Source organism: Triplophysa rosa, linkage group LG16 (assembly GCF_024868665.1).
Source record: "Triplophysa rosa linkage group LG16, Trosa_1v2, whole genome shotgun sequence".
NCBI lineage: Eukaryota > Metazoa > Chordata > Actinopteri > Cypriniformes > Nemacheilidae > Triplophysa > Triplophysa rosa.
The window spans coordinates 15,541,860-15,613,948 of NC_079905.1; positions in this window are offsets into that span (position 1 = coordinate 15,541,860).

The window sequence follows — 72,089 nt, forward strand, 5'->3', positions numbered from 1 at the left end:
ATTCCTAAAACCTGATTATCGATAGGGTTGTTGTTCACACCATCCAACCTAAGAAATAATCCTTACAGTTTCCTTAAAATCTTATTGGTTTACGTATATTGTTGTCACTTATCAGGCAAGATTAGGTAAAGGAAAGGTAAGATTATTAAACAAAAAGCTGGTTTCACAGTTCATGGCCAGAACTCAGATGGGGCTGTCCTTGTCCGCAACATGGAGAATTTGACATTCTGCCGTCTGGACCCCAGACAGCAGTAAAATTTATTTGTACCAATGACTGGAATGACGGCAGATGAACCAGGCTATGTGCTACTTGAATAGATCATGATTAATCATATTTGATGACCAGACTTCTGGAAGGAAAACAAAATTTACAGGAGACAGGAAAAGTAAGATTATCATAATTCAGTGTAGATTTATGATGAAGGGGAAGTCAGTGATGGTGAAGGGACCCAAGGGGATGTTAACAGCAATCTGCATTTACCTCAGAATGCTGGAAGTACATCATTCCTCAGCCTGAGACTGAAATGGACACATGGAAAATCACTGAGGAATCACAGCCGTGCCTTACATCTTATCCACGTAAATAAAACAGATGACAGGCAGAGGAAGCGATTTTAAATATATTCATGATATGATCTGAGCTGTTCTCTCCTTCTGTCCCTGCACTCTGTTAGTTATTTCTCTCTTAGGAAAACTGGAGAAGTGTGGGTGGATGGGTGGGTGGGTGAGGTACGGAGAAAGGGGGGTCTTGTTTATTGTTGGGCTGTCACTGCGCCACTTTATCTAGTGGACACCCCATCTGTAACACATGGATGCACCCCGGCACACACTGACGTACAGGCAGAATATAAAAGTGCGCCGGCCTGATCCATCTGCCTGGCACCAAGGCCCCGAGGCCTTTCTAGAATTCTGCGTTTATGTGTGTGTGTCTTGCAAATATAGCACAACGTGTGCGTGAATGCATAAGTTTTAATGACACGTGAGTTTAAGGAAGTTTTTTAGTGCCCGCCACCTCAGAGACATAAGTCACGGATGGTTAAGCCAACGATACATGCGAGTCACATTAGCCATAAAGCTAAAGTAAACAAATCGAGGTTTATTGTTCATAGCGTTCAGTAATGCCCAATCTGTTTAGGCGTAGAAGCCATTATGTCTGCCAGTCATAACAAAAGTGTCATAATCATAATCTCTTTGAAAAGTAACTAGACCGTAAGTGTGCAATACGAATCCGCTTTAACCAACATTCATGGGTCATTTAACTGTTAGTTGCGGTTTAAAATCTCTCTTCATGCCCGATCTCATCGCAGCTGATGCTTCTCTATCCACTAAAGCACTAAAGCGTCTTTTAGTGGCCACATCATCCTCATGTTAAAGGATTTCATCAAGCCCATGCTATCTTCATTTGTTACACCATATTTGAAGTAGACAGAGGCATAGATATAATAATACATAGATGCCTCAATAATGGCTGTTTTATTGGAAAGGGCCAAGCCTGTATATGTGTGTATGAATGTTACGTAATGTACAACAAGACTAAGGCATTAGCTGACATGTCGTTAAAGGGATAGTTCACCCAAAAATGAAAAATCTGTCATCATTTACTCACCCTCAGATTGTTCCAAACCTGTATACATTTCTTTGTTCTGCTAAACACAAAGGAAGATGCAGTATTTGCAAGAATGTCAGTAACCAAACAGATCTCATCCCCCATTAATATTTATTTTCCCTATTTTGGCAGTAAATGGGGGATGAGATTTGTTTGGTTACTGACATTCTTCCAAATATCTTCCTTTGTGTTTAGCAGAACAAAGAAATGTATACAGGTGTTTGGAACAATCTGAGTAAATGATGACCGAATTTTCATTTTTGTGTGAACTGTCCCTTTAAGTTACTATATTTCAAAAACCTGTTATATTGCCTTAATACATATTAAAACACAAACCAACACATTTTAACCTAGATCCAAGTTACAAGTGAAAAGCAATGAACCTGACAACCAGGAGAAGATAACAATATAAGGCGGGCAGCTGTGATTCTGGGTGCTTCCCAAAAGAAATGTGACTAACACTAGGGTCAGCACTCTCACAGACATTAAACAATGAAAGACAGACTGCGACCTTCTTACGGATTTACAGGGTGATAATGATACGACATCTTTCAGGAAAAGCGTTTCTGCAGACGGATACAGTGAATCGCAAATTGTGATGCGTCAGCTGACCCATTTAGTCATCTCAATGCGCTGTGCTTGGCACAGACTGATGGAGAACAACATCATCTGATTATACTGGCATAAAGGCGGATTGGCACTAAATCGTATTGACATCTGTGCAACAATCTATTGCTCTGTATTTGTATTGAATCCAAAGAGAGGGCGAACAGTGTAAACACTTCAGCGCCGTGCTTTGAAGATCCCTCGTTCATCATCATATGATGCAAAATCATTATTTACTAGCTATAGAAAATAGTTATTGACAGACCCGAGCAGGAGACACGTCTTAGATTGAAAATTTACGCTTGCAGCATTGAATTTATTGCATGGCCAAGATATTACACAAAACAGCCATTTATTTTCTTGCACTCCTTTCAAGGACGCAAACTTTTGTGCATTTGTGCTCTGTAAACATAGTGTTTTTCATATGTACTGAACCATAGAGACTGTGTGGGCACTTAAGCCATATTTAAAATTGTATAAATCTCTTTTTGTTATTTTTTTATTATAAAACAATATGTTAAAACGGTTAAAACCTGTAGTACAGCCACTGTTGCAAAGACACCATTTGGTTCATACCAGGGCTGGACTTGGAAGAAAAATGCCCGGTACGCCAGATGGCCAGTCCGCCCCTGGTTCATACAAACTTGGCCGAATAGCATAAAGTTGGTTCTGAGAAACAGAACTAGCTTCATCTGTTGGCAGGTGATATATTATATACATATATAAAATGTTTCGTATTCGAAATCATTGTCGAGGTGCTCCATTTTTTTCTGTCAGCATCCACATCAGTCATTTTCCAACAAGTACCTATAAGTTATAAATTCTTGTCTGACAACTATTCTTAGTGATTCTCATTTTGCCGTAAACAGCCAGGACACCTGCCACCGATAGTAATTTAAAAAAGATTGTACGGCGAGCTTGTTTTGATTATTTCCGTCTCAGAGTGTTGACAGCTCTCTGACATTGTGCTTCACCATTGAAGAGATTAATGGGCTTTCTAAACAACGCTTACACTTCTGTCCACGTCATCTTAAAGAGTCTCAGCCATTTGAGAACTCATTATAAATATTTCTCAGTACTTTCGTAAAACTGTCTTAAAAAGAAAACCAATACAGTCTTTGATGTTTTGGGTTTGTTTGAAGAGCTTAATGTCTCATTAAAAACTTTTATTTCATTTAAACATCTTTTTTATTTATAGGGCACACAGTAACGGGGGTGCGTCGCTTAATGAAAAATAGATTTGGATATCATAAAGCTCATGAAGGGTTTCATTATTAATGACAGTGTTTGGAGCTTCATAAAAGTGGAATTAAAGACTTTCACATGCGCACGCTACCTTTGAAATGATAGTCGGTTAATTTTTAATTGTCTTGTGACATCTGAGAAAGACTCGTTTTCAGATGCGAAAAGAAAAAGTTGGTGATTTTAATTAAATTAATTTGGTTTTTCAGCTTAACTGTCAAACTTGGTGTAAACATTTTAAATCATTAGGGCATCACATGATAAAAATTGATAAACCTTTAATGTCTGTACAAGCGGAGAGTTAAGTCAGTGGCTGGCTCTTTCCATAAATATTTTCATTACTTTTCATGTAATTTTTTTGTTGTTATTTAGTTGTTAAGTAACTATGAAATAATAGATGGCAAAGCAAAGTTCTGAACTGGCTTGCCTTTATGAGTGTCTTATTTTTCAGTAGAGAAATTCCAGCGTTATGGATGTGACATTTTCAGTCAAAACTTGAAATATAAATTCTCAGAGAAAGTGTTTAATACCAATATGAACGATCATGTCATTTAGACGTTAGACCAACACTAAATTAGTCCTGTTAATGAAAAATGGCACCTGAACCGGCTCCTGCAGGGATCTGACATGAAGTTTGCTTGTGCTTTACAAGATTTAAGTGCATCATTTAGTAATGGTTTATAAGAGCTTAAGTGCGCTTTAACATCAGCATTACGTTCAGTAACCACAGTCTGTTTCCTTCACCGCAGCGCATGAGCATTTCCTCACTGAAATATGACTGTTTTCCAGCGTAAATCATCATCCAGTCAGATTTCTACCACCTGGAGCTGCGTCACATGCCATTTCCTTCTGCCTAATGGTTCATTTCTTAATACCCAAACTATAGTAATGTGATTCTAATGTGCTTCACACTGACAGCTGAGAGCTTTACTCTGCCGTAAGGATGGGCTGGCTGCGTTACGTGGAGCTGCAGGTACACATTCTGCGTGAGGCGGCAAATTTCACACATTTTCTGCAATGCGATGTTTCATCCATCAAGTGTAAATTGCATGTCTGCCCAGGGAAAAAAAACACTCAAGAGTTGCTCTTTCAAAGCTCAAGAGATTTCGCGTTCGTGGTTATTTCATGTTGTTATTTCAACATTTTTTTGTAGAAATACAAATAGACACGATTCAAAGGCGAAATTGTTGACAAAGAGTAAGAGTAGCTCTGCAGTATGAAATAATGCCAGAATGTAGGTTTGGACGAATTTAATGGTTTCTTTATATTGACTTTTGTTTGCAGATATTCATGTGCAAATATGATGAGACATTGTTGAGATAACGTGAGAATTAAAGGGACAGTTCACCCAAAAATGAAAATTCATCATTTACTCACCCTCAAGTTGTTCCAAAACTGTATAAAAATCTTTGTTCGGTTGAACACAATAGAAGATATTTTAAAGAATGTGGGAAACTAAACAGTTCTTGGCCACCATTGACTACCATAGTAGATTTCTTCCCTACTATTGAAGTCTATAGTGCCCCAGATCTGTTTGGTTACAAGCATTCTTCCAAATATCTTTCTTTGTGTTCAGCAGAACAACAAAATTTACACAACAAAATTAGCTGAACAGCTTGAGGGTGAGCAAATGATGACAGAAATCTCTATTTTGGGTGAACTATCCCTTTAAGAAAAATCTACATTTGCTCTCTATTTAAGGTCTTTGCTGATAGATGAAACTGTTCAACTCAGTCTCACAGGAATTCGTAACTGTTTTACGAGGTGGCTAATTCGTATGGATTCATACGATCATATTTGTTTGTTTTAGTACCATTTGCTTTAGTGACAGTGATGTTGGGTTTAGGGGAGGGGCTTCAGTGTTGTTGTTTTTTCGAATAATCATACGTTTTAGAATGTTTCGCATCATACAACTTCATACAAATTAGCCACCTCGTAAAACAGTTATGAATTCCCGTAAGATCAGGTTGAACAGTTGAAACACTATATTTGATTCTGTTGAGAGTATAGTCATGACAGTACCAGAAGGTTGTTTGGCACCATGTGTTAAAGACATGTGACGGCTGAAACAGTGCACACAGATTGAAGATGCAGGGAAACTCAACTGACACGGGAGCTCCAGGGTTTAATATGATGCATCCAAAGCGCATTTCATTAATAGCACACGCTGACTATAACAGCACAGCTGCACGCTATTAGAAAACTATGTTGTGTGCATAACTTACACTGCACTATTTATGCTACAAAATCAGTGACTTGTTGAGATGATGTGTGATGATCATTTATACTAATTGGACAACTTTCTATTAATGCACAGTTATATTCGCCCCCAAAAACGCTTTTGAGACAAATAACCAGAACACCGCATCTGTTTTTTTTCCGACACATACTGTATGTAATAAAATATATTAATATTAACAAGATGCACCACTGCCGTTACAATGAATGGCGAGGAATGCAACGCTCAATATGGCCACTCTAGCGAAGGAAGTCCCGCCTTCCAGTTAAACTAGCCAATCATCAATCAATAAGGACTGATGATTCTCTGGGCCGGGGCTGTCGTGAGGCGCTTGCCAGCCTGTGCGTGTAGATGAGGCAACCTCGAAAAAGGTGATTTTTAGCGCAATTTAAACTTAGCAAACCGAAGTTATGATACAGTCAATATCAGGTTTAATCATTGATTGGAAATATGCTATTTAATTGTGACATTGCCACCAATTTTAGAAATATCTGCCTTCCCCCATTCAAGTAGATAGGACTTTGGACTTGCGTAAATAGCTGCCCAGAGGCATTGCAAACATGGCCGCCGAGTGGCACGACTTCCGTAAACGGACTTTGATGTAAAGTTTGTCAGCAGAAAGTACTCAAGTGCCCCACGATCCCTATTATAGTGGTTGCCAGTTTTGCTCAAGCAAGCATTCAGATTTTCCACCGAAAAATGTAAAAGTGCAGTTACTTCATGACTTCATTGCATTTCTTTTTATTTACACGTATTTCTTTTTTGGTTGATGTATGCGAGAAGCCGTTATGCAGATCCCCTCGCTTGCGAGGAGGCTAGCAGCCTTGTTTTGAGCTTGTGAGTGCCAGAACCAGAGGTGAAATGAAAGGCCTGCCAAGTCGATTTCAGCCGCGGTCACGGTATTTGAAGACACATCTTTTTGCCGTAAGTCATAGCAGGCTTCTTTATAATGCCTTTTGCTAAAAATACACAGCGTAGACCTCCAACACAATGACTCACCATCTTGAGTAATCCATTCTGAGGATTCTCTTCATGCATAACACACACTTCATCACAACAGCCGGTGTAATGTGAGAGTCTAAACTCATATTTCAAATGCCCTGGTCAAGCAGCCTCTCATTTTTTACTATCATATCTTAAAGCAATATTAAATCGATATTAAATGAATTCAAGGGGGTAATGTCAAATGCGTTTATCATTTTGCTCTCCCTGAGGTCCATTTATAATGTTAATAACATTTCTTTGCACCACCACAATGCAACAATTTGTTTTAGGGCTGCTTTACCTTTAATAATTCAATATAAATAGGGTTGGCTATCAAGAACCGGTGGTTAGAGCTGTGGATTGGATAAGACAATTATCACATTTTCAGATAGCCCGGGTCTTTTTTCACATCATCTGTGAAGATCCGACCTGAGAGCTGAAAGGACCTTTTTGGTTGAGTCTTGAAAACATTAGTCCTGATACGCCACAAATAGTGAAGCGTTATTTTGTTATTTTTTTAATTTAAAATTGTATTTCATTTATTAAAGATACCATTGTCTAACAATGGTTACTTTAGTAACACAGTAGCTGTTGTGGTATTTGATGCCCTGCATACTGTAGGTGAGTTGTGTTCTGATAACACATCAATTCAAATGTTTTGTTTTATGAATGCAGACTTTCCCTTAACATGATTTTGATATTCTTGCACAGATAACAAATGATCATGAATAATGGTTTATTTTTCTGTAAATAAACCGTAAATAAACAAATCACAAACATATTGCGCTACCTGACGGCTCACATCAGTTTTCACATCAGTTTTAATTTTTTTCTGAGGGAGTATTCTGAATGTTATTTTATCACACATGCGTGCCGCACACATCATGAAAAGTGAAGCCAATTTGATCGTCCCCTGGTGGCTGGCTGCAGTATAGGTCATAAATCCCGCCCTCTTAATGTAAACGAACAGAAATCATGGCAAATTAAAAAAATACAATTGCACATCAAATACAAAGATAGTTTCTGTAATTTTAATTAATATAATGCCCATGTATGTTCAATTGTTCGCTTTGATTTTAGTTATATAATGTTATAAAAAGGGTCATAGTTACATGGTTTCTTTGTTTAAGATTGAGTCATCGGGAATATGGGTGGGATCTTGATACTGCAGCCCCACTTTGCACTCACTACTGTGACTCTGGCTTCAAATGTCATCATCGACGCAATATGTCAATGGCCATATCTTGGACATTTTGACTTCATTTTTCTACAGTGGAAGTACTGTAAATAGGAGTCATGTCATAAAATTTTTTTATGGTCTAAACACTGCTCAAAATATAGCATTTTGTATTACGGCAGTAAATAGGCTAAATGACCATATGCTTTGATATCTAAATGTATGATATTGAAATATATTTGACTTGTCACCACATCAAAACTGTGAATCAATAAAAATCTGAATTTTTATATAATTTTATATAATTTTATATAAATATAATTTTACTAATACCCAACCCAAAGTATACAGTAAATGGTGTTAATTTTAGACGTCATATTTTGACAGATTAACCCAACAAACGTACTCAAAACCATACTAACAATACGCATACTAAAATATGTTTTCAATATATGAATCACTTTTGTCCAAAATATATCAAGAGAACAATTTGATTCCTCATCATAAGACCCCTTTAAGAGATAAAAAAGAGTCTTGCGTTGCTTGGATTTTGAAGAGATGAGGTTTAACGCTGTCATCTATCACTGATGACATATTCCTCCCCCAACCCTCTTCAGTTTAAGATACATCACATGTACATCACATCCCTGTGGAACTGTTCTTGATCATGTAAATATGTACATAAAACAATTTGTTGTTTTGCACTCACAGTTCTGATTCACATCAGTTTTACTGTGGGAGATCTCGACAGGAGAGAAGCACATTTTGCCTGAAACATTGTACATATTGTGCTTTCCTCAATCTGTTATGTATTTTAAGAACACTGTGTTCACCAACAATAAACCAGCGGATAAGGAATGTCCAGGACAGGCCATAAATGTGAAAAACCGGCATATATGTATAATTCAATAGAAGTGAGTTGTGAGATAGCATAAGACATCGTCCTCAGGCCTGCTTAATTCAGTGCCATTTAACAGATATAATGGTCTTTTTAATTGTACCTTAAATACAATTCATTAATCGCAAATATAATAACCCTGAAGAAACCTGCAGGACATGAGAGGAATCTGAAGTGCTGTTATATTCAGGTCTCCTGTCCTTGAGAGGTATGTCCTACAGCATATTTGTCTTTTACAGTATAATGCCTCATTATTCATTTCAGCAAAACATTACCTACAGTAATAAAGTGTACTGTACCATAGTGGTCAAAGATCTAGCCAGGTGATAAAAAACACTGCTGGTTTAAATACAGTAAGAGATGATTCATGAGCTATCTGTGGCTCCCTTGAACAAGACATTTAATCTCAGGTTGTCTGAGGATTTTTCTAACTGTATGTTGTCCCTGTTCTGTACTGTGTATTACAGTATGTAAAAGTGTCAACTTTTCCATTTACGATTACTGTAAGTACTCAAAATCAAAACATCTATCAGCTCAAATCAAATGTGGCATTGTGTTTGTTCAATGTGCATTAACTAAATGTTAACATGTATTTTCATTTAAAAATGTCCCTTTATTAGTAAATACAAGAGTGAATACAACAGGCATGTGTTTTAACATTACTATAGTAAATCATCACTGACTTTCTGAAACCTCAGATATCCAAATTCGCTGTTTTTAGGAAATGTAAAAAACACTGTCCTTTTTAAATAATTAAATATTTGTGTTTTCATAGTTGACAAGCACTTTTCAATACTTTTCATTGGTTATTTATTTGCAAAAGCCAGTGACAAACAGAAAGGGTGAATAAAAATAAAATAAAATTTTGCCATAAAAATGATTTATGGCAAAAATAACAAAATATAGAGATACGATGCTTTAGTCCAACTGCTGGACTCCAAGATATAGTGTCGGCGCAAATGCAGCGCTGGAAAAAATGAAGAGAACAACATGTACAAAGCGATGTCCATTTTTTCTATTTTGTATGTATTTAGGTAAACTGGTCATTTTTATTTTATTGTGTAAACTACGAAATATTCGAACTCAACTCAAATTCGAAATATTGTTTTTTTTCTAAATATATTCAAAATTTTATTTATATATATATATTTGCATTAATTTGCAGAAAATGAAAACAGGGCAAACTGGTCAAAATAACAAAAAAAAGATGCAATGCTTTCATATCTCGAATACCGTGTAGAAGACATGTTTAGATTCCTATTAAAAATAGAATACTAATGTTTATACGTGTTTTTTAAGAAGACTTAAGAGAAATTAATATTGGTTGAAATAAGCCTGATTTTTAATCACAGCTTCAGGCATCTTTGGCATGCTCTCAGTCTATCGCATTTCTGAGGTTCTCTTTTCTTGGAATTCAACAGACGCTGGAATGAAATAAATTCTGAATAAACGCAAATTTGGAGGCCTGTAAGTGAACCTTCAACTTTTAAAGCTTTTTAAAAATGACAACTCTTTTGTTGAGGGTTTCAGGACGGAAGACAGTGTGTTTTTGGATGTTGTTAAAATTTTGAATGGCATTATAATTATAATAGAAATACAAACACCACCCATCTATAAACAACATTTCTAAAGACAACTCGAGAATAAAAATGGAAACATAAAAGTTCGAGATATTAATTAGTGTAATTAGGTGCACATCAATATACAAAAGAACAAAGCATGTGTAATGGAGCGCACAGAGCCTGAGCGAGACAGTAATGAGACGTGCTAAGCAGCAGGTGAAATATGACCAGACCGGATTGTGGGGAGTCACCTCTGTAGCAGCCCGACAGGATTTACTGTACTGTTGAGGAAACGGCGAGCCGTGGCATTACTTTAGCCCAGTCATGATTGAGGGTAATCATGCAGACTGACGTCCAATCTAAAAGAAATCAAAGAGAGCGAGAAAATAAATTAAAGTGCGCTTTTGCTTGGCTTTTCAAAACCAATAGCTCGGCCTGTTTGATGTGTTGTCTGTGTGAAAAGGTTCAGATAAGGAGGGGAAGGGGCGTGTGGCCGGTGGAAGTGTATTGGGGCGAAAGAGAACGTCATAATATATTTTCTTTCGCTAGAAAGAAAGAGGAATGGATTTTATTACGGTGAAAACAATTGAGTCTGTAATGGTTTTTGAACGCATTCTCTGTGTTTTCTTCTTATTCTTCGTCTTAAGCGGCTGCTTCAGTCACAAAAGACTGATGAAGAATATTGAGGGTTTGCTTTGTAAGGGGAATCAGCGCCACATTTTTAAGAGTCCATGTGACGTTTAAAACACTTCAACTTTTACTTAATGGGTACCACCGTTGTTCGTCTACCAGCATTCTTCAAAATATCTTCTTTTGTGTTATGCAGAAGAAAGAAACTCATACAGGTTTAAAATGACAAGAGGGTGAGTAAACGACGACAGAACTTTCATTTTGGGGTCAACTATCCCTTTAAAGTAGCTAAAACAAATGCACGTGGATAAAAGTTCAAGAAAAGTACTTGAGGAAGAAAGGCAGTTGTCCTGCAGTGGCGTATGGTAGTTAATACGGCCATAAACGTGCCTTTTGTTCCGCTCCCTCGTGCTCCATCTAATCTTCTTAACGCCCGAGCGAGCCCTGTGTGAGCAGCCCTCGAGATCTTTCACTTCTCCTGCATCTGAATCTGTCATCTTCTGCAGATCATGTGATTTCATCCTACAGTGATCTTTGCATCCGAGGCTATGATGAACTCTATCGACCAGCTCATAAAAAGCACCTCCAAGGCCACGCCTGAAACCCCACAAACGTCTTGTGTGGCTTAAACCACCATATTTCTGCTTAATGTCACCCGCTTCCAAATATCCATGGCGATGACGTACCGATGCTGCGTGCTTGCGGAAAGCCGATGTGATGAACTCTATTAAATAAGGAGACATTTAGCGATTTTGACCATAGGTCATTCTGGTTTGAATCTAAAGAGGCGGCGTTTTTAAAGCACCATTATCTTGATGGAGATGAGTCTTTGAGTAAACCACTGATGCAGGGAGATTTCATTCCACACTATCAAGCAGGATCTGATAGCCAGATTTAGCAGGGCGAAAGAAAATGTCATCTCTCCATGCTGGATGGAAAACAGTTTCTAACCGAAACGAGTGGGTGATGGCCATGGGCTGAGAAAACCCAACATTTCAGTGACAATTCTAGGCTGTAATCGAGATTGAACCCTGCATCCTTCTCTCGTAAATCGCCGTTAACAGTTTTTCTCCAATCCTGTGAAGATTGATTTTTCCAGATGTTTCCACCATATGTTGGGCCTTCGGTCCTATTGCTGAGTGCCAGATGCATCATGGGATGTATGCAGCTCATCGCCAGGATATAAAGATGTAACTCCGATTCACACCACAAAAGTTCGGCTGAAGATCTAGAGTATTTATAGCAGCATTAAAACAACATGAAGTGTCTGATTAAAGCAAATCATTGGCAAAGCTGTAGCGTGTCTTTGATTAAAACAACTAGAAGTTTGTGTTTTATCTACAACCCAATCTAGGCATGCAGGGCTCAGCTCAGTGGTTATGTAAATTAGCACATAAAAAATAAAGCCTTCTGTCTTCTATCAAGCTGTGCTTTTGCTCTGTAAAATTTCTGTGGTTTTTGATGGTAATCCTTGACTTTGACTTGATCTTTGCGTATGAATTTGTTCAATGTTTTTTTAAAGCTGCAGTCTGTAGCATTTGCCTCTCTAGCACCATCTCTGTTTGAAACACAACATTGCAGTTTACTTTATGTTCTTTATTCTTTCTATCTTTACGTGGGTTTAAAGCAACACTATGTCATTTTTCGACCTTAAAATAATGTCTCTAAAATGATTTCAGTGGTAGAACAACTCTTAACCAGACGAATTATACTGCCGCTGCTACCTGAGCAGCCTTATTACAGCTATAAGCACACTCTGTAAGTTCTGTGTTCGGGTCGGTACACACAGCCCCGCCCATCCCCTGCCTGCGGAAGAGTGCGACATGGTTTCCAAACAACGTTTCTGCATTCACGGTTCCTTCAGTTTAGTAGACAAATTCACGTGTATTGCGCTGCCCACAGGGAAGCTTATACAGTACAGCGACATTATTTACGATACTGCTAACAGACAGTTGCGCTTATCAACACATGAGGGAACCGTGAGCAAAAGTTCTATAGTGCTGCTTTAAAACAAATGAAGTCAATGACATTTCCCACGACACCGTACCCAACAACTCAAATGATAAATCATTATTATAAGCTTATCATTGTGAATTGCGGTGAGGAAAGGAGACTTTTTATTTACTTGCTCAATAACTGTTTTGTTTTTTTGCAGCTTTAAATGTTACCATTGTTTCTTTTAAATTGTATGTTGCTTGTACAAAAAATCAAGTAACTTGTATAGTCGATTTCCAAGGTACAATGGCAAAGTCTTGCTACAATAAATTTGACTAGTATTTCCTCGATAATAATAATAAAACTCAATACCCTGCAATGGTGTTATTGAGCCAGTTTTGTGATGAAAGACAATATTTAAATTCTGTTGATATAGGAGCTCAGTATGACCTATGATATAAGGTCATTCCATCAATATCTTCAAATGAATCTTGTTTACTTGAAAAAGCATTGATTCTGAAACACGATCTGAAGATGAAGAAGAAGAGGAGAAGGATGCTTATCTACCGTGTCCCTCTGAATTTACAATTTGTGCGGGCCGAATCTCGAAACACTGCTTGTTTGATACATGATTAAACGCAGCCTTTGAAGAACACACAACTTCAAAGGGTCAACACAAACAGGAGGATTTCAAAGCTCCTCTCAATCATTAATTTCATCTTCATTTCACAAATGAATTTTGATTCGTCTGGCCATCTACACGTGTATTATCTCTCGTCTAATTGTACAGCGGCGTGATGGATTTACTCTACGGCCTGGAATTTATTCCCGGCAGGGAGACAGAAATTGCATTTGACATCACCTTATTATAGACGTTCACAAATTACCTCAAGTCTTTTTCCTCTATAACATTGACGCGCATTTATAGTGACACTTTAGCCATTAGATACAGAAGCATGGCTCCATTTGGAAGATAGTGATCGCTGTGAGGCAGTGAGTCACGAGCAAATGAGACCGGGTGAGAAAAAGAGGCTGCCAGGTTTGTCGACTCTTGCCAGGTTTAGGCATCATGGCCTCATCAAGGTTTATTTGAATAATTATGCTAAAACCCCTGAATATCCCACAGGATGCTCAGGAAAGATTACAGGGATGCTTTTCAAAAATGTATGTGTGGGTATATGATGTGTCTGTCCTGGGGATCCACGTTTTGTAAGCGTTCCTTATTTAACACATGAATCAATCAGCATTGTTAGCAGAAAAACAACTCTCTGAAACTGCTCCCTGTGTCCGTTAGGCCATTTTGCAAGACTGGTCCAGAAGCTCTGGAAGAAAATACAAAACATTTAGAATTGAATCAAAATGTTAAACAAACATATTGATTATGTGTTAAATAAATCAAATGGGGCGACACAAGTTGAGGTAAAAAACATCACAAAATTAGTTGTCCAAGAAATAACACAGTGTGTGTTATTTAGCACTCTTTTTACCCACAATGCACTCTGATTTTGAATGTATCCGTTGTTGCCTTGCTAACTTACTGTTTTCATTGTTCCATTATGAGATGACATCCTGAAGGACACTGCGAATGTTGTCTAGAAATTGTAGACTTTAAAAACCTAGACTTTAATTTTACAGAAATGTACTCTTATTTTTTTTACAGATATTCCACATATTGTGGCGGTTTCCCGGACAGGGTTTAAACCTAGTCCCAGACTATCTTAAATGTTAGAAGTTTCTAGATCGAAAACAACTTGCAATGACATATCTTAAGATATATCAGTGTGATTGTTTTGTCTCAAGATGTACACCAGTTTTGTAAATTATGTTTTTAAAAATGACTTAAACATCCTAATTTAACTAAAGTCTAGGCCTGGTTTAAGATAATCTCTCTCCGGGAAACTGCCCCATACTGTAAAAAACTATATGCCATTTTTTTTACAGAAGTTTGCCGTTTTTGGATTGTTCAAGTATTTTGGAAATACTGTAAAAAACATAAAATTACAGAAAAATACTGCAAATTTACAAGAGAAAAACATGTCGTTTTACATTTTTTATGGCACCCCAGCTGCTAGAATATTTCCGTTTCTTTACAGGATTTTTTTACAGTGTCTTTTTGAAATACAGGAAGATTATTATGAGAGGAAGTAGTTCTCTGTTCATCTTCGCCTTGTTGGCAGAGACTATTTACATTAGCTCCGCCCACCAATATGTGATTGGAATACAGAAAGTGTAAGATTGATGCAATTTGTAACAGCGATTTGAGTGGCATAAAGTGTAAAGTCTGTATAGCGCGGCATGGGAGACCGGGGTTCTAATCCTGCTGAAAACCTTCTTTAACCTTTTTTACTACTTTACAGATCATAACGGCATTTGTTTTCATTTTTATTCATAAAATTTAGGTTTAGGGTAAGGTTAGGGGTAGGTATAGGGCTTTAATATCTCAATAAGTTGCCACCATTTTAATCATTTTTATAAATATAATGATTTACTGTCAGTTATTATTGCATAATGTTTAATGCACAACAATACTGAGGTGCAAATAGTAACGTTATATGCCACTATTTATAAGTAAAAAGCATCGAACTACTATTTCTACTTAATCCGAAGAAAATAGGCCCTACAGCTATTTTTGGTTAGTGTAAATAGCATATCGCTAAGAAATGATGCTATTTTCACTTAGTGTAAACAGAACTTACTACTATTTAAACTTGAAAATAGTGAAAATAGCATCTGTCGCGATTTACACTTAGTGCAAATAGCTGCTGCCTTATTTTAAACATGCCAATGAAAACATACAGTAGAAAAAAACACAGTTTTCCGATACAATACAAGTTCACCGTCTTATGATACAATCTATAAAGCCACACAGATGTTAATACAGGATAGCCGTTATGGGTTTAATGTTTATGATGAAAATATCTGTTACAAAACTGACGCATGGCATGTTTGTTCGCTTCTACCCCGTTGTGGACTCTGTGTGCAGTTCTTGAGGACCAGACAAGGAGAAAATTTGTATCACATCACACATAACTTAGGCGTAACATAGTAACATTCACTGAATGTTAAATATTACGTTTTTCCTTTTTGGGGTTTTAGCCAAAAGTTGCTGAATCCCATCTTAATTCCATATTTGTCTGGAGGGTTATTAAGTTGTTTTTGGATGAACTTTTCTATGCTATATTTGCACGCATAAACCCATCAGCACAACCAGAGGATTATCAGCTTGTCTTCATCCTCACCTCAACATTTCAAATAGTCACATACAAATCTATTTAAAACCTTAAAAAAAACACAGTCCTAATGTCTTTCATTGAAATAAGATTCTTTCTGGTTAACTTTGTGGTGTGCTGACCACCTCGCAGAATATAAATATACTTGAGTCCGGCGCATCCTCATGCAATTTTATTTTTCGGCAAATAGCCTATCTTTTCCTCTCCATTTCATAGCTGCATATTTGTCCTTTCATCATCCGCTGTTTCATTTTTGCTCCCCCTCGTCGCTCCCGCTCTCTTCACCTCTTACTTCAAAAACCTCTCATCCAAAATACCAGCATGTCCCTCTTACCCCCTGTTAGCAGTAACCTTGAGAAAAATTGCATGTTTTTGTAAGAAAGTAGTCCTAAAGCCTCAAATAAATAAATATTCTTGCAGAATCTAATTTCGTGTTTTTTTCTCCTTCTCTCCCATGGTTCTCAGTCCCCGAGGACTCTGATTTAACTTTAAGTGATGATAAAATGTCATATCTGCTCAGGGTGAAGTGATGGCACTTTTATTAAACATGCTCTCGGTCATGGGCCCCTGAATGCGTTCATGTTCTCTTCCGGGCTTAATGACATGAAACAAAGCATTCGGGTCTCGCTCACTCATTAGATATTAGACTTGGGGCTCCCTGACAAAGCGTTCGTGGGCGCACGGTTGCGAAGCATCCGTGTATCTTCCCTTGCAATTACCATGGGTCAATCAATACAAAGTGACTGCTGCTCTCAGAGGTAGACGCCCAGAGTTTGGCATGGAGAGCTATTAAAACTCTTGGCCGCTCATCTCGGTGAAGCAGCCCCGTGAGCTCTTCCTGTACGAGAAGATGGACAGCATACAGTGTTGTGTTCTGTCAGGGTTTAATAGCTCTGGGAAGCGCAGAGCTGCATTGAGCGATGTGTGTGTTTGTGTGTGTGGGGCAATATCGGCGTGCTGCAAATATGGTGGAGAGGTGAGGGAGCTTGCCTGACCTGGTTTCATTATCATGGGTTTAAAGAGACCGATAAACCATTGGTGCGCTGCTGTTTTCGGCGTGATGCTCCTCAGCACAACCTTTATGTGTGACTGAATGATTATGCCGAATGTTTTCAATGAAGAGGACAGCCTGAAATGAAATGTCTGGCATTATTCATTCATGTCATTCTTGTTTGGAAAATAGTATTTTATTCATGTTTATTATAGCAGAATGTGACACGGATCTTGTGATTCAGGTGCAGCTGAAAATATCGTATTCACGGCTTCCACGCAGATGAAGTCGCATTCATCAATGAGAAGCTGGGGATTATAGATGGAGTTGCCGTTGCCATTCCAGTCCAGTGTCTCTTGAATTTCAACAAAATCAAACCTCAGGAGTGACATAAAGTCATCCAACAGCAATGTGAAAGACTGACAGCATGACAAGACACATGAAAACTGTCATAAAAATCAAGGTTATCACATAAAAAATAACTTATTAACTTTTCCTAAATATATGTACAAACATTACTGTTGTATTGCTTAAAAGGGAATATTTTCTTTGCGGTATTTGAGCTCTGAAAAAAAGTATCTCTTCTGTTATTTTGACTTTCTGCAAATAAATGCAAATCGAATATTTTTATTTTACCTTTTGGAGAAATATTGTTAGTAGTTCACATAATTAAACAAAAATGATCATTTTACCTAAACACATACCTATAAATAGTACATTCAGAAAAACTGGTCTGTCTCTCTTTTTTCTGTGGCTGTATCTGTGATGTATGGATCAACTTATGAAAACTAAACATTTTTATTTGATACCAGTGTACACTATTGAAAAAATTGTAAAGGAGCATAAATGAATTATCATGCGGTCCACAGGAAAATTATTTTTTGTTTCATTTTTCCCTTCAGTTTCATTTACATTTATGCTACTTCTGTGTTTTTTTTCACTTGAACACGTTACATGATGTCATAACGAACGGCCTGCAGATGACACGAGTTTCACAGGTTCACATAAAGGCAGCATAAAACTTTCATTGCGCTTTGGTTGCAAGATAGACATTATAATAACCGATTACACAGTACATGTTAATGTGCCATATACTGTATGTGATTACAAAAATGACGTTTTGGTTTTCAGCTAATGACCACACTGATATGTCTCTTTTAGTGACAGACCAATATACTTGGTACTTAATGGCCGACACCAATGTGGCCAGTTGGCAGATATGAAGCCGATATAACAACTTCAGTAAATGAGAGCCGTGCAGATTAGTGAAACTAAATGAACAATAATTGCCCTTAAAAACATAAAAAAAACATTGATATTATGTTATTCATGAATCATGACAAATAAATGTGTTAGATATAAAAATGTATTAATAGACACATTTAAAATTTTGTGTTTACACAATGTAACATCAAATTACAGTGAATGATGGTTGGTCATTTTATTGTTTGTCAGATGCTGGCTTTACATCTGAGAGGCTTTTCTTGGTGAACAACAACGGAAGTGCTAAAATGTATCGACTGAACCTCAACGTATGCCAATGCTGATCATTTAAAAATAAAATATCGCCCAATATTATCGGCCACTGCGACACGCTGTTTCGGTCTTTCAATAGTCTCTTCCTCATACAAAACTAGCAAAAGTTTTGACAGTGTCCCGGTTCACTTTAATTTGATTCCAAATCCAAGTCATGCTGGTTTGGAAACACAAGTGGTGAGTAAATGATGAAAAAACTTTGAATAAACTAGCCCTTTAATGCATTACGTAACATCGTCGCAATATTTTAGTAAAAGATCTCTTTTATTGTAACACGCTGTGTGTTTTCAAGCTTTGAGTTTAATAGATACACTGGCAGGTTGGAACATGATCCCCGTGGTCCCTGTTCTGGGTCTGTTCATTCATGATGCAACACGCGGTTTATACAGAAGCGCCACAATGGCCACAGCACATATAATGGCTTCAGGACATAACACATTTTTTTGTAAATATGGATTACTTTCAGATTGTTAGCTTAAAACAAACACACACAAAGCCACACAATCAACTGTGCTTTTTGTGATTGAGGTGTGCCTTGGCACCTAAAGTAAACTATTTCCCTGTCTCTTTAAAGTATTGTCACATCTGCACAACAGATCCCGAACGGCCCTGCGTGTTGCCCAAAGGGCTTCTGTATTCAACCATTTATAATGAAATTGCGTAGCCTTTTGGGACAAGTGGTTGGAATTGAACTGAGGCCATGTAAAATTCATGTGCATTGCTGCATTGACTAAACAGAGCCGTCATTTTAAACACCGCGTGTCAGTATAGGGATGGACAAACGGTTTAATTGTCTGTGGAAGAATGAAACAGAGGTAAAGGTAAAGATAGCAAAAAAAGAGAAGGAGGTGGTTAGAGAAGCAGGTGGGTTGAATTTCAAGCGATAGATTTTCATCAAAGCGGGAGAGCGGGATACCCTGTGGACAGAAGCGGGCTCGAACATCGCCAAAGCAAAACACTAAGCATGTTCATGTTAATATTCCGTCCTGACTCTGCTTTCTTCTACGGGCGCGCAGCCAGCCCAATGCATTATTTGTGCCTCTTTGACATTTTCCACCTTCCAAGCGAGCGCACAAACGCGAGATGTTTTTCTGTGTGTGTGCCAAGTGGCTACACCACACAAGCACATGTTTATTTACACCACAACAACTCATTTCAGATCCCAGCTGCTTTTCTTCACAACGGCCGTTTGGATCTCGGCGTGATTCCGGCATCAATGTTTTCATTTTTCATCTTTGCTCCTCCGCCGACCTATGACTTGTCATACTGTAGCAATCGAAACCAAACTGTGCGAGTGATTGATGCGTGTTATAAAATGATTTATTTATTCAGCTGTTTACTTATTTACAATGCATTACTTTACACAAAACGTATGATGATTTTCACAGCTCGTGTTTGTTTCAAGGGCGCCACCCGAACACATTTGTGGCCGAAACCACATTTAATAACACTGTCAAACCCCCGCTAATGCTTTGCGCCTTCGCCTGCTGCGAACGCATCTCGCAGGTGCTTGCCGTTCGTCTCACCTGCAACCTTTCCGAGCTAAAAGTCCTGGTGAAAAAAAACGACAATGCCTATTTTTTCATGAAATATATTGTAGCGTTTATAGTAAATCGTTTATCAATGTGGGTCATTCTCTTTTTAAAATTCACGTGCCCTCATAATCTTTAGTTCAAATCTGAAAAAGCACTTCCGTCCTGTAATGACTATCCATCGACTATCGTATGTTAGATGGCTTCGGCGGAGCATCCGTTAACTCCTCCCCTTCAACTCGGCTGCGTCTGAAATCGCCTACTTCCATACTATATAGTAGGCGAAAATGAGTATGAGTCATGAATAGTACGTCTGAAACCTCAGTATGCAAAAAACAGTAGGCGAGAAATACCCGGATGGTCTACTACTTCCCCCGAGATGCGTGAGTGTGGATCGGATGGACACTTATCTATCCCATGATGCCACGGGAGCTGAGCAACGGACAAATTTCAAAAGTAAATCAAATAAATATAGCGGAAAACTTTAAGGTGGCGTCCGTTTTTAATGTAAGTGCCAATAAATGAATTTCTCCTGACTAAATTATGTTTTTATCAACGCTCACGTGTAGGTTGTTGTTAATACGTCATAGGTCAAAGAGCATACGGGTCACGTGACCATAAAACATGGCGGGCGCAGTATGTCCAAAATGAATTCATACTAGCCCCACTCATACTATATAGAACATACTGTTTTAACGGCCGATAGGTAGGTACTTATTCAAATTCAGTACGTACTGTCACAGTATGCGATTTTGGACGCAGCCTTCCATTTCGAAATGCAACGGTTGTTTTTATACATCCAATCAAATCGCAGAAAAAAACACAAGCCACGCCCACTATTTTTATTATTCCAAATTCCATTTCACTCGGAAATGCGTCAAGATACGGAAGTAAAAACGATCGCAACGTCCTGTTCTCAGGGACTTTAACACACGTGTCCCCGTCAAGCACGCCTGCTCTTCCCGTGAGAGGAAATATGATAATTTATACTAAAAACAGGCGTAGTGAGACTTAGTGATTTATTGCCGGTCTTGTCACCCGTAATTAAACCCCCTGCTGATTAATTGTGTTTTGTGAGGCTGTGGCACAGTGTGAAGACATGGGGGATAGAAGCAAGATACGACACTAACAGAGCTAATGTGATCCTTATTTCTCTCGCTCTTGTTCTCACGCTCGCTCTCTCTCTCTGCTGCTCTTGATGTATGTTCTATTTTACTCGGTGCGGTGTGATAGCTCTCCTGTGAGACTGGTCAGAAGTGTGATATACAATGTAGCATGTAAAAAATATAGGCTAATTTCACAGAAAGTCTACAGGTGTTGAAAATAGCACCTTCCTGTTTACTTTGATGATGTCATCATATGAGTAGGCCTATGTGTTACTATTAACCAAACAAACATGCACGCTTAAAGGTGCTGTGTGTCATTTTTTGGAGGATCTATTGACAGAAATGCAATATACAACTATGGCGAAGGGGACTCCATTGTAGAGGCGTCCAAACGAAAGTGAACACCTGAATCCCTTCGCGAAGGGCCCTTTCAGAAGTCCATTAGAGAAGGGCACATGCCATGGTCACTTCAAGGAAGTGAGTTCCGTTTGTGATCACGTGATCTTGGATTACGAGTTCTCGCAACGCCTTTTGAAGCAAATATGATGCGGGATTTTGAAGTTACCTACAAAAGTACAATCATTTAGTTTGTATTTGTTTGATACTATTTTTGTCAGTGATACATATGATTTAACATAGTTAAAATATAGTAAAAAGATAATTTAGTTTATAGGAAAGTATGTTTAATATGTTTAAAAATAGCTACTTGTTTATAGCTTTCCTTTATCATATATTCCCTTTATTAATACCAAGTGGAGTAAATACGACATAATTACACAATATTTAAAAAGAAGTATTAAAAATGTTGTTTATTTTCAACAAACGAGCGCTGGATTCAGAGTCCACGTGAGGCATTGTCAAGCTAACATTTGGCCAGTCATTCCCTTTGTGAAGGGAGTTCCAAACGCATACACGAGAGACAGTAATGCCCTACACCCCTCAAAGAGTTAACTTCAAGGGCTCTGCCCTTCGAATGGAGTAGGGCATAGGGATGCTCACTTCCGTTTGGAAAATGCCCTATGTCTTCAGAGGTGTATAAAGACCTTACATAATGAAATGTCCCTGCACTGACAGCTTTTACCATTTCGTTGAGAACCCTTCCCAAGACACTTAACCTCAGGTTGATCCCTAAACACGAAATCTCACTCGACACATAAACACGTGCACACACAGCCCAACCTTTGAAGTTTCTTTTCTGGCTTTTCACACCATGCTTACCTCTGGATTAACATCTTTGTAAACCTTTGGAAGGTTAACACTGCAGTTTTGAAAAAGAATTAGTACAGCGTTTAACCCTGGGTTCTGAAGTCCTGCTTCTGCAGGTCATACAGTTACACTGACTTTTGCAGTACTACTCCCAAATGCAAGTATTTAGTGTGAAGCAGCAGACAACCCTGCAAACAATAAATTCGTACTTGATTATCTCTTTGTGGGCTTTATTCTGTCACAGAATCTTTACAAAACTGTGTTTAGTTGTTGAAAGACACAGTTAAAAGTTGAAATCAGAATGAAAAAGAGTATTGGCAAGAATCTACATAAACAGACAAAATCTGCCTTACAGAATCTTCTCATGCCAACAGAAGTATAACAGTTAGACACAGGGGCGGACTGGCCATCTGGCGTACCGGGCGTTTTCCCAGTGGGCCGCTAACGTATGGTGCCGGAACCCACCCTCCCCCCCCCCATCGACAGATTCGGTGGAGGGCCGATGCTGGCCTAAAAATGCCAGGTGAGATTTTTCTTACCAGTCCAGCCCTGGCTAGACATAAGTAACAAATAAAATAACACGGACGCAATACGCCCTTTTCACATGACGTCACGCATCTTCCGTTCTGCCGCAAAGCAGTGTATCGTTACTTCCGCTAGCACTCCAGTTCATAAGGTGGCGGTAATGCACCTATAAGCTGGTTTGCCAACCGCCAGTAAAACTCAAGAAGTAGTAGTAGTTACTTCCGCTAGCGCCTCAGAATGGCGTTTACCAAGTCCCTTGCACATCTGCCACAAATACGGCTAGATGATGTACAACGTCTTGCAGACAAATTTTCGCTTTTACGACAAGATCAAAGCTAGAGAAAGGATACAAATTTTTCATTGAACAGTACCTGTTTGATTATGAAGGTAAGCGTTTTGTTTTCTTTTTGTGTTAGCGAAGGTGCTAGGATAAGAACTTGACTACGTGTTCTGTCAGGTTTTTTTTCACTGTTGTTAAATTCCAGTGCGACGGCAAAACGGAAGTTCTTCTTCTTCTTGTTTGTTGCAAGACGGATGTTATGATACACTGCTTTGCGAAAAGGCGGAAGTTAAGTGACGTCATTGTGAAAAGGGCCTATATTGCATGTACAAAATAGATATAGATGCACAAGAGTTGGTATGAATAAATATGAATTGGATTACACATAAGTTTATATTCCACAATGGCAAAAATAAAAAAAGAGATTTTGTGAGGCAATTACTGGAGTGATAAAGGTTATTTTTGTAGAATATTTCAAAAGATTAAAAAGAAACTGAGAGGATTTACTGAGCTATTTCCACAGATTGACAAGTCATTATTTACACAAGACAAATAATCCTTGCTGTACTTGTCTGTTCAATTGTATTAACCTCATAAATATGCAAATCAGAATGTTAAAGTTTGAAATGTAAAGTGAGGAATCATTAAATCAGACTACCCATACTAACACAGGGTAAAGTATGAGTGCGGTATCACATTAACCCAGGATTTAGTATGACACCCGGTTAGCAATTTGCAAAAAGCCCATCTTTTTAAAGGGATAGTTCACCCCAAAATGAAAATTCTGTCATCATTTACCCACTTGTCATTTCAAACCTGTATGAGTTTCTTTCTTCCCCAGACCACAAAAGAAGATATTTTGACGAATGTTGGTAACCGAACAGCACTGGCACCCATTCACTTCTACTGTATGGACACAAAACCAATGCAAGTGAATGGGCGACGGTTATCAACATTCTTCAAAATATATTATTTTTTGTGTTCTGCAGAAGAAAGAAAGTCTCATACGGGTTTGAAATGACAAGAGGATGATGAGTAAATGATGACAGAATTTTCATTTTTGGGTCATCTGTAGACTGCTACAAGCCCTTATAGTAACCTCAGGCTCTCAGAGAGAGAGAGAGAGAGGAACTCATCCGAGATTCTTGGGAAAATCCTGACAGACTGCACAGAAAGCACAAGGTAGGAGAAGTTTTCCCCAAACTTGAACAAAAAAGAATAAAATACATTACCTAAAGGTGCCTTTGGTGCAGCGTGGAGATTTATGTTCTGCATTACATCTCACATATGCCACTTCTCATTAGGAGCAAACAGCAGCTGGATCTTGGCGGTAAACAGCCTCATCATCATCCAAGGTTTAATCCAACTCTGCATATAAACACCTTTCTCGAAACTCACAGCGTTTTAGAGCCATCATGATTGGATGACAGCTAGATTACCGTGAAATATAAAGATTACATGCTATGATTTTTAAAACTATGGAATTCGCATGTAGGCGGAGACGTGTTTTCTTCGGCGGCCCGTGAGAATTTGCTCTTGTCAGGCGGTATTAAATAGTCCCTTCAAATATAAAAGTTCTGCCATCATTTATTCCAGCTTGCGTGCTATGCGACATTTATTCTGAAAATGATTTTTGTGTTCCTCGGATGAATGGTAATCATGCATGTTAGAAAAGACGTGAAGGACATGACATATTTTTTTCTTTTTGGGTAAAGTATCCTATCAAACACATTTGACCATGTGGGATGATGCATTCTCGCCGAGCACAGAGCAGATGCAGATGCTACAGTGAGTTGGTACTAAACCCACATTCTGGCTCATTATAAGAGATTAAATGATTCTTCTCCATAGGAAAAGGGGACATATGGAATAAGTCTCTCTCTCAGTCCTGATGCGGTTCTTTCAATACACCCATCTGATGTAGAGGAGGGGGAGGAGCTTTTAAAAGGAAGCCAATCAGAATTCTTACACATGAGGACCTCATTAACCACCGAATAGCTGCCCGTCTGCACTCTCAATACGGTAATAAACACTGGCACACATACACGCATTGCTGTACGTAAACCATTGTCATATACTCAATATAATCCTGCCCGTGATTTATGTTCCTGCTTGTTTTTATATTAAATACATTATAGGCTGTGTGTTTTCGCTCCACTGGGAGCTCGCAGGCATGAGGATAGATGGGGACGGTGTCCTTTCACAGGTTTAAGGGGCATTTAGCTCTAATGAGGTTCAATTTCAGCACACTGGCCGGTGAAGAGTAACTCCTCCAAAGCGGAAGTATGGAGAACAAAAAGCTGCGCTTTGCAAAAAAAGCTGTTTTAATATCCTCCATACAAGACTGCAGACAGTCGTTAAAAATGAATTACTACACACAACCAGCGCAGAATTTCCTAGAGTTGAAATAATTACAATTCTTCAAAAATGTGTCGTCCACTTGTGTTGACATTTTCTCTGTTTTGAAACTTATTGTAGTGTTGGCGGAAGCATGTTATCATGTGAATATAACACAGACCCGCAGATCGGTAAAATGTCCCAGTACTGTTATAAAAATAATAGTACACATATGTATTAAGGCACGGGTCGCTGTGCTATATTGTAAATACAAATGACTAAATGTAAGTTAAGGTCCAGTGTATGGGATTTATTTTTCAAAATATCTTCTTTTGTGTTCTGCAGAAGAAAGAAACTCATACAGATTTGAAATGACAAGAGGGCGAGCAAATGATGACCGACATTTTTCTTTTGGGGTGAACTATCACTTTAAGTCACCAGACTTTTTGTTATATAGTTTGTGTAGATTAGCTTTTAGCTGTGTGTACATTCTACAATGACTTTCACAAATACATTTCTCATTGAAATTTTTCTTGCAGTTTGCTTTTTGTCACCACCACAGTTTTGTTAAAAACACAACATTTTGTGATATGTAAATCAGTTAAAAAGTTATAAATAATTACATTATTATCATGTTTTGTCTACATTCCATCCTATTACAAAAACTGGGTGAACAGCACACTGTTGCCATGGTTACCTCCTGAGGGGAATGCAGGTTCTGTTCACAATTGTCTACCTTGCAGGTGAAAAACACATTTTCCATGTTGTTTGGGAACACTATTGGTACATAAATTGTGACACAAAATACTGCCCCAAATCTTGTTTTGACTTTATTTCTTTAGGAAATTGGGTTCTTTGGTACAAAAACACAGTATTACATCTTTGAACCATTATTCTAAAACCGTGTCGCTCTATTATTTATGTAGTTACACTGTTTAAAAAATCCTGTAAAAAACAGCAATTTTCCAGGAGCTTGGACGCCATTAAAATACCGTAAAATAACAGGTTTTCCCATAAAATGACATGGGATTTTTTGTGCAAATTTTACACTTTTACCATATTTAAAAAATATGTGAAAATTAAAATAGAACAAAAAAGTTAAATTCTGTAAAATTACCGTTTTTTTTTACAGTGTACCTGAAACTATAGGTATATATTTCAGACCCACTTAAGAACATCATCTGCAGTGTGGCCATTCAATACAGTAAGAAAAGTATAAGACAGGTTGAGAGCTTCACCTCTGACTCATCAATGAAATATTCATCTTTATTGCAATATCCGGCTCTTTCTCGAGTCAGTGAAATGCTCTCTCTAGGGAGTCCACCTCTTGCTGATGCCTGAATATTTCTGCCTGTGTTCGTCTTCCAGTCGGTCACTCAGAAACAGAATTGATTCATCCCTGTTCCAAACTGCTGATCTTTCCCGCATTATATCAATCCATCACGAGAGGACAGCTGCCGTTTTCGACGAGATATTAAAGAAGGACTCTCTCGGTCATTTTGCAACAATTGCTTGAAAGTTAAACATCATACGGCACCAGTTTTCCTCAGCTGGCCAGGTATAAATGAACCTAATGTATATTGCTTAGCTTTATGAGCTTTCTGAAATGAATCATTAGAGAGTTACGTATAAATATGATCACGGCCTCACTTCTCCCTGCGGTGTATATGACAGTGTCGGTGGCATGGGGCTCTTTGCGATGTGCATGCGGGCAAACCGTGTCTATCCATCTCCATCAGGCCAGCGATGGCTGCCAGTTTGCACCTCATGCTCCATGCATCTCGCTTACAGTAAACAGGCAGGCGCCATTAAGTTGACAAGATGAGGGGAAGATTAGGCCATTAAAATGCATTCTGAATCGGCCATTTATAAAGCCAGGCAGGGACAGTATTGCCGTGGCGGTTTTCGGATGAACCCCCGGTGTGTTGATGTATTTGGCTCTGGGGACAAGGTGTGGCCTCCCCGAGAATATCGTACTCCCCACCACCACAGATGACGATGAGCTGTCAAGGTATTTGCACAGAGACAGAGCTCATATGAATACATAATGACATGTGTCCGCCAGGAGTCTTTTCTACGGCGGGTGGGGAATGCAGCGCCTGATATACAAACGACAGTACAAAGCGGAAACTAAACGGAATGCAAATACTCACTTAAGGGTGCGTCTCCTGCCACCGACCTTCAGACACTTGCATAAAGGTTTTGTTTTCAGTTTTATTGTAGTTTTATTCATATTTTTCATTTGTTGCTTGTATTTTTTATTTTCGGTTTTTGTGTTCATTTTAATTTATTTGTTAGCAATTTTGCTATCTGCTTTTATCTTTTCATTATTTGTTTATTTTTAATGTTGCTATTAAAGTGTAATTTATTCTAAATTGTATTGTTTTTTATTGTTTACTTTTTATGTTTTATTATATATTATTATTTATTTGTTATTGTATTATTCATTCATTCGTTCATTTTATTTATTTTGTTAGTTAGTTAGTTACACTCTTAAAAATAAAGGTGCTTCAAAGGGTTCTTCAATGCCATAGAAGAACCTTTTGGTTCCATAAAGAACCTTTAACATCTGAAGAACCTTTCTGTTCCAAAAAAGTTTCTTTGTGCCAAAAAAAGGTTCTTCAGAGTATAAAAAAGTAAGAAAGAGATTGTTCTTTAAAGAACCTTTGACTTAATGGTTCTTTGTGGAACCAAAAATGGTTCTTCTTTGACATCGCTGTGAAGAACCTTTTAAGCACCTTAGTTTTTAAGACTGTAGTTAGTTTTAATAGTTATTTATTGCTTAATAGTTTAGCTAGTGTTTTAATATTTGAGTTTCTGTTTAAGTAAACCATAATAACCTGTTTTTAATAAACAATGCATTAATGTAAGAATACAATGAAAATATTGTATTATTGGTTGCTTGTGTGAGGCACATAATGGCTCAAACCTGAAAATGTAAATACATCAAAAGAAACAAGAACATGAATTTTCTTTGGAGTAAACAACCCCAGATGCAGAGAGTCGACTTGGCCATCTCATGCCTTCACTGACAGGCCGTCACGGCTTTTCAATCATAGAAATGCATTCAGGGAACCTGTGAATGGGAGATATCAAGAGAATACGGGGCGTAAATATAATGAGAGCGATGTACTTCTGCTCTTTATGGCATCTAATGACAACATTAATATTCTCGTTGTGAGCACACATTATCCATTTTCTGTAAACAGATGCCTCCCTTGATTGGATCTAAAGCATTTGAATTAGCAAGAGGCTGTAAATGGGTTGTACCAGAGTCATTGGAAGTGGCATTGATGTAATGTTGTCAGTTTTATTACGAAAACAAGTCATTCTTCACCGCTGGAATTTTTGAGAGATAATTTGATGAAACAGACTCGTTCATCACAATATTCCTGAATCTTAACTCCAATAAAGAAATACATTGAAGCAAAACATCCTCGAAACAACAAACGTTTGAACGTTCAATTTAAAATATGTTTTATTTAATCATTATTTTGGCATCACAATGTATATTTAGTTAACAACATCGGTGTGAGAAAGTCCTTTCTGAACCGACATGCTACAGTGGACAGAACCTGGCAAAGGACCAGATTCCCAGAGATAAGGAGCTATAGAAAATGAAGAAAATATTGCTTTGAAGACAACCAGAGACAGCGAGATGACAACAGGGGCAGAACAGAGGGAGGGATGTCGCAGCAAAGGGAGAGAAAGAGCAAAGTGCGGTGGGAGATTCGACTGTGGGTATTGTTTCGGCTCCAGAGCCGCAGCGTATCTATAAATCATTCACATCTCCTCCCACCGGCCAGCACGCTGAAATATTGATGGCCCTATTTAGATCACAGTAGCGCTGACCCTCACAGCTGTACCCGGGAGGACCGCGCAACATGCATTCTCAAGCCGCAAACATGGCCTTGCACGTCTCCCTGAGCAAATATCTTTTCTCCTTTATCTCATCCCTCACCTCCCCTCTCTCACCCCGTTTTCGTGTTTTTCCTCTCTAAGGCGCTGGAGATGCTGGTGTTCTTTAAAGTGCTCTGTGATGTTTCGTGTGGTTTAGTCTGACAGACTCTTTCCATCTCTTCCTCTATCTCTTGCTGCCTGCGATGCATTTATGTTGTCCATGCCCTTCATTCCGACTTTGTTTGCTCGCACCGCACGCTCAGAGGTGCTGTTTTTTCTCTATAAATGGATGACAATTTGTTTGCTTTTGGAGCTGTGACATGTTAGCAAACAGACTTCTGGAATCTTACCCACAATGCCCGCAATTTAGTATGATGGACACCACCGGAGGGGGCTTCCACAATGTGTTTTTACTTTTTGTTTGTTTATTGTGTTATGTCTTTATCTATTGTTTATTCTCTATGCTTGTGCTTGGACTTGAAAGAAAAACACTTTTTTTGCTAACTACTGCGTGCAGTGTAGACCCAGGGTTCATGATTTGGCAAGTAAGCATGGCCCTGTTAGCCCCTGCTGGTAGATGTTGTGTTTACACCATCTGCTTTCTTATAGAAACATTTGACTAAAAACGAAATATTCTCTCATAATTAACTCATCCTGGTGCCATTCCAGATGTATATGACTTCTTTCAGTTTATTTTCATATATCTCATTTTTTTTGTCTCATATAAAAAAGTCTGTGCTCAGCTAAAGAAAGTAAAGTCACATACTTGATCATAGTTATTAATTAAAATATTTATTTATTCATTTATTTGTTGTTATTGTCATTATTATTATGTAAATGTGTGATGTTTTATAATATTTATTTAATAATAATATAGTAATTTGTTTGTTTGTATTGTTTGTTTATTTTGATCTGTTTATTTTTTCAGTAAAAATGGCAGCTATGGTTGGCAGATAAAAAATACAGCTTTACAACAGCTTTTTAGTTTAAAATGTTATTCAAAATGTTGCGCATCATTTTACAATATTTACCCATATCATTGGCTGTGTATTTTATTAAATTATATAACTTTTAATAGAAAAAAGGAACATGATTATTTAGTTGAAATATCATCAAATGTAAAAAGTAACACAGGGAATTATGAATAAAGGCCATTTACAGTTTTTCACCGTGACTTTTATGATGAATTCTATTTTTAGCTTACAAAAACAAAATTTTAACATTATTTTCCTGCAACATGTAATCATATACAGTACTTGCTGGCTATAATAAAGATTTTTACCGTAAAATCTATTCTAAATCATACTTTAAAATTAAATTATTATGTACACTGAAAAAAGAACTAGTAGGATTTACTTAATTTTTTGTGTTAATTTGATTAATTTTTTAAGTTTTTGTACACGTTTTTTCAAGTAAATTTACTTGAAAAAGTTTGTGGCAAGTTTTTGCACGCAGTTTTTTAAGTCAATTTAGCAAATTAACACAAAAAAATAAAGTAAATCCTACTAGATGGTTTTTTTTTCTGAAGGTTTTTTTCTTGTTAACAATTAACAATGTAGTATGTTTTTATTTATAAATTTGTTATTGTTTTTTGAAATCAGCCCAGGTTTCTGTTGGCACTCTGAAGTGCAGAAGATGCCGGTCTGTTTCTCTCACAGGCTGTATTTTTCCTGCACTCCTGTGCTCCATCGATCAATAATCCCCAATCAATATTTCATATCAGACAAGAAAAGAGCCTTTTCTACCCACAGTTTATAAGATATCGCTTCAAACATGCTCGGCTTATCCACGTGTGTCACTCTAGACAGGAGAGGAATTATTCATGGATGGGACACTGATACACATTTTCCCCTTGACTTCTATGTTCTCTGTCCTTAGACGCGGCAGGTACATTAGCGTTCGAGACGTCCATTAATAGTGCACGCTTGACAGGCTGACCGAATACAGGCTCTTTAGACTGTTCAGCAAGCAACTTTTTGTTTTTCTTACAAAATGCCCAGCTAAAAGGCCTTTCTGGAAAGCGTCAATGCGTCCATTAGGATCTCATTATAGATATGTAGCTAAGTTAGAAATTGAATAATAAGAATAAAATCATGAAACGTGTGTAGTATGAATCAGAAAGTAACCATTATTATGGCTTCATCGGCTAAATTCTGGTTTCAGATTTCATAGGCGGGAAGAAAAACACACCGAATCTAATATTATAATTACAGCCTTTTCCATAAAGTTCAGGGTCATTACAGTAATTATAGAAACAGTATCTGTCTTGCCGGATTCTCGGGAGACACAGGTTCAATGTTGTGGCGTCTGTTACAGCAGCTTTCTTCACCTCATAATTTGTCACTCGCGTCATCTCCCAGCACAACACATCAATCCTGTTTACAGGAGACAGAAGTTCTGTTGGGCCAAACAATGTTCCCTTTCATTTTTGCTATTGTCGAGCAAAACTTTTCTATTAAGAAGAGCTTTTGGCAACCTTAAGAGAAACATGTGCACACATGCATTTAACTTTAATCAAATTTATTAAAATATTTTTTTTCACTCTGGGGACCTGCAACCCTCTTCTGTTCTAGCTTGGATTTGAATCTTGCTTGCACTACAAATTTGGCATTGTGTACTGTGAATATTATTGCTTGTGATGTTCCTCATTTGTAAGTCACTTTGTGTTAAAGCATCTGCTTAGTCAGTGAAGGTAAATGTACCAACCTGTGCATTGTTCAGTGTGTGATACTTTACATTGAAATTATATAAAATGTAATTAACCTGTAATCTCCCTTTTGAATTTAAAATGTCTTAAATTCAATTAAATAATAAGAAGGGAATAACATTTAAAGTGATAGTTCACCATAAAATGAAAATTCTGTCATGATTTATTCAACCTCATGTCTTTTCAAACCTGTATGACTTTCTTTGTTCTGTAGAACACAAAAGAAGATATTTTGAAGAATGTTGGTAACGAACAACGGCAAACTTGCATTGATGTCCATACAATAGAAGTGAATGGGTGCCGCTGCTGCAGTGAGTAAATGATGACTGCATTTTCATTTTTGGGTGAACTATAACTTTAAATTTCTGCAGTATATTTTGGTCAAAAATAAAACCTACTTATTTGACTCATTTGTCATCCTCTTTGAAAGATTGTCAAATCATCCAATAACACAGATCATCAAGTTTGGGACAGATTGGTGGAGATCACATCAGCTCAAACGCATACGGTCATTAAAGCAAAAGCGGGACATACTGTATAGAACACTTAGAAATAATAAAATTCAAGTCTTAAGCTAATGAATTAATTGTCTTAAAGGGTTGTCTTAAAATTATCGTTTGTTTTAGATGTAGTGCAATGTGTATACAAGGTTCAAAAACGCTGTATTTTCCACATACAATGGCCGTTTGCATCTCTTTGCCCCGCCTCTCTGAAACGCGCAGATGTTACCTGTGTATACATTTGGGCGGTCTATGTCAAGTCATACCACAAAATGACGTAGATTTGTGGGGGTGTGGTTACACGAGGCGTTTCAAGCAAGTCTGGGTGAGCGTTCGCTTTCAGATAGAATGCATCTTTTGTTCCTACACATACATTTGTGCAATTTTACTTGTACATGCATGGGCAACTTATACCAAAGACACAGAAAAACATGTATTCACGCCATATGACCCCTTTAATCTTTTGAAGATTGCTCACAGAATCAATGGATAAGCAACTCCACGTTGAAGGCTGCCCAGTAATTAAGTCATGATTCTAGAAATCTCTAGATGTTTTCGTACATTTTTGAGTCTGTTTTTCAATGGATTTTCTTTGCTCTGCGCAGGGGGTGATATCAAAAGTGCCGGGCAGACGGGACACGGCTGCAGCTTTGAAGGAACACTTCTACCAAACCATGAATTCTTTCTGTAGTTTTATTAGTGTGAAAACACTCAGAGAGGATTTAAGAATAAATTTAGTCAGTTTTTAAAACTAAAGCTCTGCATGTCGGTTTATAATTAGATGTCACATAAATGTCATGAAGCATTATATTAAAACAACTATTGCACTTTGAGGAAATAAGTAACACTTTTACAATATGATTGTATTTGTGAACATTAGTTCATGCAAAAATGAAATTACTTGGACCTTTTTTACACTTGCATTTATGAACGTACTTTTTTTTTCAAATTACAGTAGCTTAAAGTATAAATATGTTTCATGACATTCTGTAGGTCAAAGCTGCAATCCATCACTTTTTTGTAAAAAATGAACAAAAATCTGTTGTCCATGAAAATCTGTGTAATAATGATTTATAATTTGAGCTGTCTGGTCAGATTTCACTGGACGTTAGACGTAATTTGACTTCATAAAGAAAAATATGTAAGGTAATCTGCATTTTTATTCTTCAAACAGAGATGGCGATATAGAGGCAAAAGTTACAGATTGCAGCTTTACCATTACTTACAAAGCATAATTGTGGCGTAATATATCAAATACTATTGTTTACAAATGTTCAATATCGTACAGACGTTAGATATCGTAATGTACCTCCTTTGTTAGTTCTGCCTGGTGTCCTGACTGTTGCCGCTGTTATTCGCAGACAGCAGTAAAACACGCACATCCACAACAGCACAGTTCACACATAAACTATCTTGTCATTTGTAAGAATCTCTCTTTTTACAGGCACATAAATAAAACATGTGTTGAGCGCTGATTACTTAAGCTTATCTGCTAATGTTCTTTGAGTTTGTTTGGCTCTCAGGGAACAAGTTTGCATGGCTGAGCAATTCTAACAGCACCTTGTCTGAGAGGAAGGGATCGTCCCTTGAACTTTTTTTCTCATTATGTCGGCCATTATTGTTTCCGTAAAATGCCGCCGGCCGAAAATATATGGCTAGCTTTTAGCCTCTTCATGAATGCTGTCTGCTGCTCATCTGTAACTGGAATAATAGGAGACACCTTGTGTGGGTGAGAGACAAGGGCTGAGGCTTTTCTTCGGCTCACTGACACCCTGTAATCACGTTTAGAGCGAGAAATGAAATTTGCCTCTGCGGCGGGAGACACCATAACATCTCCTGTTCAATTACATACGGCAGCTTTTCAAACTCTTTTCAAAAACACATAAGTCATTGTTGTTTTTTTCTTTCACGCTATAGTTGGGTTAAATATAAAGCTCTGATATCATTCAATGCTGTCAGGGTAATTTTTATATGGCGCTACAGCATTACAGAACAGAATTGCTAAAATAATTTCTGTTTTCAATATTTGTTCCAAATCTCCGTGGTCTTCCATTGGTTGGTTAAACAGATAGTGCCACCCTTGAAACTAACGTCATTGGTCGAGCCATTGTTTCTTTGTTGCGCCAGTTGGAATCATAGACGCCACATTGAACACTTTGGCTCATTGCTGTGATGGTATTCGTGAATTGATATTGAAATATAAATACTGAGCATTTTATCCCCCAAAACAAAAACACAGCTCAATTATTTACTTGTATGTGTTTAAATGGCGGTTTTGCCCTCCCCAATATGGTGGTGATGCTGTCTATGTATGTCTATGGCTGGAATGCTTACACTTTATGGGAAAATTAACCCACAGATGGTTAAGCTATAGATGTATCTGTATTTTTCAAACACGCATAATGACACATGGCAATTTTATGTATAGTACATTATAAATATAGATTTACATGCCTTTTATTTGAATTTGTTGTGAATGTTCTTTAAGGGTTCAAGGGTGCAAGGTATTTTAAGTCTATTACAAAAGTCTCTTAAAACGCAATTGCAATTAAGCTGTCTTCATGAAATAGCTCATAGTGGCTTATTAAACCATTAAAAGTGACCATTAATCGCATCACAGTAATGAATGTCATCATTGTTATTAACACTCCAAGTCTGTCATATTGTTCAGCTCATTTAACTTCTCCCTGGTGTGACATCAGCACAACCCTCAACTTCACTTGTCCTTTGGTGTGAATTACATTAGAGCAAAAGCAATTAACTTCGGGTGGAGATGAGCTCTCAGTGTTGCTTTCACAGTTAACAGTTCTGGTTGTGTGACAATCACATCAAAATACACATTTTTAAAGCACGTTTGAAGTTCATGAAAACAACACTCCTGTAATTTTACAGGATTTTACTGTCTTTTTTCACAGAATTTTCACATTTGAGACACTTGACCACTTGAAATTGAGATTTATACATCACATGAAATCTGAATAAATAAGCTTTCCATTGAAGAATGGTTTGTTGGGAAAGGACAATATTTGGCACTGATACAACTATTTGAAAATCTGAAATCTGAGGGTGCAAAAAATTCAAAATATTGAGAGAATCGTCTTTAAAGTTGTCCATCAGAGGTGCTGTAGCAGGCCGTTGCTAAGAAGAAACAGGTTTGTTTAATGCTTTCTATTGGCTTACCACTGTAATGACATTGTGGAGACTAGATGAAACAGAAAGCAGAAATTCTTCGCTTTACATAGATACCAAAGTTGAGTGAGTAATTCCCAAAGAGCGGGCAGCAGCGAGTACAAATTGTAGGCGTGTTTCCGGCCATTTTTGTTTGCGATTTTGCTCCATCCATCCACACACTCACAAAAATAAAAATTAACAAAATATCTTCATGGAACATGATCTTTACTTAATATCCTAATGATTTGGGGCATAAAAGAAAAATCAAATAGATTTTGACCCATACAATGTATTGTTGGCTATTGCTACAAATATAACCGTATGGGTAAAAATGTCAAATTACAGAAATACTGTAGACTGCAAATTTACATGAAATAACACGAAAAACATGTACATTTTATTATACATAAATGTTTTTTTTCTGACCCCCTAGCTGCCGGAATATTACCCTTTTTTACGTTTTTTTTACAGTGAATTTTATTTTAACTGGGCTGACATTAGTGCTTGAAGATAAAGAAGAATTGTTCAAATTTGTTTAAGAAATTGTTTAAACTTTGAAGTTTTGTTTGAGAGATGTTATTTCCATAGCAAACTAAATATTATCTAAAATAACTTTGTTTTACTGTCTGTAAAATAGCCTATACCTATTCTTTTGCCACTTTACATTTCAGTCAGACACTCTCTTTATGTCTAAACAGGTGATTCATGACCAGAATAATCTGAAAATTGGAGCAGACATTATGTCCAGTCAAAGCTTATGGCCGTGCAAGACTGGTGTTCATCTGGGTTTTGCTATTTGATCATTACTTTTCATGTGTCCTCTTATGGTCAACCTCTTTGCCGTTCTTGTACAAGAGAGATCTCCTTGCCCTGACTTTAAAACACACACCGAAGAGTTTTCATTTCAAAGTCCCCTTCTCTTTTTGTTATAAAATGTGCCCTAGAATAAGGGTGGAAGAAAAGGAAAACTACAGACGAGTAAAAAACTTTTCAAAAGAGCTTTGTGAGAGACTTTTTGTGTCTCCGTGCTGTGTGCTTTAGCGGGGTTCAAGAAAGGCTTGGATAGGCAGTAGGATCCTGTTCCGTGCTTTCATTTAGCAGGCAATTTGCCAGTGTGGCAGAAAGAAAATGAAACTCTGGCTGTCTTTTCATCACCAGTTGAAAAGGCGCTCAGATTCCTGCTCGTGTGGATGGTGCTAATTAGCGCACCCTGGAGATTACCCAGAAGGCCACTAAACCCTTGGTCCTCCATCCTTCCACCCCCAACTGCTGGCCAAAGCTAAAAATAAAGGGGCTCGTTCTCCTTGATGAAAGTTAGAGAGGACTGCAATTACAGTAAGGGTGAGGAAACAAGCCTTCCTGCTGCGCCTTCCCATATCGCAAAGAGAACCACTGGAGATGATGCTTCTATACACTCTGCATTCACAAAACAGTGCAATAACTTTCACATTACTGTCTTTATGAGACATACAATAATGGAGAAACTCATGACTCATACTGGGCAGGCTGCCATTGTACCAGATTAATTGTAACATGGTTAAAGGAGTCATATCATTAACAGTCAATATTTCTTTTTTCTCTTGAGACAAAAGTGCACAATGTATGATGAAAGCATACAGCACTGTACAGAGCTCATAACTTGAGTCCATAAAAAGTAAACTAGGGTCAAAAAACCACTTATTCAGAATGTTTGCGTCTGATCTTTGTGCACCACATCTGAACACATAGTTTTTACAAATCTAGCAAAGAAGCTGTCATTGAAGGATAAGGGCGGTAAAAAAAAAACATTTGACGTAAACACCAAAGCAGTGTTGTATAGTACCTAAGTATTTTTACTTTTACTCAAGTACATTTTTCAAATATCTGTACTTTATGAGTGTTTTTATTTTGGAAAAATAATTACTACACTACATTATAAAGCATATGTTTTGCTCCACTACATTTCCATTAATGTAAAAACACAACGCAATGCAGTGTGAAATTTAAAATACAGGTAAAACAACTGTAAAAACATATTTATACAGTATATAGTTCCCTATTTTAACATTGTAAATTTTTTTAATACAGTATTTAATTATATTTTAAAAATGTAGTACTTTCTCATTTTTAAAAATAAAACGTAAAAATATTCAGGAAAAGAAAGTGCTACATTTTAATGAACTTCAATAATAAAATGTAAAAAACAACATTTATGTAAATGTAGTGGCGTGAAAAGTATGATAAATGCTTAAGAATGTAAGTAATTTTATTCCAAAGTAAAAACACCCTGATAAAAGACAGATATTTGAAAGTAAAAAGTACTACACAACCAACCTGGTCTCATAGGAAATACGTACCTCTGTACACTTTTTTCAGCGCCACAAAATACGTACCATAGGGTATATGGACCGCTAATTAATGTCTAGTGTCACGATTTGCATCTGAAACGATTTTATAAATACTTATTATTTGTACTTTAATAGATATTTTAGAGCACCTTACCACACCCTAAACCTAAAACTACCCACTTCCCAACCACATAAACACGCAACAATCTGTTGAACACAACAAAAGATATTTGGAAGAATGTCAGTAACCAACAGACCTCATCCCCCATTTACTGCCATGGTAGGGAAAATAAATACTATGGGAGTCAATGGGGCATGAGATCTGTCTAGTTACTGACATTCTTCCAAATATCTTAGCTGATGTTGAGGGGGCTACAGGGGATGTTGCTGTCTTTGCTGTTGTAGAAAAAATAGTTTTGACATATTAAAAATATAATTCTGTTTTAACTCTCTTCTGCATTTTTTTAAATGATAATGACAATAAAAACAGCGTTGATAAGTATAATTCGGAGGATGAGAAAATCAGAATAAGGCCGTGTTCAGACTTGACTTCTTTTTTTGAAGCTGCTAGCATCTGTTTTACATTATAATCCTATGTAATAAACCGTGTTTTCAAAAAAAAAGTGCTGAGCGCTGTTTCAAACGCCAGCGCCGGCGTCTCTTTCTGCAGCTCAGAGCGTCTTTTGAGGTTGAAAAAAAGTTCAACTTTTCTGAAAAAAAAACGCCCTACGTCAAGCTCCTTTTTCACAGCAAACCAATGACAGAGACCTGTCGTTTCCATAACAACATGCGAGGAACGTGATTGGTCCAGAAGGCTCAAGCTCGAAAAAATAAAATGGCGGCCGAAACCCCCATTGGAGGATAATTTTGTATAAATGTAAGTTTAATTTTCACTTTCAGCAACTTCTGATTGCATTTCTAGCGAGAAATAAGTATTGTAGTTTTTAAATATGTGATTAGTTATTGCAAGACGTACTCTGTTTCTAATTCAAATAGACTTCTGTTACGCTGTCTATCTGTTTCTCTGGGCTGCCTTCGTGCCTCCGAAGTCATGGCGTTCTGCTGATATTTGTATTTTTTTACTAAAAAAGTGCCTTTGTCAAATTTTTCTTGTCAAAAAAGAAGTCATGTCTGAACATGGCCTAAGCCTGATTTACCAGTGTTTTGAAGGCACTCTACTGTAAATACTGTAAAAATAATACTTCAAAGTGTTAATAGTTTTAGTCAAATAATATAAAAAGACCAGAACCCTCGAAGCCCGTGAAACTTTTCTCCCCCAAACAGAAAACATTGATTCAAGAAGTGAACAAGCACCTTTGTTTATATAGTGCTGTGTGTAGAAGTAACATTAGCTGCAGATAACGTCAGTTCAGAGCAGGTTACACACACAACAGCCATGCATGCTCTCTTCACAGCGTTCTTGTGAAATACTACTACTTATAATAATAATAATAATAATAATAAATACACTAAGTAAAGTAAACAAGCACACCGCTCCGCTGAAAACACCACTTACCCGGCAGCCGCGAACAGTATGTAAATGCGCTAATCTATTGAAGGCGTCTGAACGTAAATCCTCCCAGATGAGGTCGTCAGGTGAAAGGTCATCACGTGAGTCATTTATTTAGGGTTAAATTATTATTCATTAATTTTACTACTAGTTAGATTGAGCAGGCCTTCACAAAATTGCCTTTAATTACAAAAAACCTTGACAAAAGGGCACTTTCGGCATTAAGGGCCAAAGAGGCAGGTGCAAGCACCATCCCAGCAGGCCTTGAATAATAAATACTGTATAGCACAGGGCTGTTCGGGTGGATTTGTCCATTTGAAGTGCCTCAAAATCCAGTTACCATCTTGTTTAAATGTTCAGGCACTTCTTCCTCGGCCCTGCTCTCGAATCTCGTCTTCATTCTGCTGTAGGGGTGTTGTCAGTTCTGATTGCCCACATCTCTTCACCTATTGAATCCCTAAACTCCTCTTCCCTCATTAGTTTCCAGAGCTTCCTCTGCCTTCCAAAAGAGCAGCCCATATTAATTCCCCGTGAACTGCCAGAACCAATCAGAGTCAGCCGAGCGGGTGAGATAATACTTTCACTATCATTTTATCTTGGAGGGTGATGGGAGATTTGGACGAATATTGAAAGGGAAAGGGAGGAAGTGGGGACAGTAAGTGAGACGTGGGCCTCTGTAGTCGGGGTTGTCATTAAGCACACCTTCTGAACGAATAATTGGGATCCAGGCTTTACGTATGACAAAAGAATTGGAGATTTTCAAAGACGCTACTATAGAGGGCAAATGGTAAAAGTTGTTTGGAAAAATGGAGCCCAATTATGCTGAAACGTTTCATAAATGGATCACACGCTTTAGTGTGCGTCAAGAAAATTGAAAATTTCTGCGGGCTTTTGAAGCAACGTCAGGGCTTTTGGTTATTGTGTGCTTGAAATAGCCTCTCCCCCTCCATTATTCATTAAAGTTATTTCCTGATTTGGGACACGGACCGTTTATGCCCTGCCTGATCGGACTGGAGACAAGTGTCGCTGTCTGCTAAACAGCTTCACTGTGCATTAAATTTTAAAACTGGCTGCATTAGATTGCTCTTTTCCATCACTGTAATTAGTATTATGGTAATGAACATTGTTTTAAAGTTGGCTTCCAGCTGCTCTTTCGACATAAAACCGCTTCTTTGCCGAGCAGCTGAGATTGCAAATAGATAGACCGTGTCAGAGAGAGCAACGATTTGTTTTCCACGCAACATTTTAGTTTACTTAAAGTTCTTTTTATTAAATGAGAAAATCACAAGCTGGTTCTGTGGATTAGAATCAAAAATCGGTTCTTTTTCCAAGCTGGTAATGTCCTCTGTTGTGTAGATTATATAAACATGAGCATTATGTAAGTAACAGATGTTAATTTTAGCATTTACTAATACATTTTTTAAATCAAATGTTGTAACTGTTAAAGTGAAAATGAAAATTCTGTCATCATTTCATCATCTACTCACCATCAGATTGTTTCAAACCTGTATAAATTTCTGTATAAATTTCCCATAGTAGGGAAGAAACTATGGGAGTTAATGGGGGACGAGATGTGCTTTGGTTACTGACATTCTTTGAAATGTCTTCCTTTGTGTTTACATTTACATTTATGCATTTGGCAGACAAAATTTATACAGGTTTGGAACAATCTGAGGTTGAGAAAATGATGACAGAATTTCATTTTTGGGTGAACTATCCCTTTAACATTAGCTAATGCACCAACTAACATGAATATATTGACATTAACAAGCTGTAACAGTTAGGGATGCACCGGGCCCGATATTAAGCTTGAGTACTCGTACTCGCAAAAACGCACCGATACCTCATGTGACAAAACTGACAGAACTGACTGAAATTTGTGACACGGACTGTCACGGCCGGGGGGTGTGTCAGCAAGGAGCAAACACGGGCTACATCAAATACAATGCACAAGCGCAAGACAACAGACACGAGGGCATTTTATAGGGAAGACAAACGAGGGATGATAACACAGGGCAGGTGAGGAACATAAGACACGGCAGGGAAGCAATACGGGAAACGAGAGGGGCGGGGCCAATGACGAGACACGAGAAAACACATGGAGTGTCAAAAGATGTTCACCAAGGGGTTGACTAACAAGACTCATGACGGACTGGGACAGTGACAAGAACCAGACAAACATAGAAGACATAACTAAGGGCAGACAAGCAAGGATGACACATGGGTTGGGGTGGGTCAATAAAAATAATAAACATGGGAGGGGGGGTGGGACAAAACAAGGGTTCCTAGGGGGAAGTCCAATAGGGGGAAGTCCAAAAGGGGGAAGTCCAATAGGGTTGGGACATGGGGGAGTAGTCTTAGCCCCTGGGGGCGCTCGCGTGGGTGGAGTCCCCAGAGGCTTGGTGGCGGCCGACTTGGTTGTCGACCGGACCCGGCTAGGGGCCGACCGCACTGCCGGCTGAGACGCCGGCTGGGACGCCGGCTGCTGCACCGGCTGGGTAGGACAGGACACCGGAATGGACTCCGGCTGCACCAGACTGGATACGGACTGGACACAGGACTGGGCGCCAGCTACACTGGACTGGACGCCGGCGGCACCGGACTGGACGCCGGACTGGGCACCGGCTGCTACGGACTGGATGCCGGCTGCACCGGACTGGACGCCGGACTGGACACCTGGACGCTGGGATGCCGGCTGCTGCACCGGCTGGGACGCTGGCTGGATCACCGGACTGGATGCCGGCTGCTGCACTGGCTGGGATGCCGGCAGCACCAGCCTGGACGCTCCTCCACGATGCTTCTCCCTCCTCCTCCGGTCGATCGGGCCCGTGGAGGACAGAGGGAGTTCAGGGTCAGAGGAGTCCACATACGTCGTCCCCGAGTCTCTCCTCCCTCACTCGCCACCGGTTCCGCCAGGAGGACCGGGGACCGTGGAGCTCAAGCCAGAGGGTACTGAGTCCCCCCGGGCAGCGGCAGCCAGGACGAGGCCCACCGGAGCGATAGACCGTGGGGCGGAAGTTCCGAATGGAACCTCACCCCCGGGATCGTCCCGGTTGGCCACGTACCTGACCATGTCCGCAAACCCTAGGGGAGCCAGCAGCCTCTTCTCCGGCGGTGTGAGGCGCCGGGTGAGGCAGCAGTTGAAAATCGCCTTCAACTCCACCTCGCCAAACTCGGTCACCTCCGCCACCGCCGAGAATGCCCTCGCGAACTCCAGGTTCCCGTAATTCCCCTGACGGAACCCTAGCAGCAAGTGGGCTTGGCTGGACCGTGAGGACGACACCGTGCCGTCCATCGGAGCTGCCTGCTGGGTTCGTTGTGGCTCGTGCATTCTGACACGGACTGTCACGACCGGGGGGTGTGGCAGCAAGGAGAAGAACCCAAATGCAGGCAGCAGTTCAGGGGTTAACAGACATATATTTAATGACAAAGAAAACAAAGGTACAAAACAAAACACCCACGATGGGGATATAAACAAGAAAACAAGATCACAGGAAGCAGACAGGACGTAGACTAACTAAGACTAGACTAAAATAAACAACACTAGACAAAAGCTAAACTAAAGACTTACTAAACTCGACTTGACTGGGGGTTTTCACAGGAACACAGCAAACATGGGCTACATCAAATACAATGCATGAGCACAAGACAATAGACATGAGGGCATTTTATAGGGAAGACAAATGAGGGATGATAACACAGGGCAGGTGAGGAACATAAGACACGGCAGGGAAGCAATATGGGAAACGAGAGGGGCGGGGCCAATGACGAGACACGAGAAAACACATGGAGTGTCAAAAGATAAACACCCCATGGCTTTCTCACACTAAACATAAGGGACCTGTCACGATCCTGCCACACGACTAGAAAATCATGAACAAGAAGGCAGGACCATGACAATTTGTTGTGAAATTTGCTTTGAAAGTTTGTGACAAGCAGATCAAATTATTTATGTTTTTCATAGCGTGTTTAAGGTGGAGTTGTTTGTAATTATGAAGCTATTCTATTTTTATTAGTCTCACTGTGTTGTGAAAAGGTACAGGCATTGGGACAGGCATCAGTATCGGTGAGTACCAGAAAAAAAATCTGTACTCGCACTCGGTCTTTAAAAAATGGTATCGGTGCATCCCTTGTAACTAGTCCCTAGTAATGTTAACAAATGCAGCCTTGTTGTAAAGTGTTACCATATTAACTAATAATATTTATATTAGTATGTTGTTATATTAGTATATTTTTTATTTAGTATATTACAATCAATTATTGGGTGAAGGTTTTCCCCAAAATTCCTTATGACTCATTAAAGTGCAGTTTCTACAATCCATATCATTTGCCTCTATATCGCACTCTCTGTTGGAAACTTTTGTTGGAAAAATGACGGCAAACTGACATTTCTCCATCCATGCGCAGCCACGTTGCATATTACTGGACATTAGAATTGATTGTTTACTCAGGTTCGTTGTTTAAATTGCACATCAATCGCACTCAAATAGTAATGGCAGACCACAAGGGTCTTAACTCATTTTGAACAAATAAAGTTTGGATTGGAGCTTTAAAATTCTCGTCCCATGCATTACGGTGCCTCTGTGTAGACTACTCAATGCTCACTGATAGAGAATGTGAAAAGCAAGAGAGAAAGAGAGAGAGAGAGAAAGCCGACTCGTGTTTTCTGTTGGTCTGAGCCTGAGAAGAGAGAAGTATAAAGTACAGTAATATAATTCTTACTCCCTATAACGTTACAATGATACATCCTGGTGATACGAAAATATATAAATAAATAATGTGCCGAAAACCAATTTAACGGACGGAGGTTATTAACAATAAAGCATTGTAACTCTGGAGACAGACTCAGACAGAAATAATAAAAGGGCATGTTGATGGAGCAAAAAAAGGTGGAGAGCGAGTTACTGAAGTCATTTCTTTTCATCATGGCGGTATCTTCTGAAAAGCAAAGCTGGTAGATTTCATCTGGGTCTTTTGTTTTGTGCTTGTCATTGAACTCTGGGGGGAATTGCTCTGCACTCCAACTTTGATTCACTCCAAGCAAAGAGAAATGAACTATCTGATTTATTGCCGGTGAGACGGCGAGGAGGGGTGGAGACAGGAGGAAACATGATGAAATTTAATTAATGCTCTTATCATGTTTGTTTCACCTGCTGTGTTGGAGCCGGTGTGGCTGTGAGATGTGAAATTACCTCCCGTGAATCAGAGAGATTGTCGGGGAGAAACCAGTGCTCGCGATTCTGACTGTCACCACGGCGACTTAAAGAGTTCCTCAATTACTGTCATTCAGATTGTCGTAGCTGCGGTCGCGGGTAATAACTGGGTCCTGTGACTTTGTATCTGATTGATCAAGGTGAACATTAACGGGAGGAGAAATAAACAACCCATCCACTCCATGTCAATAAGCTTAGCAATAAGAGAACATCTGCGGCAGGGGATTATGTTCCAGTTGTAGCTTATGCCTCTTGCTGAAAAGTATCTGACAACTTGAAATTAAATTACATATCTGCTCGAGCCAATGTTCGTATTGTTTATATGACAGGAGAACGATTCCAGACCACCGCTCAGCCATTCTGCAGTGCATTACCACAATCAGCTCTTACTGACAGAATTTGTGCACGTGACAGTGTTTAAAGCGTTAAAGCGTACAGTGTTCTTCAGTGTAAAAGAAACTTTCAATGCCAGTTTAATATGCAGGCAAAAATAAGTAATCCATTGCTAAGTAGATTTAAATAAAAAACGTAACCACACAGTGCTCAAGCTTTTTGATGCTTTTAAAACATTGCTGAGTATCCCGCACATGAATAAAGATTTGGTAGTAAGATTAGTAAATGCTGGGATTATAATGTTTGCTTACAAAAAGCATATTTCTTCATTAACAATTTAAATGTAACATGGTATTTTAAAGGGATAGTTCACCCCAAAAATGAATAAACATAGGGAAAGAAATAGAAAAAAGGCAAAGTGTGTCTGTGTGGTAAACCTTACAGTGTGGGAACCAAATTTCCCCATAAAGAAAGGAAGACGAGTCATTTTTGACCTTGTGTTGTGGGAACATTTTTAGGTCCCTTTATGGAAAACTTCTTATAAATCAAACTAAATTATGTTTATTTGAAAATGCAAAAATGCTGAAAGATTTGTGTCAAGCGTTATAGGATTAGGGGTAGGGTGAGGTTTACGGGATACAGTTTGTACAGTATAAAAATCATTATGTCTATGCTGGAAACCCAACTGTATGTGTATCAGAATCAACTGTTGCCAAGCATTGTAGGTGTTCAAGAAATTTGCCTTGGTGTACTGGTGCATGTCAGTAACAGAAAAAGAAAAGAAAATGAAAAATAATTTCTTAATAAAAATTATCATTATTAATACTATGTTATGGACATTAATAAAAAAATATAAAATATGAAAAATTGAAGGAATGCTATTTGTGCAATAATGCAGAATGTGTTTAACCATAAACTGTTCAAAAAAATAAACAAATAGTACTGAGTACTAATGAGCAAATAAGTTTGTCCAACAATAGCAGCATGTTCTGAAAACGTCTTGGTTACGGATGTAACCTCAGTTCCCTGATGGAGGGAATGAGACGTTGTGTCGAGCCGACAGATGGGGTTCGTCCTTGAGAACCTATCGCTTCCGATTTCTTTAGAAAAGTCCAATGAAATTGGCGAATGAAATTTGCATGCCGGACTCTGCCCCCGGATATCCGGGTATAAAAGGGAGACGGCGTGCTGCATTCATTCACCTTTGTTCTGAGGAGCCTGAGAACCTCTCATGACTGCTGCAATGGGCAGCACGTGTTGTGGCATAAAGGACACAACATCTCGTTCCCTCCATCAGGGAACTGAGGTTACATCCGTAACCAAGACGTTCCCTTTCTGTCGGTCTTTCTTGAAAGGTGGGAAGGCCCCTGCCTTCGGCCCACACAGGCGGCGGCCTTGTTTCTCTAACAGCGAGAAGCCACCCGGTACCGTAAGGCCACTGGGTAAGTGCTACTTCCTCAAATGGGGGATGTGCTACAGAGACCACTTCCTACCGCAGGGAGGACCAACATGGTCTCACCGTTTAGGGGAATGTGCGGACTGAAGGAGTTAACCGCAAAGTGGAGGTCCACCTAGGGAAGGTCATGGGTTACCAAGGTGGGAACCAATCATGAGGATACATCAGACGGAACCGCCCTGCTGGGGGGTTACAACGTCCGGTAGCACTGGGTCCGGTTAGAGCTATGTTGTGGATAACTCAGTTGGTACCCGGCCTAAGGGGCAGGGCTGCTCTGCCCAGCCCGCCCGCAGGAGGTGCTTGCTTAGTGATGGATGGAGTGCCTGTTCTTCACCCAGTGGGGAAAGAAGGGAGGCTAAATTAGTACGCTGACCCACCTAGAAAAAAGGGGGGAAGGTACTGTCATAGGCATACACCCTACCGGCCGTCGGTCTTACCTGATGCCCTGCAAGACTCGAGCTGATACCGGTTTTATGCGGAGGCTGTAGGACCTCGCAAATGTGTTGGGTGTAGCCAAACCCGCAGCTCTGCAAATGTCTGCCAGAGAGGCGCCTCGAGCCAGTGCCCACGAGGAGGCTATACTCCGTGTGGAGTGAGCTCTCACTGCCAGTGGGAACGGGAGATCTTAGGACAGGTACGCCGTAGTGACGGTGTCCATGATCCAGTGCGCTAATCTCTGTTTGAGACAGCCCTCCCCTTCTGCTGATCTCCAAAACAGACAAAGAGCTGCTCAGAGCTCCTGCGGCTCTGCGTGCGGTCCAAGTAGAGGCGCAATGTGCGTACTGGACACAACACGGATGGGGTTGGGTCTTCCTCCCCAGTGGGGAGCGCCTGTAAGTTCACCACCTGGTGTCTAGGGGGAGTGGTGGGAACTTTGGGAACGTAGCCGGGCCGGGGTCTCAGGATAGCGTGAGAATCATCGGGCCCGAGTTCTAGGCAATCTGTGGACACGGAGAAGGCTTGTAGGTCCGCTATCCTCTTGAGCACCATCCGGAGAGCCATCTTCATCATGAGGTGAGAAAGAGCGGCATCTCCGAGGGGCTCCAGGACCGCATAAAGGTCGCAAGAGGGTACGGAGCGCGGGTGAGGCGGTAGCCAACCCGCGCCCCTTAGGACCCAAATGATCAGGTTGTGCTGTCCTAGAGACTTACCAGCAACTGGGTCGTGATGAGCGGCAATAGCGGCTACATACACGTTCAGTGCGGAAGGGGAGAGATTACTCTCGAGTCTCTGGTAGGACAGCACGTTCCCGATTGAGCAACTCCGCGGGTCTTCTCTTCGAGAAGAGCACCAGGATGAGAAGAGACACCACTTACAGGCGTATAGCCGCCTAGTGGCCAAGGCCCTAGCCTGAGTGATGGTCTTAACCTCCGCAGGGGGTAGGCCACTCAGGATCTCCTCGTCCCGTTCAGGGGCCAGACATGGAGGTTCCAGAGGTCTGGCCTGGGATGCCATAACGTGCCCTTCCCCTGGGAAAGCAGGTTCTTCAACAGGGGAATCGGCCAGGGGGGAGCTGTCGTCAAGATCATTAGCTCTGAGAACCAAGTCCGGTTGGGCCAGTATGGCGCAACTAGTACACTTGATGCTCCTCTTCCCTGACCTTGTCTGTGCAATGAGGCTCACTGGGGGGAAGGCGTACTTCCGCTTGTCCCACGGCCAGCTGTGCGCTAGAGCATCCGTGCCGAGGGGTCCCTCGGACGGGAAGTACCCTAGCGGGCAATGGGTGGTGTCCAGGGAGGCGAACAGGTCTGCCTGAGCCCGCCCGAACTGTACCCAATGAGCTGGACTGCGCGGGGGTGGAGTTGCCAATCTCCGCGAGGCGTCAACTGACGAGAGAGCGCATCGGCTGTCTGGTTCAGGTTGCCTGGGATATGTGTGGCTCGCAGGGATCTGCTCACCTGCGGACTCCACAGGAGGAGGTGTCGCACGAGTCGTGTTAGCTGCCGTGAGCGAACGCCACCCTGGCGGTTGATATACGCTACGGAAGTTGTGCTGTCCGACCAAACCAGCTCGTGCTTGTCCTGCACGAGAGGTTGTAGCCCCTTCAGTGCGGGTAGCACATCCAACAACTCTAGGCAGTTGATATGCCTGCGCAGGCGGGGGCCCGTCCATCGCCCCGACACTGCGTGCCCGTTGCACACAGCATCCCATCCCTGCAGGGAGGCGTCTGTCGTCAACACGATGCGCCTCGTGACCTGCCCGAGAGGGACCCCCGTCCGTAGAAAGGTCATTGAAGACCAAGGGGTTAGGGTGCGTCGGCAGAGAGGCGTAATCACCATCCGCCTGCTGCCGGTGTGCCACGCTCTCCAGGGAACTCGACTCTGTAGCCAGTGTTGGAGCGGTCTCATGTGCATCAACCCGAGGGGTATCACTGAGGGGAGTGAGGGCGGCTTCCACGATCTTCGTGAAGACTCGTGGGGACAGGGACAGACCGAAACGGAGGACTCTGTACTAATATACCCGACCCTCGAAAGCGAACCGTAGGAACGGGCGATGACGAGGGAGAATCGAGACATGAAAGTAAGCGTCCTTCAGGTCGATTGCCATGAACCAACCTTGACATCTGATAGATGCCAGGATGCGCTTCTGCATGAGCATCCTGAAAGGCAGCTTGAGTAGGTGCCTGTTCAGGGTACGCAGATCTAGCAACCCCCTTTTTGGGGACGATGAAGTACGGGCTGTAAAAACCATTGAACATCTCGGCTAGAGGGACGAGCACGATCGCTTCCTCTCCAGAGGGGTGGCGACCTCGGCCCGAAGCACGGGAGCATCCTTGCCTCTGACTGAGGTATGAGAGGATGCCCCGAAACTTGGGCAGGCGTCTGGGTAGTTGGACTGCGTAGCCGAGACGGATCATATCCCGTAGTCACCGTGACGGTTTGGGAAGCTCTGGTCAGGCTCCCAGGGACTGAGACAGGGAGGTTAGGGGTACGTTCTACTTCATCGACCTCCCGGGGGGTGGTTCGATGGCTGGCAGTGCGGATCCCTCGGAGAGGAGATCTGCTCTGCTGTTTTACCTGCCTGGCGATGATGTAGCACAACGCACCATCGATTGAGAGTGCTTAGGCTGATGATTATCCTCGACATTGGGTCTCGCCTCAACGTTGAGTTGCCGAACACCGTCGTGTAGAGGGTGAGAGCGGCTGTGATAATACCCAGATGATGATGTAGCACAACGCACCGTCGATTGAGAGTGCTTAGGCTGCTGATTATCCTCGACATTGGGTCTCGCCGTGACGCAAAGTCGAGTTGCCGAACACCATCGTGTAGAGGGTGAGAGCGGCTGTGATAAACACCCAGAGAGAGAGAAAACTCTTAGAAGTGGGCTGTTGGGACGGGGCAGGAACCGTCCCGGATCGACCAACCAGCGATGGAATGGCTGGGGTCAGCCCGAAGGTATTCTCGATCTCCCTGGGGTCTTCCCATGAGGGCCGCTTCGGCTTCCTTCGTGGCTGCTGATGGGGTGGTGGTCTCCTCTTCGATGTCTTCTTCCGGGGGGGCGCCCGAGTGGGGGGCGCCGAAACCGGAAGGCGTCGAAGAGGACCAGGGCTGCTGGGAAGCAGACGGTGCATGGGATCTCGATGGCCAGAGGGCGGCCGAATCGTGGCGGGGGAGGATATGCTTGATATCCTCTGTCTGCTTCTTTACTGTCGAGAACTGCGGCTCGACAGTATCACCAAACAGCCCCCCCCCCCCTTGCAAGATGGGTGCGTCGAGAAAGCGGACTTTGTTGGCATTACTCATCTGTGCAAGGTTCAGCCAGAGGTGTCTCTCCTGGACCACAAGTGTGGACATTGCCCGACCCAGGGCCCGCCCGTAGAGCGAGGTCGGTGACGGCGCGGAGTTCCTGCATAAGTGCTGGGTCGGTCTTAGCTTCGTGGAGCTCTCTCAACTCCTTGGCCTGATGGACCTACAGGATGGCCATAGCGTGGAGAGAGGGGACAGCTTGGCCCTCAGCAGAGTAAGCTCTCGACACCTAAGATGCCGAAAAAACCTACATGCTTTGGACGGGAGTCTAGGTCGAGCCCCTGGGGGACATCGACGTATCCTCTAGCTGCCCCACCATCGAGGGAAGAAAGGGCGATGGAACTAGTTTGACTTGCACGCGCCGAAAGGGGGTATTCCAGGTCATACTAAGTTCCTCATGCCCTTCCGGGAAAACACGGCACTGGGGGCGAGTGCGGCTTGGAGCCGCTCTCAAACCCAAGGTAACATGTATCCAGCCGCGATCGTTGGGAGAGGCAGTGCGGTGCACTGCAACCCAATGCTGGCGGCCCAGGAAAGCATGGCTGACATTTCGACGTATTAGCACTAACAGTAATCCTCATATCACCCTCGCTGCTCGCTGTAGCGGACGGCAGGGCCGTAGCCACTGCTGTCACAGAACGGGAAGCAGACGAGGTGGTGGCTGAGTCCCGTGGGAACACAGCCACCCATGACGCAACGTCTGAATCGTCAACTGCCCGCAGTGCGGGCAGGACGTATCCACAAGGGCTGCACCAGCGTACTGGAAGCAGACACCATGTCCGTCCCCCTCCTTGATGAGTGTATTGCACCCAGAAGAACAGCGGGACATGCCATGCTGGAGAAATTTGCTCTTTTAGAGAAAAACACTTCTGGAACTGCCGAGACGCCCAGGGGAAGTCGCTGCAGGAAGGGACAGTCCGCTGCACCACGTCGTAAGATTCCAGCAGTAATTCGGCGCAGTTTGAAGTGTCGAAGTCGATCAGTGTGAAGGCTCCGAAGAAAAAAAGGTGAATGAATGCAGCACGCCGTCTCCCTTTTATAACTGGATATCCGGGGGCGGAGTCCGGCATGCAAATTTCATTCGCCAATTTCACTGGCCTTTTCTAAAGAAGTCGGAAGCGATAGGTTCTCAAGGACAAACCCCATCTGTCGGCTCGACACAACGTCGAGAGACAGACGGAAAGGGAACCTTATATATAAACAATATTATTATTATTGTATAAGTTATATTGTTGGCCTTGCGCCTTTATTTTGAGAGACTTGTGCAGAGAGACAGGAGACAGTAGGATCGGGAAAAGACCACAAACCGGGACTCCAATTCATGTCGCCAAAAGCAATGTTGCGCGGCCACAGCTCTGCCTTATTATTTATTTTCTCTCTTATCATCTCTTTTTTTTTGTAGAAGTACAGTTGCGAAATGCAGAATTGAACTGCAAATGTGCTGCAGACAATGCGTGTGTTCTGAATTACAAAAACTCAACTTCCTAGGAGGCAGATCTGCAGCTACAAAGCTCTGACAAACTCCATCTCGTTCTTCAGAGCCTGCCAGAAGAGGGAGAGCGGTTATAAAATATAGATGCTCCTCTGGCATGGGCCGCAAACAAACCAAACAGATTTATGTAATTGTGACCGATACCTCTTCGCCATACAGTATGTACCTGGATTAAATGGACATTTCCACATTTGCTTCTCGCTTCTTTTTTAAGACAAGACAACATGGCAGCAGATGTGCATGTCTAAACATGAATATCCATTTGGAATACATCGTGATATTTGTCTTCGGGTGATTCCAATTAGTCGAAGGTTAGACTGGAATGTACCGGCAGTTTGTCACTGTTAATGATGCTCTTACGGCCACTTAGTTGCCATACAGACACTGTTAACCTTTAATGTTTATTCTCACTGTTTTAATTGTCACTTTACCCCCTCTGGTTACCCATGGTGACCTTGGCAGGAGAAATCTGAACTCGAGCGCACTGTGTGCAGACCGGTCTGCAGGAATCAGCTCACCCAGAGGGGAACGCTTTGACCTTTGGAATGGGACATTTTACACTGGGTAGCATTTACATAACTCTCAGATAGCAAGGCGCTCAGGAAAAAATTGCTACCTAGTTTGCGTTCTTTACCTGACCTTGAGACTGCTCCTCATTATTTTCTGTGGTTGTAATTCAAGCCGTTTATAGCGTTTAGCGCTCATTTGAATATCTCCTCCACTTTATGAGCTCTTTACACTCCCGCGCCCTCTACCACTTGATCCCATTTAGAGGCCGGATTCACCGGAGGAAACTTCCTGGAATTCTGCAGAGTGTTGTTTAGCAGATGCTTGTGGAAGCTCTAATGAATGTTTTGCCTTTGAACGGTAATTTAAGGTCATTTTATAGGTTAAAACGCAGCATGTGCATTCACATTTCTATAATTCACTTTGAAGAGACTTTTAACCCCAAAACCTGCTCATGTCTTTCAAATCATGCACTTTTATTTTGGATAAATGTCTCAGTGGTTTTGTGTCCATGACAGCAGTAAAATTTATACCGGCTTACTTCGGCAAGGTAGTTTAGAGGTGAATTTCTTGTCAATCATAACTTGTAAGTACACCTGGTGGGCTCGGCACCCATCTATTCTTATTAGAGGGGCCTAATTCAGACAAACTTACAGCTGTGTAACAGGCACTATTACAAGACAAGTGTAGCCATCTTTCTTCATTAGCCGTGGCTAACAAGAGAAAACAAACAATAACAGTAAACCGCATGCCCCCCTAGGTGTGTTTGAGTCTTAACATAATAAGACAAGCCAGAGTCAAGCATTGTTAAGGTTTGTCTTTGGCAGTTCTTATGCAGTTCCTTGTGGTGTTGTTTTGGGTCTTGATGGCGGTTCTTCAATCATTATTTTTCAAAGAGAGTTTAGTTATAGAGTGTGTAGAGTCTCTTATTTAAAGTCAGCAAGAAACAAAAGTTGCGGTGGTGTTTTCTTCTGAATTGTGACGTATATCTGAGTGTAATTTTGAAAATGTGAGCGGGGCTTGATTCGTTGAATGGAAGGCCTAACCAATGGACTGTCAATATAGCCCCACTCTCAGGGCGAGACATATGCATATGTCACACTGTAGTATTTCAGTCTGTACGTTGATCAGAAAGTCTTAGATACAGAAGAAAGGCCATTTTAGAGATATGGGGCTGAACACAAAGTAACCATTACGAAAAAGAAATTATATTTACTGTATATGTGAGATATTTATGTATTATGTCGCGAAAGCAACACAAATGACAGTTTTGGCAAGTCGTTTTTTGCCCAAAACAACTTTATTTGTGTGTTGGATCTCCAGCAGAGAATTGAAGGTTTTAGCAACAGTAAATGAAGAATCAAAGCATCTAAGCCAGCTCTCTCAGCATGAGTTTAATTGGCATTATTGACCATTTTGAAGCCGTTGGAAAGGGAAATGGGATATTATGTCAGGAATTATGGATTAATAAATTGTGACAGGAATACAATGGTACAATTCAACCATATTTAGAAGAGGACTCCAACACAATGTAGTCCTCAAGCAGCTTAAGAAATACATTTACATTTAGTCATTTAGCAGACGCTTTTATCCAAAGTGACTTACAGAGAGTTCAGGGAGCAATAAAGCGATACTCTGCTAATTCATGTTTACCTCAACTAGCCTTACATGAGGGAAAAAACTGAAGAAAAATTACTTAAAGAAACAGTTCGCCCCCCCAAAAAGGCTTTGTTCTGATGAATACAGAGAAAGATATTTAAAAGAATGCTAGTAACCAATCAGTTCTTGGCCACCATTGACTACCATAGTAGAAAAAATTGCTTTATAAATTTCTTTGTTCTGTTGAACACAAAATAAGATATTTTGAAGAATGTAGGACAGTAAACAGTTCTGGGGCACTTCTGACCAACATTGTCATTTTTCGTTCTATGATAGTCAATGGTGGCCAAATACTGTTTGGTTACAAGCATTCTTCCAAATATCTCTCTCTGTGGATTCGTGTGGACACGTTTGGGAAGCAGCATTCACATGTACAGAAGGTGGTCTGGAGGGGCTGTGTTGGAATTGCAAATGCTTGTTTTCCCTCAGTTAACAAAAACTTTCAAATGGATAACATGAGTCAATGGGCTCTGGCTTATAAAGATACAGCTGTTTTACACAATCCCAACACTTTTTCCCCTTATTTCCCTCTTCGGGTAAGACACTCTTGGCAACCACAGAGCTGTCACACAGTATATGGCAGTATTCATTTAATTAGAGCCACCAGTGAGCACAATTAATTCTTTTTCTGCACACATACCAGGAGTTTTCTCTCCTCAATTCATTCTGTCCTACAGGCACAATCTGTAGAATTTTACTTTTTGATTAACAACAAATTCTTCATTGTTTCAGTTTGTTCATGAATACGGATGACAGTTTTCTGATGAATATACAGTGGGGTCCGAAAGGCTGAGACCACCAAGGATAATGTTTGTATTTTGCACATTTTCAATCCTAAATATTTCTTCTTATGTGATGAATCACAGCTGACACCATGATCACTAGAAAATGTACAAAAATCCGATAGCAGCGGATTAAACCCTACCGTAACCGTTCCACCAATCAAACATCAGAACGGGAAGTATTTTGTAGTAAAGTGCAAGAGATGAGAAAGGGTCTCACCAACAAAGACGGACAGTCAGGGAATGGTTAGCACTGAAGCCATCCCTCTGTATGGCAGGCCGAGCATACAGAAAACCAATATAGTCCATAATTTTGTGCTGATTGTGTTCTGAGATGGCAGTAACGAAGGCCTCTGCTGCAGCAACAGTAGCGGGCTGTCTAAGAAGACAGAAAGAGCAGAAAGAGATTAAATTCTGTGGGGAGTATTTTGTCTGGGAGATTGGTTCTTATCACCCGACTCTGCTCCGGCGTTCCTGGGAAAGAATGTGGGAAAGAGAGGGAATGGAGGAGATGAGAAGAGAAGAAAGGAGGTATTAAGGGTGGATGTTTAAGGATGTTATTAATCCATTTATCCGTGTTTGACATTTGTCGATGTATCTCTTCAGATTGCTTTATGCTGGACGTGCTACGCTATTAATAAATTCTGTCCGACTCTCGCTGTCATCTTGTTTAATGTTCCCTGTAAGCCTGTGCATGAAGGTCCCGTGTTTTTCTAACCGTGTGTCGCCTTTTGTCTGCATAATCTTTAATAGTGTAAGTCGATGTGATTTTTTTATAAATCCCTAATTAATGGGGTTTCTGTCTCCTGTCTCTATGCAGCTTATCACGGGTGAAAATAATGCACGGGGGACAAAATTGGATACTAATTGGATAGGATATTAAATGTCTGAAGCAATCAAAACAAGTGCAGTTAAAAACTAAAATTAAAACAAATTACAAACATATTAAACTCAAATTTAACTCATTTTTTGTTTATAGGCGAATCATTGTAATAATGAGCATTTCTATTATTAAAGTGATTCTCCACCCAAAAATGAAAATTCTGTCATCATTTTTTCACCGTCTTGTCATTTCAAACCTATACTTTCTTTCACAAAACACAAAAGAAGTTATTTTAAAGAATGTTGTTAACCGGCACCCATTCACTTGCATTGGTTTTGTGTACATACAATAGAAGTAAATGGGGGCCAGTGCTGTTCGGTTACCAGCGTTCTTCAAAATATCATCTTTTGGGTTCTGCAGAAGAAAGAAAGTCATACAGGTTGGAAATAACAAGAGGGTGAGTAAATGATGACAGAATTTTCATTTTTGGGTGAACCATCGCTTTAATATATGCTAAATGATTTGCAGTATAATCCATTTCTCTTCTATGTTTAAGGGGCTGTTGGGTTACGTAAGACTGGAAAAGCGTAAGTAAAACATTCCCTTTGATCTGTGCGTAATGCCATAATGAAAATGTCTTGTTGTCGAGATGGTTGTGCAAAGCGATTCCGTTCGGAGAAGGATATGTTTAATGCATAAAATAATGCATACAATTCATCAGTGCTTTGAATCCCCATCCCGCTTTCACAATGGCATAAAAAGAATCGTTTTAAAATAACATTGCCATGATGGCGGCCAGCATGAACAGATTTGAGAAGGAAGCCGTCCGGCACATCTCACAGGCTTTTCAGATTGATCGCTCTCACCTTTCCAATCGACTGGTGCGTGTCGAGTGGTGAAGGGAACGTTAGAAACAGATGAAATCAGAAAGCAATCAGTGTACTGTCACTACTTTGCCGGGCAGGCTGGCGAGCCGATCGCCTAAAGAACTAATCCAGCAGCCCGCACAAAACACAAAAAGTGGACCGGCTCTAATTGAAATCCGTCAGGCCATCAGGAAAATAAATTGCTGATGCAAGCACCACATTTTACAGCCAGTATAATAAATTGTGTTTTTGAAATATTTCTTGCATGTAATGGGGGAATGCCATACAAAAGCTCCATGACCGTGTCATGTTTGAAATGAACCAGCGCAATAAAGACGAGTCGAATCTGAAACAGGATTAAATATCGTCATCTGGCTGCTTTGCATTTTTCATGATGATTACATGCTAATTACATTTATTTTCTCCGTCTGTCTTAATAAAGCAAATCAATATCTTAAATCGCGGATGCGATTGCAATACCTGACTATTGAGCTTTTGTGTCTTGTTGTGTGCCACAAGGGAAATATCTTCAGTCCTTTGCTTCTGGAAGTCCTTGTGAAGTCTCTTCAGTGTTTAAAGGAGCTAATAACATTGCTCAGTTTTGTCTTTCATTATTAATGTAGCCTGGTTACTCTGGGACACATAGAGGGCGGAAACTCTAATCTTTATGATGCCAAGTATCAAGGCCTTCTCTCATCGCATTAATAAATATGATAGCAAAGGTGGTAATAAAAGTACGCCGTGCCATATATATTTGTGTATACAGCGTCCCTGCAGGCCTGAAACTTGATCTGAACAGCAGGTTGGATTCCAATTCCCTTTTTTATTGTGTATGGAGGTTTATTTACAGATCTCTGCTTTATAAAGGAATGGGCAGAGAAAACAGTCAAATGGATAGTGCAGACTTCCAATACGCCCTTTTCACAATGACGTCACTTAACTTCCGCCTTTTTGCAAAGCAGTGTATCATAACATCCGTCTTGCAACCAACAAGAAGAAGAAGAAGAAGAAGAAGAAGAAGAACTTCCGTTTTGCCGTCGCGCTGGAATTTAACAACAGTGAGAAAAAAAACTGACAGAACACGTATTCAAGTACTTATCCTAGCACCTTCGCTAACACAAAAAGAAAACAAAACACTTACCTTCATAATCAAACAGGTACTGTTCAACGAAGAATTTGTATCCTTTCTCTAGCTTTGATCTTGTCGTAAAAGCAAAAATTTGTCTGCAAGACGTTGTACATCATCTGGACGTATTTGTGGCAGATGTGCAAGCCACTTGGTAAACTCCATTCTGAGGCGCTAGCGGAAGTAACTTCTTCTTCTTCTTGAGTTTTACTGGCGGTTGGCAAATCAGCTTATAGGTGCATTACCGCCACCTTATGAACTGGAGTGCTAGCGGAAGTAATGATACACTGCTTCGCGGCAGAACGGAAGATGCGTGACATCATGTGAAAAGGGTGTATTCTGATTGGCTGACGTGTAATTTTGATATTATACTTTTATTTTTTTTAATTAATAACAAATGTGTGTGTATGTATAGTATCAGCCCATGCAGGGAACACTCGAGAGACGCAGATAATCTAATATATTTTAATTGTATCCAGGATGAAGACAACAGAGAGAAGCACAACACCATATACATAAACAATACCGGACACCGAACAAAAGAGCAGGATATGTATAAATAGTCCACAGGTGATGAGGGTGTTATGATGGTAAGGCCGGAGTCAGATGCAGGATAAAAAGGCTTTATTAGCTAATAATAATCCACAGAGTCACACAGGGAAAAAACCACAATCAGAGCAAAACAGGCTCGAGCGCTCGGCCGCGAAAATAATTAGGGAAAAAAACAATAGATACAGAGAAACTCATTCACGTAAACGGTCTGTTAATCCAGAGGCCGTTGCCAACTCACTCACGTAGAGAAGAAGTTCGTAAATTCAGAGGCCGTTTCCAACTCACTCATGTAGAGAAAAGTTCGTTAATCCAGAGGCCGTTGCCAACCCACTCACGTAGAGAAAGAGTTCGTAAATCCAGAGACCGTTGCCAACTCACTCACGTAGAGAAAAGTTCATTAATCCAGAGGCCGTTGCCAACTCACTCACGTAGAGAAAGAGTCTGTGAAAAGCTCAGTGAAACAAGCCCCGAAGTGAGAATCCGTGAAAGGTTTCGTACCACAACCTCGAAAGGTGAATCCGTGAGAAAATCTGAGTTCACAACCCCGAAGGGAGACTCCGTGAGAAACTCCGAGCCACTAGCCTGAAAAGAACGACTGTGATGTAACACCGAGGATGAATGGTGACCCTCCTGAACCAGACCCGGAAAAAGAGCGGGGTCCTCCGCGAGAGAGAGAGAACTCCTCTGGTGAGGGTGAGAAGCGGTAGCCTCCGGGAGTCCAGGGAAATAACTCCACACAGCCAGCCAGAAGAAAACCCGAACTCGCCAGACCAGCGCCGCTCTGGGGAAACAGTGGGACACCGAGCAGGGTGCAAAGAGCTCTGGAGCCTGAACGAACAAAACACAATTTAGAGACCAGACAAGACAAGACTAAATCTAACGACAAGACTAGAATGCTAAAAATCAAAGTCAGCAAGAAGTAAACTAAACAGACTGACAAGGAAGCAAGAAAATGCAGGAGGTTAAATACAGAAAGACTAGATAGCGGGAGTGGAAACCGGTGTGAGGAGATTAGCGTGAGTGAGAACAGGTGTGTCGTGACGAGGATAATGAGGAAGGCAGAGTCTAAACAGAAACACCCAGCACGTGGCGAGCTGTCAAACTCTCCAAACTGTGCTAGACAAACACTAACAAGCAAAAGACAGGACAAAACAAAACAGGTGCTCAGACCCGGGACCTGACAGAGGGTGATGACGGGCAGGTGTGGAGATTACTGACGAGACACAGATGTGGGAGCGTGGGAAATGAAGTCCTTGGGGAAAACAAGGGGTGAAACATCAGGGAATCGTTACATATATATAGTATATTCTATATACTGTATATGGTATATAATATAGTATATATACAGTATAATATACTATTATTATACTATTATAAGTTCCCTTTCTGTCGGTCTCTCGACGTTGTGTCGAACCGACAGATGGGGTTCGTCCTTGAGAACCAATCACTTCCGACTTCTTAGAAAAGGCCAATGAAAATTGGCGAATGAAATTTGCATGCCGGACTCCGCCCCCGGATATCCGGGTATAAAAGGGAGACGGCGTGCCTCATTCATTCACCTTTGTTCTGAGGAGCCTGAGACCTCTCACGACTGCTGCAGTGGACAGCACGTGTTGTGGCAAGAGGACACAACGTCTCGTTCCCTCCATCAGGGAACCGAGGTTACANGGAACGTCTCGGTTACGTTTGTAACCTCGGTTCCCTGATGGAGGGAACGAGACGTTGTGTCCTCTTGCCACAACACGTGCTGTCCACTGCAGCAGTCGTGAGAGGTCTCAGGCTCCTCAGAACTAAGGTGAATGAATGAGGCACGCCGTCTCCCTTTTATACCCAGATATCCGGGGGCGGAGTCCGGCATGCAAATTTCATTCGCCAATTTTCATTGGCCTTTTCTAAGAAGTCGGAAGTGATTGGTTCTCAAGGACAAACCCCATCTGTCGGTTCGACACAACGTCTCATTCCCTCCATCAGGGAACCGAGGTTACAAACATAACCGAGACGTTCTTCTAATAAGTCATCCAACAGCAATGTTAAAGACTGACAGCATGATAAGACACATGAAAGCTGTAAAAAAAAACATTTGTAATTTTTCTTAAATACAACTACAAATATTATTGTTGTATTGCTTAAAAGTGAATGTTTACTTATTTTTTTTCTTTGCAGTATTTGAGGTCTGAAAAAATAAAGAGCATTTTTCTGTTATTTTGACCTTTTTTTATTTTCTGCAAATAAATGCAAATAGAAACAACATTTTTATTTGCAAGTCGGGAGAAATGTTGTTAGTAGTTTACAGAATGAAACAAAATTGACCATTTTACCTAAACACATACCTATAAATAGTACATTCAGAAAAATTAATTTATTTTCATCATGCGTATAAGCTTTCAGATTTATTGGGACTGTTAAATTTAAGTGTTTGCATGATGGAAACCTATGATTTATCATTTGTATGGCAATTATGTTGTATTCAATTTAACCCCAAAAGCCAAATTATTTTTCTGGATCATTCTGTGGGCACCCGAATGTTCCAGCACTAACACATCAGCACAATACCCATCATTTTATTTTTTGAGAAAATATTTTGTGTATTGTCTAATTCCAGCAGAAAGGCTGAGGTTTAAGGTCAACAATTTCTAGTATGAATAAACACGATAGCTTTGCATAGTTTATGTTGATTGTAATTAGTTAATGACAATGTTGAAATGAAATGAAATTCCCCACTTGACTGGACTTCATACTGTTTTTAATTAATCTATTGAATAGCCTCTATTCTGCAGTGATTTGTGTACAGCCAGGCCTGAATGATTAGCAATGATGAATTGAGCTCTGAACTCATCTCAGCTCTCGTGAATTATGAGAGACGGTAAAAGTGGCTGCGACGTTTAATTACACAGAGAAATACAACTGATGTCCATACTTCATTAAAACATCGACAAAAATAGGACTCAGGTGCAAGATTTACTGTTTCTCATTACGGATATATGATTTACTTTGTTTTGCTGCACTCCCTTTGTATTAAAACATAACAAATTGACAGAATATAAAAAAGTTTTGAAACACATTTTCTCTCTGATTCTAATACCACAGAATGAGCAGTGCAGTCAATCATATTTTGGCATTGTTTCACGTGTTCTTGAAAGAAAATGCAAATGTAAGTGCTCTCTCTCCCCACGGCTACATTGGCTCCACGAGAAGAGCCCTATTGTACATTATTTTTTGCTGAAAATTGAATGAAGCTGGTAAACAAACTTAACTCTCCACCCACTTGGAACAATTTTCCCTGCCCTCTGATATAGTCATGTATAGTATGTTCTAGCAGTAGCGAACCCTCATGGCCCGCTGTGATGACCTAAACTATCCTAAAAAATATTATTTAAAATTTAAATATTATTTTCAATAAAAGTCGGCCGATTTTCCCTATTAGATATGTATATATTTTTTTATTTGATTCGATTTATTTGACAATAAAAATTAAAACAAGTACAATCAAGCCCAAAAGACCAATTCATACACATTTTAAAAAACTGTTGAGGATAGAATACGCAAAAAAGCCAAAGGTGATCCTCAGTATTCAAAAATGGACGAGCAGGTCATAATGGGAGTGAAATCAACAACACACAACAGCGTATCACATAATAACTATTTATTAACTATATACTAATTATTATTTAAAAACATAGTTAAAAAAGCCATTTCTTAACTTCTCTTCTAAAAGGACCTTCTTCTTGAATTTGTTTTAAACAATCAGGCAATTCATTCCAAGCAACAGCGCTAGAATACAAAAAAGAATTCTTCCCAATTAAACTCTTAAACCGACACAAGTATATATTATTTATCCTTGCCCTTGTAGAAAAACCATGAACATCTCTTACAAAATAGTAGTCATACAAGTACTTTGGAACATTTCTCAGTAATATTTTGTACACCATCAACAACTTAAAAAAAAAAACCCTTTTGTCCACTTTTAAAAACGTCTCGGTTACGTTTGTAACCTCGGTTCCCTGATGGAGGGAACGAGACGTTGTGTCGAACCGACAGATGGGGTTCGTCCTTGAGAACCAATCACTTCCGACTTCTTAGAAAAGGCCAATGAAAATTGGCGAATGAAATTTGCATGCCGGACTCCGCCCCCGGATATCTGGGTATAAAAGGGAGACGGCATGCCTCATTCATTCACCTTAGTTCTGAGGAGCCTGAGACCTCTCACGACTGCTGCAGTGGACAGCACGTGTTGTGGCAAGAGGACACAACGTCTCGTTCCCTCCATCAGGAAACCGAGGTTACAAATGTAACCGAGACGTTCCCTTTCTGTCGGTCTCTCGACGTTGTGTCGAACCGACAGATGGGGTTCCAATGGAAAACGCCATAACACTGTGCCCTGTCACAATCTCAACGAAGCGACGGTGACTGGCCTGGGCGTGTCAGCCGTGACGCTACCGCGAAATTGTAACCTACCAGTGGGTAGGTAGGGGGTCCCAGAGCTTTCTTGAAAGGTGGGAAGGCCCCTACCTTCGGCCTCACAGGCGGCGGCCTTGTTTCTCTAACAGCGAGAAGCCGCCCGGAACCGTAAGGCCACTGGGTAAGCGCTACTTCCTCAAGCGGGGGATGCGCTACAGAGACCACTTCCTACCACAGGGAGGAGACTAGTGGAGATACCAACATGGTCTCACCGATGGGGGAGAACTCATGGGAAGAAAGTGCGGACTGAAGGAGTTAACCGCGAGGTGGAGGTCCACCTAAGGAGGTCATGGGTTACCAAGGTGGGAACCAGCATGAGGATACATCAGACGGAACCGCCCTGCTGGGGGGTTGCAACGTCTGGTAGCACTAGGTCCGGTTAGAGCTATGTTGCGAATAACTCAGGTGATACCCGGCCTAAGGGGCAGGGCTGCTCTGCCCAGCCCGCCCACAGGAGGTGCTTGCTAGTGATGGATGGAGTGCCTGTTCTTCACCCAGTGGGGGAAGAAGGGAGGCTAGTAGTACGCTGACCCCCTAGGGTCAGGTACTGTCATAGGCGTACACCCTACCGGTCGCCGGTCTTGCCTGATGCCCGCAAGACTCGCCGACCGGTTTTACGCGAAGGCTGTAGGACCTCGCGAAGGTGATGGGTGTAGCCCAACCCGCAGCTCTGCAGATGTCTGCCAGAGAGGCGCCTCGAGCCAGTGCCCACGAGGAGGCTGTACTCCGTGTGGAGAGAGCTCTCACCCAGTGGGCGTAGGCGAACTAGGACAGGTACGCCATAGTGACGGCGTCCATGATCCAATGCGCCAATCTCTGTTTGACACAGCCCTCCCTGCTGATCTCCAAAACAGACAAAGAGCTGCTCAGAGCTACTGCGGATCTGCGTGTGGTCCAAGCAGAGGCGCAATGCGCGTACTGGACACAACACGGATGGGGTTGGGTCTTCCTCCCCGGTGGGGAGCGCCTGTAAGTTCACCACCTGGTGTCTCGGGAGAGTGGTGGGAACTTTGGGCACGTAGCCGGGCCGGGGTCTCAGGATAGCGTGAGAATAACCGGGCACGAGTTCTAGGCAATCTGTGGACACGGAGAATGCTTGTAGGTCCGCTACCCTCTTGAGCGTCCTCCCGAGAGCCGTCTTCATCGTGAAGTGAGAAAGAGCGGCATCTCCGAGGGGCTCCAGGACCGCATCAAGGTCGTAAGAGGGTACGGAGCGTGGGAGAGGTGGTAGCCTTCCCGCGCCCCTAGGAACCAAATGATCAGGTTGTGCTGTCCTAGAGACTACCAGCAACTGGGTCGTGATGAGCGGCAACAGCGGCTACATACACGTTCAGTGTGGAAGGGAAGAGATTATTCTCGAGTCTCTGGAAAGACCGCACCCACTTGATCAAGCAACTCCGCGGGTCTTCTCCTCGAGAAGAGCACCAGGATGAGAAGAGGCACCACTAGGCGTATCGTCACCTAGTGGCCAGGGCCCTAGCCTGAGTAGTGGTCTTAACCGCCGCAGGGGTTAGGCCACTCAGGATCTCATCGTTTCGTCCAGGTGCCAGACATGGAGGTTCCAGAGGTCTAGCCCGTGATGCCATAACGTGCCCTTCCCCTGGGAAAGCAGGTCCTTCGTCAGGGGAATCGGCCAGGGGGGAGCTGTCGTCAAGAGCATTAGCTCCGAGAACCAAGTCCGGTTGGGCCAGTATGGCGCAACTAGTACACTTGATGCTCCTCTCCCTGACCTTGCTCAGGGTCTGTGCAATGAGGCTCACTGGGGGAAGACGTACTTCCGCTTGTCCCACGGCCAGCTGTGCGCTAGAGCCTCCGTGCCGAGGCAGGGAGTACCTTAGCGGCAATGGGTGGTGTCCAGGGAGGCGAAGGGGTCTACCTGAGCCCGCCCTGACTGTCCCCAATGAGCTGGCTACGCGGGGGTGGAGTCGCCACTCTCCGCGAGGCGTCAACTGACGAGAGAGCACATCGGCTGACTGGTTCAGGTCACCTGGGATATGTGTGGCCCTGCGGACTCCACAGGAGGAGGCGTCGGGCGAGTCGTGTTAGCTGCCATAAGCGAACGCCACCCTGGCGGTTAAAAACGCTACTGCAGTTGTGCAGTCCGACCGGACCAGCACGTGCTTGGTCCGCACGAGAGGTTGAAACCCCTTCAATGCGGGTAGCACATCCAACAACTCTAGGCAATTGATATGCCTGCGCAGGCAGGGGCCCGTCCATCGCCCTGACACTGCGTGCCCGTTGCACACGGCACCCCAACCCTGCAGGGAGGCGTCTGTCGACCCTGAAGCGTCTCGCCTGCCTGAGAGGGACCCCCGTCCGTAGAAAAGGTCATTGAAGACCAAGGCATTAGGGTGCGTTGGCAGAAAAGCGTAATCACCATCCGCCTGCTGCCGGTGTGCCACGCTCTCCAGGGAACTCGACTCTGTAGCCAGTGTTGGAGCGGTCTCATGTGCATCAACCTGAGGGGTATCACCACCATCGAGGATGCCATGTACCCAGGAGCCTCCTCCCGCTAACTGCTTGAAATATTCCAGGCAGTTCAACACTGACTGAGCGCAGTCACGCTGAGTTCCATACCAAAAAAGAGTATGCTCTGCACAGAGGAGAGCTAGCTCCTTTTCGGTTGACCTGTGGTCCCAATCGATCTAGGTGCCGAAGCACTAGGTCCCTGTGTGTACATAACAGATCTCACGAGTGTGCCAAATGAGCCAGTCATTGAGATAGTTTAGTACCCGCACACCTCTCTCCCTGAGGGGAGTGAGGGCGGCTTCCACGATCTTCATGAAGACTCGTGGGGCCAGGGACAGACCGAAGGGGAGGACTCTGTACTAATATGCCTGACCCTCGAAAGCGAACCGTAGGAACGGGCGATGACGAGGGAGAAGAGACATGAGAGTAAGCGTCCTTCAGGTCGATTGCCATGAATCCATCTTGACATCTGACAGATGCCAGGATGCGCTTCTGCGTGAGCATCCTGAACGGCAGCTTGAGTAGGTGCCTGTTCAGGGTACGCAGATCTAGCGACCCCCGCTCTTTTGGGGACGCTTCTAGAGGGACGAGCACGATCGCTTCCTCACCAGAGGGGTGGCGACCTCGGCCCGAAGCACGGGGCATCCTTGCCTCAGCTGAGGTTAAGAGGATGCCCCAAAACTTGGGCGGCCATCCAGGCAGTTGGATCGCGTAGCCGAGATGGACCGTATCCCGTTTGGGAAGCTCTTGTCAGGCTCCCAGGGACCGACAGGGAGGCTAGGGGTACGTTCTGCTTCATCGACCTCCCGGGGGTGGTTCGATGGCTGGCAGTACGGATCCCTCGCCGTGGGGGGGACCCCCGGGGAGGAGATCGGCTCTGCAGTTTTACCTGTCTGGCGAAGATGTAGCACAACGCACCATCGAATGAGAGTGCTTAGGCTGATGATTATCCTTGACATTGGGTCTTGCCGCAACGTCGAGTTGCCGAACACCGTCGTGTAGAGTGTGAGAGCGGCTTGGATAATACCCAGACGATGATGTGGCACAAAGCACCGTCGATTGAGAGTGCTTAGGCTGCTGATTATCCTTGACATTGGGTCTCGCCATGACGCAACGTCGAGTTGCCGAACACCGTCGTGTAGAGGGTGAGAGCGGCTGTGATAAAAGCCCAGAGAGGGAGAAAACTTTTAGAAAGGTATTCTCGAACTCCCTGGGGTCTTCCCATGAGGGCCGCATGGCTTTCACCGCGGTTGCTGATGGGGTGGTGGTCTCCTCTTCGATGTCTCGAAGAGGACCAGGGCTGCTGGGAAGAAGACGGTGCACGGGATCTCGGCGGCCAGAAGGCGGTCGAGTCGCGGCTGGGGAGGACATACGTGATATCCTCTGTCTGCTCCCTAACTGTCGAACTCGACAGTATCACCAAACAGCCCCCCCTTGCGAGATGGGGCGCGCTTTGTTTTTTGCTAACTTTCCGCCATCTGGGGGGTTGTTCGCAAGCAATCTTGTAAAGCGGAAAAGGCACCAGAAGTTGGTTTGCCAACCGCCATAAAACTTCAAAAGAAGAAGAAGAAATGCGGAAAACGTCATTCAAAACAGCATGTGGATGAACTTTGTTATCAAGTCTCGGGGAAAAAAGCTGATAAATATGTTCAATCAAAACAACAGGAGGAAGACTTTGTTATCAAGTAATTTGATCATCAAATTAAAAAATAGATATTTTTAAATTAATTTATGATTAATTAGGCCGCCATGCCTCAATTCATTCTGGTTGCTGATGTGAACAGTTGTTTATGTTGCTTAACATTAACTTTACTTGAGACGAGTGATTTTGACTCTTAAATTTACCAGAGATTATTTTGCACATTTTCTGTTATTCTGCATAACAGTGCCATTTTATCAGATAAATGGTAAATTTACTACGGGTTCCATAAGTTTAGTTCCACTGTACCAGTACTAAGATTTATTGTAATCATAGTTTATTCGCTGGTGAATCTATGTTTACTGTCTAGTCGCCGGTTTTCTTTGCTGAGAGCGCTCTCATGAGGTGTCGCTTTTTAAACTGATATTGTGTACGTTAGTCTGTGTTGGTTTTATGATCAGACTGGGAGGCATCTGTCATGTGGTCCATTATTACGCTGAAGAGCACATACACGTGGCACGCTGATCATAATGCATATGTGTAATAATGATTTGTATTTGTGTTGCGTGTTATTTTGGTGATAACGCTCTTGCTGTGCTGTTCGGCTTGTTGCATTTGCAAGTCTGGAGTAGCATTCTAAATGTATCATGTGGTAAGTGTGATGGTATAATGATGTATGCGCACTTCTGAAAGCACAGTAAGGTAAAATACCTTACTGTACTGTGGTAAGTGTGTGTGTGTTGGAGGGTGCGCGTGCACAGAGGGCCAAGGCTCAAACATCACGGTTCACTACTGTGTTCTAGATATAGTGATAATACTTTACAAAAAGTTGTATTGGTTAACATACTGTAAGTAAATGCATTAGCTAACATGAACTAACAATCAACAATATAGATTTTCAGCATTTATTAATCTTAGATAATAAGTTAATGCTAGTACAACAGTTCATGTTAGTTTAATGTGCATTTATTAATGTTAACCAATGATAACAAGTCTTGATTATGAAAATGTATTAGTGAATGATGAATTTATCATGAATTAAGATGAATAAGTATTGTTCACTGTTAGTTCATGTTGCCAATGCCTTAAAGTCCCTGTGTACCGGAAGTTGCGATCGTTTTCACTTCTGTATTCTGACGCATTTTTGAGGGAAACGTAATTTAGAATGAGAAAAATAGTGGGCGTGGCTTGCATTTTTCACTGCGAATTGATTGAATGTATAAAAACAGCTGTTGCATTTTGAAATTGAACTGGCAGCAGACTGACAGTTGAAGGGTAGGAATTAATACATGCTCCGCCCAAGCCGTCTAATTTATGTAATTTGAGATGGATAGTCACTAGAGAGCTGAAGTGCATTTTTAGATTTTAACTGAAGATTATGAGGACACAGGAATTTTAAAAAGATAATTTCTCACACTGATAAAACTATTTACAATAAACGCTGCAATATTTCATTAAAAATAGAAATTGTATTTTTTTATTTCACTGGGACTTTAACAAAGTAACTAATACAGCCTTATATGTAAAGTGTTACTGAGACATGTCTATTTTAAGAAATTGTTTTGTTTATCTATTTATAATTTTCTTCACACATTTTATGTAACAGCAGTTTGTGATGACCAAAATAACAAAAAGCATAGTTCGTTTTTTTGCATTTTTTAATAAGGAGGCTTTACGCTGTAGTCTATACAGTATGTCTGCTTATGGCCATATGATGGTTGCTCATATGATGGTTGCTGAGTTTACAGTAAACCGTTAATGTGTTAGAGGTCCTCTGCTCTTATATGGGCTCTGTGAATCCAGAGACCTCAGCAGTTTTGCAGTAATCACCATCTTCCTGTAAGGCAGGAAATAGAGAAAGTGTGTGTTGAGAATTAATGGCCTTTTTAATGCTGTTATCGTTTACAAAAGTATCCTGATTCACAAAGTAATACATGGCCTCTCTCTGTCTCAGGTTTAAAAGGTTTAAAAGGCTCGGTTCACCCAAGAAAGAAAAGTCTGCCTTCATTTAACACAAAAGCGCTTTGAAGAATGCTGACGCAGCTCTTTTTTCCATACAATGAAAGTGAATGGGGACTAGGGCTGTCAGTTATTAACTTTCTTTTTAACATATCATTTTATGTTACATGAGGGATAGGGTTGTAAATGATGAGAGAATTTTTTATTATTAGGTGAACCATCCTTTTATTTTCAGTTGAGCAAGCGTAATGCTCATGGTGGGCTGGAGTCCGTTCCAGAGCAGTAAATCCTATTTTTATTAGCATTTTACAACAATATAATAATGAATAGGTTCCAATTTGCTCCATGGAAGATGAATTGGTATGTAAAACTGTGGAATAAGTATAGTATGGGTGTGATGAAAAAGGAATGATTTGATCAAAGTTACACGTAAGATAAATGAGCCAGGCCTCTGAAAACTCCCCTGAGCAAATCTAGTCTTTCTTGGCCACTTTCCACAATGCTGAATGTGCAGCCGTTTTACAGAAATCTGTTGAATACGCGTGAAAGTGAAGATCAGCTGTCAAAGGTTTGCATCTCTAAATATATCTCTGTAGATTAATCTCTCCCTTCCCCCTGAGCTCTGGAAGGCTCTTGCCTCACTGAAATGTGTTTGACTGAGTGACTTATCAAGAAAAACAGGCAACTGCAGCAGGTGCAACTCTATGTCTGACTCTGACAGGCCTGAGAGAGAGAGCGAGAGAGAAAGAGAGAGAGAGAGAGAGAGAGAGAGAGAGAGAGAGCAGGGCTTGGCCACCCTCACCTTTACTTTTCTGATGTTAAATTAAATTTCATGTTAATGTTTCATGACTTTAAATCATTTTTTGTCCAGAACCGCTACTTTTCAGGAATTGGAAGAAACACTGTTGCAATAAAATTAATCACAAAATATGCAGATACAAGGTTTCCGTCTGGTAGCAACAATAAACAAAATGCAAAAGAATTGTAGGCAGTCATTGGTGTAACAAAAGTATTTTTAACAAATAAATGTATCTTTGGTATGTTTCTTTGGTCTTTTTTGATCTTTTGAGGAACTTAATATGAATGTGTTGCGTACACACATTTTTACAATTCAATATTTATTCATTTTTATGAGTACTCGTCTTAACATATTGTGCCTTTATGGTGTACTATTTAAAGTCACCATGAAACGGAAGTAGCGAATGTGTTTTTTTCTTTATCGTGATGTTTTTCCAAGTGAAGCAGCTTCATAAAATGTAGGGCAGGACTTGATTTTGTCAATCTTAGAACTATAAAACTATAGTTTGTTAACTGATACATTTGAGTTGGCAGTATTTAAAGGTCCAGTGTATGAAATTTAGCGGCATCTAGCGGTAAGGTTACAAATTCAACCAACGTCTCACTCTACCCCTCTCTTTCGAAGCACTACAGTGGCTGACACAAGACTAAGATGTTGTCAAGTTTTCACTTCTTTGCTGAAGGAGATAATGTATTTACGAAACACGCTCTGTAGAGCAGTTTGTCTGTTTAGGGCTACTGTAGAAACAACATTGGTAGAAAAATATATTATATAATATATATATAATATAATTTTCATTGATATGACAGCAGTTTGCATCGCTTACTCTTGTTTCCATTTCTCCATATTCCCTGTACCAGACTGTTTCATTCCCACCACAGAACCCTTACAAATATATTTATATATATACAGGTGCTGGTCATATAATTAGAATATCATCAAAAAGTTGATTTATTTGACTAATTCCATTCAAAAAGTGAAACTTGTATATTATATTCATTCATTACACACAGACTGATATATTTCAAATGTTTATTTCTTTTAATTTGATGATTATAACTGACAACTAATGAAAATCCCAAATTCAGTATCTCAGAAAATTAGAATATTACTTAAGACCAATACAAAGAAAGGATTTTTAGAAATCTTGGCCAACTGAAAAGTATGAACATGAAAAGTATGAGCATGTACAGCACTCAATACTTAGTTGGGGCTCCTTTTGCCTGAATTACTGCAGCAATGCGGCGTGGCATGGAGTCGATCAGTCTGTGGCACTGCTCAGGTGTTATGAGAGCCCAGGTTGCTCTGATAGTGGCCTTCAGCTCTTCTGCATTGTTGGGTCTGGCATATCGCATCTTCCTCTTCACAATACCCCATAGATTTTCTATGGGGTTAAGGTCAGGCGAGTTTGCTGGCCAATTAAGAACAGGGATACCATGGTCCTTAAACCAGGTACTGGTAGCTTTGGCACTGTGTGCAGGTGCCAAGTCCTGTTGGAAAATGAAATCTGCATCTCCATAAAGTTGGTCAGCACATGTTTCCATCATGCTTTTTATCTTTAGTCTGTATTTTCCATAGTACAACAGTGTTGTAGCAATAACATTATGAATTTCACATCACTTATAAAAAATATTGTGGTGGTACCATGTGATGTATTCAATGGTAATATAATTTGTATAATTTATTTGTTTCGTTACATAATATGGACTGTCTTAATTGCTAAAGTGTTTATAAATCAGACAACTCTTGTGGGGTGTTCAGGTCTGTAAGACCCATTTTCAGTGTTTATTAAAAAGGTACGATTTTCTTTTTTTCAACCTCAGACATTTCTGTTTTTTCAAGATAAACATCTTATCACTTTGTTTATCTGTTAAATAGCACGTTTTTCATAAATGTGATTTAAAATGAGAACAAATTTAACCATGAAAAATATAACCATATATGCTGTCTTTGTTGCTTGTAAATGGGAAAAAGTAAACATGTCAAGTATTTAGCATAACGTAATACAGCTTTAAAAATTTTTTTTACATTAATGTTTATGAGGGTCCACTAGACCCGCAAATATTAGCTTAGTAACAAAAGCTTTAAAGAGGCACTGAATTGATTTAAGACTTAAAATTCATTTTTATTCATAACGTTTAGGTTTAGGGTAGGTTATGGGTTATATCTCAATAAGTTGCCATCATTTTAATAACTTTTATAAATATAATGATTAACACTCTGTTATTATTGCATAATGTTTAATGCACAACAATACTGAGGTGCAAATAGTGATGTTATCTGCCACTATTTATTTAAGTACCAATAGCAACTAACTACTATTTAATCCAAAGAAAATATAGCTATTTCGGTTAGTGTAAATAGCATATCGCTAAGAAATGCTGCTATTTTCAATTAGTGTAAACAGAACATACTGCTATTTAAACTTAGTGTAAATAGCATCTATTGATGTTTACACTTAGTGCAAATAGC